Here is a 71597-nt window from a genome sequence, read left to right on the forward strand (position 1 = left end):
AGTCATGTCTGAACACCAAATGTACTCAGGGTGGCTGTTGTGTAAGGAGAGGAAAGTGAGGAAGAGAGCCATGGTTGGCCTTAATTTTGTTGGAAGAGGGTCATATGTGACTGCAAAGAATTGACTAGAAAATCTTGTAGCCTGAGTGAGCCCCAAAATAAGACAAACATATTTCACATGCACAAAGGAGGAGAGGAAAGCACTGCTGTATAAAGGATGATTTGCATTTAGATTCAGTCACTATACCAACGAGGATGTGGCATCCTACCTCATAATGGCAGTCCTGAAGATTTAAAATAAGTTTACCATTAAATAATACACCAAAGCTTTAATGGAAACCTGTATTTGATTCAAATTACTCATGCTGTGGTAGTGTAAACATGCATCCTTCTTTATATGGGCTTGATCAAAACTGGCAGGCAAAATACAAAGGACAGTGTCAATTAAACTCTATGGGTGGAGAGGAACCTATGAAACATAAACAAGAAGTAGCAGTATGTCAAGGATTCTTGCCATCTATTGTTTAGCAATGGTTGATGTGTAGTTCAGGTGGACACTTCACCCATGAAGTGATCCTATAATCAGATTCACACAGGAAATGCATCATTTTCAGGCATCATGTGTCTGCTCTCCCTCAGGATAAAGCATACTGGGAAAGCACAGTTTAAACAATGATGGATGTCACTTGCTGAAGCTAAATCTTGCTATCTGCAGCTTTCTCCATTCCTAGGACAGGAAAATCACTGCAGGTACCACAGGCAGATACCTCAGTGAGGCAAATGCTGTGATTTTAATGCAATCTACAGGAATGTTTACTCACCATATCCATAGCTTATTTTGGCTAAAAGCTGTAGCTCAGTTTTTTTCTTGCAGTTCCCTGGCAGGATGGAAGAAAGTTGTCATGTGGAACTGGACACATTCACATGTGTTTTCAAATAATCTTTGAGTGTGTAAGTAGAGAGCTACCTACCCACTGGTTTTGGAGCTAAGTGCCTAGGGCCACAGTTGTAGTAGAGGTAAATCACTGCTTTCCAACAGATGTCAGGGGGCTGTGACTCTCTAGGGACACTCACTCAGGCATCCTGTGCAATAAAAAATAGCATCCATGCATTTTCCTGAATAGGGGAGTAAGCACTGCAGACTTTAATACACGGAAAATCTCTGTGCACAAATATATTTATTTTTATGTTTATATATATATGCATACACGTATGTTTTCCTACTAGGAAAACAACCAACTGCTTTAATAAACTGCTTTCATTCTAAGAGAATAATCACTCTTGCATGCATATGTGCACACACACAAAGGGATAGAGACAACTGGATCTCTAAATAGAAATGTACATGTTCTGGCTGTTTTTGGCTTTGCTTTTCTCTCCAGGCCTCCTAGGCAAATGGCAGCAAGGCTCTGACTCTTTCCAAGCGAGCCTCCTGAGGCTTCTTCGCCCAAGTTCAGGCCTCTCACAGGGTGCACACTGAGCTGAGCTACCTAAAAAATCTGCCCTGCACCCTTTCTGGCATCCATGCTGGATATGTGAACAAGTTTATGTTACCTTCTTGAGGTAGGCTAAAGAGTTATGTCATGTGTTTAAGGGATATCAATAGTGCAAGTGAAGTGTGCGTACTCCTGAAAGCAAAAGGATTGCATTGTAACAAGAAATGTGATAGGAAGCACCAGCCTCAGGTTTCCTCAGCCCCAGTGAGCAGTTTAACAAGGCTTCATGATGCATGTCACCTCTCCTGCCATGCCTGTAGGACACGTTGTGTGTCTTTATTCCTTGTGCATACTATACTGCCTCATCTGTAATTATAAATATATGTTTAGTGTCACTTCAAAGCCTCCCCTTGACAGGGGTGTTCCCTTTTCAGGGATTTTGAATCTCTGACATTCCTTCTTCAGAAACTCTAGAGCAGGGTGTGATAGCCTCCTACTGACAGTTACCTTTGTTCAAAGGGACTGCCAGAGAAAACCCATTGCGATGCAGAGGGAAAATTGACTTTTGTGTCACCCACTGGACATGCATTGGCTTCTATAACAAGAAGCAAATTTATATGCTTGGCTGTTTTTTTACCTGGAAGATATTTAATGATGGGTACAGAGAGTGGACTTGTAAGACATGAAAAGGTTAGCAGCAGTTTTGACTTTCCACCAGGTAAGTCTGATGAAGAAAAAAAGCTACTCCTGGCTGTGCTTGTTCATTGCATATATTTTATACGGTCCAGCCACGGAAGCTGAAACTTGGCTAACCCAGTTATTCCTTTTGTGGCATTTTCCTGCAAACTGGCCATTTTTTTAAGATGTATCCATATGTCAGTTTATTATATTATTATATTACAGTACCATCTAGAGGTCCCAACTGGGATCAGGGCTCTGCATAGTAGATGCAGCATGCAGTTGTCTTCTGGGAGATAAAGTATACAACCTGAGTAGATATGAGAAAAGAAGAATTATTATCCCTATTTTATAAATTTTGCATACAGTAAAATGCATACAGTCAGACAAGGAATGCAGACCTGCCAGGTCTGTAATTTGGGATAGGACTATACTGCTTTTAAAGATAGCCCGCTGCCCTACATAGATTCCACCAGGATCTACTGGATTTCTGGCTGTCCAGCAGCCATCAAGAACTCCCAGACAAAAAGGCTGTTGTGCAGATCAGCACATCGCAGACACATCCAGTTACTTCCTTTGGACTGGCCAAGAGCTATGGAAATAAGAGACAGAGCTGGGACGTGAACAAGGTCTGCTGAGTGTTAATCACAAGGCTCTCCTGCCGCCTTAATGTTCATGGGTCATAGTCACCCGAAAATGAGAAAAACATTTTCTGGCAAACTTTCATCTTCTTTGTAAGGGGCTCATATTTCTGAAAGACTTTTCATCATGTAGAATTTATGAAGATATTTCTGAGAGGGTGAGTTTCCAGACCTTTAGTCATTGACCTAAAGAAAGTGTTTTCATAGACTTCCTATGAAAATCCCACAGTGTAATGTCACTGAAGACAGCATTACTACAAACCTGAATTCATGGCAAATTCAGGCCATGATTTAGAATTCCTATAGAGAGCTAGAATCCATAAGGAATTTTAAACACCTTTACTCAGGCAGGTTGAGCATTATCCTCCAAGAAGGTGGCAAGGCAGTAGTTGATCCTAATGGATGTAAACTAATACAGTAAGTTTGTACAGTTGACCAGATCCAAATTGCCTAATTTAGGCACGGCAGCACTTTAACTACAAGCGACTTTAGCTCCAGGAAGATGATCTAAATGAGTCAGATAGACCAAATGTACACTTCATAGAGGGAGGTAGGAGTCTCTGAACGGCAATCCAGAAAGCTGGTGTGTTGGGTGGGACCTGTGAAGAGTCAAATTACAAAACATGCTAGATGCATGGGGGGAGAGTATCTGAAAACTTTTCCTCCTTCAGGACATCAGATGCTTTCATTCACCTGGGAATTAGAATGCTTTGCTGAGATTATGGGTGAAGAGGGTTGTCAGCACCAAAAAAAAAAAAGGGTAGAGAAAATGTTTGATCTTAATATTACGGCATGTGCGTAAAAAGCAAAACGTCCCCAGGACATTACCAAGTTGAAAAGGTGTGACTCTATATCCCAGAATCTACCTCCAGTCTGGCATTCATACCAATGCCACATTCCTCCCTCCTGCTGAAAATGGGTTGCTGCATGGCTGAGAAGCGAAAGGCACAAGGCCACAAAGGATGGCAAGAGCAAGGGCAGTCCTGCACTAAAGACATAGTACTCAGCTAGGAAGGCAGAGCCCTAGCCTGCCCTTTGCTCCTGCCCGTCCCTTTCTTTCTTGCCCTTTTTCCGCTCTGTTAGCATATACAGAGCCTGACAGTGTGCTTTGATGCACAGCATGGAGGTGCCCTGAGGGTCTAGCTGTGCTGAAAAGCAGGCAACCTGGGCTTTCTTCTGGGACTTCAATACATCCCTGAGCTAGGCTGTCAGGGTCTAGTTCAAAGAATCTAGACTGGCATTTTTTTAAGTAGAGTAACAGAAGTATTTATACTGCAGTAGGGTTGAGCTGTCATGTGCCTTAGGTTTTCTGAACTCCCTCTCAGCTCCACCTGTCTGTTGATGGTGTTGTCACTTGATACTTCCATCTTGGATTTAGATTGGCACTGAGCTACAAAGTTCACTCCACCTCCTAGTCAAATGCTTCACTAACTAATACATGATGTAACATGGGCATTAGTTCTAAAAAACCCTAGTCTCCCAGCTTTAATGAAGATACAGAACTCTTGGCCACATGATGGAATGAGAAACGTTGAGTATTGAAAGAGAGACAGCAAATGTTTACTTCAGTCTGTTCCTCTGTCCAGGCTTTGACAGTGTGCAGGACAAAACCTGTCTTGGAGATATTAATTCCACAGGAAAACATGGTCTTTCTTTTGCTTTTGTGGCAAGAGACATCCAAGACTTTGCAGTCTAGCATCCTGCATTTGTGTCAGTTGAGACTGCAACATTTCAGAGGTTTCACATTGTGACGCTTTGTCTTACCTGCTTGTATTTGAATCCAGCAAGAACTGTCAATGTTCAGCCCTTCTGCTACCAGATGCTTACATACTCAAACCCCCTGAACTGTGTCTTGACCAACGGACTGTATTGCCTAGGGTTTTTTTGTAAATGTGAAGGATGTTTTGTGACCTGTCATCTACTACAGTTTTATCGGTTACATGTAATCTCATTTCTGTCTATCTACTAACAAGGTGTCCAAGACCTCTTACATATTTTTAAGCAGCCCTTGTTCATCTGTTAAGGGTGCTAAGTCAAACTTTAAGTGTGAAGAGGAAATCTGTTCCTTCTGTTATTGCACATCAGGGTATTTAGGGCCATTTGCTAACGCTGACTATATTGGCATGTATTTAAGAAATGTAGCAGAGCTACATGTCCACTCTTCCCTCTGGACTGGGGCAGGGAGTGCCTCAGAGCACATGGGAGTGAGGAGGGCAGAGGGTGCCAGCATGAGAGGCAAGAAAGGACAACAAATCCTCCATGCTGGACCCAGCTCTGACCTCGTTAGATCTACGGAAAGCTTGAGCAAGCTTTGTTGTTAAAAAGTTGTTTTTCTAAAAAGAGGGCAGGGCAACCCACCACTAAGGTGAAATCTTATAGGATCCTGACAATTTAAGATTTAGAAAAGGAAGAAAATTAGGTGTCATGATTAATTTTTCATAGGAAGTGAGACTGATCTTGAAGAAAGTAATTCCTTCAAGTTTCTATGGCCCAACACCACAGATACTGTATTTTGAGATATCTGTCTTTAATGAAAGAAGGATGGTGCTAGACACTTGTCACTTTTGTGACTCTGGACCTAAGGTCCTAAGACTTCTGGATAGCTGGGCTACGGGGCACTCAGGTCTATTCAAATTGCCTGTAAGAGCAAACTCCAGCAGCTGGCTTCATGCCATCGTACCTGCCCCAGTGGAGGCTAAATACTGTGTTGTATGACTGACCTATATATCACTACAGAAGAGAAACATTCCCTGCTACAGTTTCTGCCAAGTGCTATAGAGCTCTGATTGGACAGATGACTGATGGCAAATGCACTCCTAATAAAGCCAATGCCATTAAGTTAGAAAATGAGGCTGCTGTCATGTATGAGTGGTGGCAGAAGCATTTCTAGCTTAACAAGGTCTGACAAGACCTCCTCAACATGCTCAAATGAAATCAATGTCAACACCTAATCAGTAAAACAGGTAATGGATTATTTTTTAAAAATTTAACCACAGCTGCATTAGCTCATTTGGAAAGAAGGAACATGTGACTTCCACAGATAATGTAAAATATTTTAACAGTTGTCACATCTGCTAGGTTCAAGGAGAAGCTGCTTTAACCTGAACAGCTGAGATGTGTACTGCAGCATGGTGGCAGAATGTAGGGCACATCACGAATCTATAGACAAAGGAATTTTCAAGCTTTATCAGTCACTGCTTGGATTTGCATAACAGGTCGGCTCAATGAAATATACATGAACAGCATCTGTTTCTGCTTTTAAGACCACAGTGTGCAATGTGAACCATCACCCACTGGATAGGCACTGGGTGATAGGATGAGAATCCAGCATTTCAATGAGCAACAGAGAAAGTATATGCTGTTGTTCCTGGCAAGCGAGTGAAACAGGCTGAAAGGGGTGTGGACAAATGGCCTGAACTCAAGTTTTCTTAGACTCTTATGAGTAAACTAGAGAAGCTAGAACCATAGCTAACAATCTCAGATAGAGGCTGGATAGTGCTATAGCTCTTCTGCACATACATGATTACTATAATGAAGTAGAATAAATCCCTTGCATTGGGGTCTAGTCACTGCCTAACTCATGGAAATGAGGCAGGCACTCGCAGGGTGCTGACACAAGAGGGTTCTTGTGCCTCTTTTTGCAGCACCTGCAATGTGTCAGGTCAGGGCAATGGACTGGGTGGATGCTTAGTCAGATACAGCATGCCTACTCCTGTGTTCCTAAGAAAAAAAGCGCTTTGGAAAACAGCTCTGAGAGTCACCACCTAGCTAGACTGGAGGTGCTGACCCTTCTCACCTGAGAAAACGGGCAGCGTTCTGCACTGAACTGCATTGGGTTCCTGACCCCTCCTTCCCTCCCTGTCCCAAGGTTGCCCCTGTGTCTTCCCTCTCCAGTCCCCAGCGCTGCAGTGCCGGCAGCAGGTCTTTTCCCCAGCGGTCCCTGCCCCCCCTGTTATAACAGGCTCATGCGTCACCACTGGACCAGAAAACCTGTGAGGCCAGCTTCACTTTCACACTGGTTTAAATGAGGAGTGACTCCACTGAAGTTGATTCAGTCGACAACGACAGAACTGGAAGACACGAAATGAGAACCGGGGCCCTTTTCATCACTGCTGCTACCGAGAACTGCTGGAGACATGTTGAGCGTAGGCAATGTGCAAGCCTGAGGCCTTCGTGGGCGAGCTCCCCTGCGGTTATGAGTCTGCTGTGTCTAAGTAATACGGGGACCAAGTGTTTTCAACGTAACACCTTTGCTACATTTTAATGGATCTTCAAGCATCATAAAGTATCATTCTGTCACAAAATAGGTCTTTATTAATAGACCCGGAGAATGGGAACCGCAAAATTTTCCTTCTTTAAAATACCACTAATAATCAGTTCCCAGCCATCCGTCTCTAAGATTGAGAAAGTCTCATTAACTTATTCCTGCGCCTAATAGCGCTTGGAAGTGGCTGAGAAACGCTGCTCTTTCTCCCGCAGCCTCTAAAACAGCGTCAAATGTTCATCGATGTCTCCAATTACGTGCTATGCCCCTCGCCGCCGAGCCCTTGGGCTGCACCCAGGAGCGCACGGCAGCGCGCCCGCCCGCCCGCCCGCCGCCGCCGCCGCCGCGCCAGCAGGTGGCGCCGCGGCCTCAGCCTGCGCCGGCGCCGGCGGCGGCACCGCCCCCGCCCGCCGCCGCCCGCAGGTACCGGCCCGGGGCGGGGGAGCGGGCGGGGCCGCCCCCCCAGTGGGGTCGCCGGCGGCTCGCGCTGTCCCCGCTCCGCTCGCGGGGGGGGGCGCCCACCGGCCGCCGCCGCCGGGGTGTGCGAGAGGGGCGGCGGCGGGAGGGGAGGGCGCCGGGTGCGGCTGCCTAGCCGACTGGGAGCGAGGGACGTGTGACGGCATGGGTTTCACCATGACGTCTGGGGGAACGGGTGGGTTAGGAGAGGGCTGACTTGGCGGGAGCGGGTGGGTGACGCGGCAAATATTTGCATTATGTATTTTGTATGAATACTTTTCACGCCCACGTGTGTTATTTCATGTCGTGCTGTGAAAGCGGCCGTTGAAGGAACTGAAGAGGAAGAACACCGTGGCATGGACGGGTCTCCTGGAGGAGACAACACTGAGGCTCCTGTGCAGTCAACGTGCTCCAGCCAGTATGAGGACGCTGGGACCGGTTCATTCTTCCCAAGCTACGGCTGGAAACAGTGGAGTAGCTCCAGACACAAGGGACCCCAGCCTACAGCAGGCTGAGCATGCATCACCTGGGGCAGACAGGGACTCTTCTGTAAGTAAGTGGTCTGGGGAGCAGCTCCACAACTGCAGGTTTCAAGGCTGAAATGGATTTGGAGACCGATGGCCCTTGCTTGGAGAAGTGGAGAATGGGTACAAAATCTAGCGTTAGGTGGCACGGGTCCCCTCGCAGTGTGGTCTGGAAGTCAGGCCAGCTACACAACAGGCAAACAGAAGAGGCACTTAAGAGGGGATATTGACCAGTCTGGCCTGTAACCATGGCAAGTGGATTGCTATTTTTTATGGAAGCTGAAGAAATGAAATTGTGTTTGGGTAGATGACAGAGAGTGAAGGAGGGATTAATTGGTGCTAGAAGAGAAGAGACTAGTTCTTGGTACAAGTGAAGACCATTTTGTTGTAGTATGTTGATCAGAGTTGACATCTCCTCTGTAACACGCCAGCTGAACCCAATAAAAGATTTGGTTTATTTTGCTCTTGATGCCTAGATTTGATAACCCTGGGGCTCCATCCAAATTCTCTGCAAGTACCCTGCCTACCATCAACACGTCTCCCATCTTTCTAACCTGTGATTTCTGGTTACTCCAGATGGTGTAGGTCTTTGAAGTGAGGGGAGGGGTACTCATCATACCTCAGACCTCACCCATTACTTTGTGAGCTGTCCAAACTCCCATGCTGACCATTTCATGCTCACCACCTCATGCTTCTCAGACAGTGCTGCCTGTACTTCCAAAGCTAGTGCTTTCGGGCAAGAGAAGAACAGGTGAGTCCTGCTCTGTCGACTATCTTTGCCCTCTTTATGTCATGTGGCTAAATGGGGAACACTCCACTCGTTACCAATCCAGAACCTTCTGTGCTATTCCAGAGTTTTTTGAGCTCCTCTCTTTCTCGAGAAGGTTGTCCACTTCCCTCCTGTGGGAGGATGACTGGAGGGCTTATCGCAGCCTACTCTAAATTGGACATTAAACAGCCACTTCATTTTGAGATCAGTACATTAAGAGAAAACCACTGATGTTGAGAGGAATGGGGTGAGATCCTCACCACAACAAAAGAAAAATATTTAATACAGATCTCATCAAGAATTTGTTTCCCTTCTGTCTCCAGGAAGTTGACCTTTCTTGATTTGATGATTCTGTATTTTCAGATAGAAAATGATTGTTATTGTGAATTCCTCTTAGTTTTGACCACAGCAGGAGTTTTCCGCCTCTAGGTTGCCTTGCTGACTGTATGCAACCTGCCATGGATGTGTATCCAGCCTTGTCCTAGAAGCTCCAGGGGTCCTCTCCCTAATACGACATCAGTCGTGTGAGGGGAAAATGCTGAAATCCTCTAGGAAAAACAGTGACCAGGAGTGGTCTGTGGCAAACCAATTCATTCAGTCAACAGGCTGCTCCTTGCTTGGGTTGAAATTGCTCCAGGAAAAAAAAGAAAAATACAAGTGACTGGGAGTGCACTAGATGAATTATCCCACGTGAGAACGTTCCCTCACTGCCATCATCCTTCCTGGCTGCTCCTCACACCTGGGGCTAAAAATGTGTTCTTATTTTATACTGCATATGCAATAAACTCATCACTTCAGGGAAGCATTAGACCTGTTTTGCATGTGCAAACTGATTGCAACAGGGCTGTCAAGAAAGAATCCTGACATGGAAAATTAATAATTCATTTTCCTATGTAATCACAAAACTAGATGATGAAAGAGGTACAGTAACTATATGTGTATTTTATTAGATTGTTTCATAGTGAAATCTTACCTGGAAATTAATTTTAAATTCCTGAGAGCATGCATGAAGTTGGAAAGGTGCCTGAATGGCTCTGAAAAAAACCATCAAGTGTAATGGTAGTATATCAAATCAAGAAAGGAGCATTTAGTGAGAGCAGTATTTGACATCATCTTTGACATCTTCGTTAAGAATCAGAGGGAATACAATACATATCACTGACACTTTCAAATGATGCTGGGTTATGAAATGTTGCTAAACTGAGAATGAGGTAAAGGAATCCAGAGCGATTAAAATGTGGGCAGAAATTAACAATATGAGATTTGAGGGAAAAAAACCATAAAGGTATTTATAAACAAATACTTAATGGACAGTAAAAATCAGGCAAGCTAGTGAATGCCAGGGTGCGTGTGCCCCTTCACAACATTGCTGTGCCAGTCCACAGTGTGGTAACTGATCTATGTATTTGTTTATATCATAGAGTAGAGTTATAGTAGTTCTCATCATCTCACTCTGCTGCCACATTATGTTAAAGTCATGACAGTATTATTTGAACAGTAGGAACACACTGGAGAAACTTCAGGAAAGATTGACAGAAGCAATCTGAGATTTAACAGAAAAGACATGTATAGAGTAAGAGTCTATATATATAAAACTGCATAAAATGTGAGATGTATTTATGGGGATTTATCCTTTGGCGGGGACAAATCAAGGTATGTACCTTTTCCTTAGTAAAGGCAGAAAACTAAAATATCATCCTATATGCATAGAACAGACACCTAGACAGTTCTCAAGGCAATACCAACAAGACTCATAATCCAAGCACTTGACACTGTTTTTCCTATAGCTCATTATGCCTTACCCTTATGGGTGCCTAATGTCTAATTTTTGGAGGTGGACTGTTCTGTTACTGATGACTGTGAAAGGTAAAGTACAAGCTTACGACAGGGGACTTTTAATCTGTCAATTCCATACAATAAAGCAAAAGTGGCAAAACAGTATTCCCCCTGAGCCCATATTTATTTCCAGGAGGAATGTCTATCAGTAGAAAAAAGGAAATGAGCACTTTTTAGAGATCATGTACATCACCTGCATGATTTTTTCATCACAGAGCAAGTAATTGACTTACTGACAGCATTTTGCCAGTGAAACTCTACCATGACCACCATTTCCTTGGCAACATGATTGGCAATTCTGGGAGAACAGGCTCTGATGAAATGCTTACTGTACACCACATTGTGTCCTATCAGATTACAAAACCTGCACTATTACTGTACTGTGATAGAGAATGCTGATGCTAGTGAAAGGTAAAATACAGGTTTATGGCTTTGCAGTGTGAGAAAACAAAACTGTTTAATCAAAAGCAGCATTCTTCAGAGGTCACAGGCGATGCCAGCCTTGATGGAGGAGGCTGCACTGCACAGGTGAAGGAGGCTAGACTTGGTCCAGGACATGATAAAATGTGTTGGTGACAGTTCCACCTGTCTTTCTCAGATGGTCAGGAAATTTATACATCTCTTTTCCTTGAGAGTTTTAATCTACCAATGAGTCTTAAAAGGAGTTTGAGTTAGTATTGGGTTATCAATAGTTTGGACTTCCAGGCTTATTAGCCAGTTCCCTGTCCCAGATTGCTCAGCTGTAAAATGCTTATGTTGCTTTTGCTTAGGTGCTTATAGATGTACCAGTATCCTGAAGCACACAGGTCAGACTGAGTGCTCCTCGTGCTGGTGTTCACTCTGTAATGGACAGTCAAATTAGCACTCATCTGTTGTAAGGAGTTGGTTGTGGGATACCGTCCCCCTTTTTTTTTAAAGCATTCTCATTTAGATCCGCAGATCTGGTTAAAAAAAGCACTGCACTGGCAAATCCACCATTTCAGCATAATCACAGATAAAAAGCAGCATTGCCTTCCACCACCTATTTCAACTGAATAAAATTTATTTGTTTTTAAATGACAGAAGAAAATTGATTAGATAAATATGAATGTCAGTGATCTGCTTGTATGCAAATCAGCAATTTTATTTTTGGCTTGAAGTACCCAGAGACTAGATACAGTTGCCACAAAGTTAAAAGGCAAAATTAATTGCTATTATGCTGTAAACACTAGGCTATTTTACAGCTCTGCCTGGCTTCTGTCCTCACCGCTTCCTCTCCAGCCTCCCCCAGCCAGTACTGCTGCTCCAGCTGGAAACAGCAGTGCTGGTGGTTTATACCTGAGTGAGAAGCACTGGGACCAGCAACCACAGGTTTCCAAGTCCGTATTTGGAAAATGTTGCACAAACTCTTCCAACCCACCCAGGAGTAGGGATTTGCAAGAAATGAGGAAACATTAATTACGCAAATGTCTCTTCTTGACACACACGAACAGAAGCAGATTTCGCAGATGAAATGTCAGTGAGTGCTGGTGGCAGTGGGTCCGTGGGCTGGCATGGGGTGGATAAACGCCAGCCACCCATGTGCACCTCCACGTTTCCCTGTCTCAGCTTCGCACTGGGGGCTGCCCGCGGCAGTGCCACGGTTCTGCCCGCACACTTGGTCTGCTCCACCGATTGCTGGGTCACTAACTGTGCTGCAGCGCTGACTTGCTGACACCATTTCGTTTCTGCATGACATAACAGAACAGGCCTTGGAGATTCCTTTATAATGCCACAGATAGACATAAACAGATGCTCTAAACAGATGTAATCAAACACAGATGTGATCTGAAGATTCCCAGGCAGGCTCTGGGGTCCAGCCAAACTACACGTAGTGCAGACTGATGGCAAGCTGGAAATCCGGCAAGGGGCTCTCCTTTCCACCCTGCTGATGCTGGCTGAGCAGAGCAAGATAGGTACGGCAGATACGAATGTGCACCAGCTGCTGGGGGGCACCTGGGGGCGGCCAGGCTGCAGGATGGGCCCCGTCACTCCCCAGGTAGTGCCTGCCCCTGCCCCTTGCTGGCTGCAGCCACTGTTGTCCTTTGGAGGATCTTGTAGCAGATGATTCGGTCAGAGCCAGCTGTTTTCTTTACCAGAGTCTACCCAAACAGCCTGCTCTTCCACAGAGACTGTGTCCACAGAGACCATGACCCTTTCCTTCTAGTGGGTGGTGAGCAACAAGGGATGGGTGAGTTCTCTGTAACTAGCAGAGGGCAGTAAAGCTGTTCCTACTCATATAAAAACACTTATCTTGGGGCACGTTCATCAAAGGGAGGTTGAGGAGATTGTGGAGTGAGGAAAGCAGGGAGTTAGTGCCAGAAATGAAGGGTGAGGAGAGTGGCTCTTTCTTTCCATGTCACCCCCGTGTCTGATGCTGCCATTGGGTTTCCACTGATTCCCCAGGTCTCCTTTTCCAGAATGTCCTGGTTCTCTGTCTCACAAAAGAAGACACTTTGCTGGAGGATTATGGGGAAGACAGGTCAGAAGGTGAATAGGGACAAAAAGAAAAATGGTTTTATGAGAAGAGTAGTGCCACCTAGAGCAAGTCCCAAACTGGAGGTGTCTGCTTGGTGGGGGCAGGGAGTGTTGGACCCATTTCAAGGAAATTTTGACTAAAGAATTTCCTCATTTAAGATCCTAGAATATGGGGGTGGAAAAAAAATCCTTGAGACATACTTATCTAAGCAAATGCAATGTGCATTTCTACGAGAGAGAAGTAATCACTTCTTAAATTGACTCATGCAATGTGCTTGATCCAAAGTCCATGGAAAAATTCTGACTGACTTCACGGATCCTTGGGGTGTAGGTGGGAACTTTGCCACTGTCTTCAAAAAGAACAGGGCCAGGCTTTTGCTCTTGGCCAAAATAAATGCAAGGAAAAGACACAAATCCTTTTCAAACGCTTTAGAAATATTTTATTATTTGAATTTCTGTAGCTATACAGTTGTTAACAATATTAAACACCCATGAATCTATGTTTTAAAGCATATTGTACCTAAACAGAAATTTTACACATATCTGCTTACATGTTTGTTGTAAAAAAGTCACTTAATAGAAAAAGTAATCATAGAAAGATTGTAGAGATCGAAAGTAACATGTTAAAGAGCATGTTTGAGTCCTTTAGAATTAAGATCAACTGTTTTCTGGTTCATGCAGATGAACACTTTGCTTTTCAGAATAGCCATTTTATTTAGCTTTTCTTACAGAAGTGAGCTGGGTGACAGTAGCTATGATTTCAACAGACAGGGCAGGTGGGGATTTTTTCCAAAGCTTATACTAATAAATTTCAAGACAATATGAAGAATATTAATAGGAAACATAAAATACCATTTGTCAAAGTCCATATTGCCTGCAGAAAAAGAAAGGAGAATTTTAACAACCTTTCTATGTAAAAACATCGTAAGACATTGAAATTGCTGAAAAGTTTTGGAGACTTCTTTTGAAATGGAGGAGTTGGTTTAAATTTATATTTAAATTTATATTAATATACAATATACAGTAATATTTTTAGAAAGAGGCTGAGATTGAAAAACCTACAATGATGTGAACAAAGCAAAAAAATAGATTGTGATTCACGACACTTTCTGAGATTTTTCGACGTCCCGTTTCTGTAACTTTATTTAGATTTTCCATCTCTATAAACAGGTAACACCAACCTAAACTGATTTTGACCCAAGCTGCCCTTGTCGCCAAAGCTGTCCTTGGGAAGTACTAACTTTCACCGACTCCAGATTCATTTAGCGATGATTTGAGCATGTGGTTTGCGTTCAAGAACGCCCTGTAAATATAAACAGCTCTTACGACTCGAGTACATTTAATGACAAAAATGTGCTAATGCTGTGCTGACGACATTCGCCCTTGCATTACATTCCTTATAAGGGTGATGCTGCTAGATGCGGCCAGCCGGGCTGCGGGGCGGCAGAGCCGAGGACAGGCCCTCCCGCACTCTCCTCGTTGCCCCTCTCCTCTTCGCTCCGAGCAAAATAACCTAAAGCAAAGGTGTGTTTCCCCCCCCAGAGGTGTACGCAGCTCAGAGTCCGCTGCGGAGACGCTCTCCGACGGCGCCTCACCGTTGGTAACGCGAAACGCTGGGAAACCTGAGAGCAAACCCAGCTCTCCCCCTAAAACTCTTGCTCCTCTGAGCTGCGAAAAGGACGATTTGGGGGAGGGGGGAGAAGAGAGAGAGAAAACCCCAGCCCCCCGCCGCCGCGGGACGGAGAAGGGCAGCTCCGCCGGGGCCCCTGCACCCGCCGTGCAGCGAGCGGCGACGGGAGAGGGGGAGACGCGAGGAGCGGCCACGCGTGTGCTGCCGGCCCGGCCCCGCCGCCAGCACTGCGGGGTTTTGCCTTCCCTCGCCCAGCTCACAGGGCAGAGCGAGGTGCGGGTCTGGGCTCCCCGGGGGCGAGGCGGGAGTTTGGGGGTTAGCGGCCGGGGCCCCGCATGGCACCCGGCCCGGAGGCCCGAGCGGGGGCACGGATGGGCTGGTGGGGGACGGGGCGGGGGGCCAGCCCCCGGGCCCGCTGCAAGGAAAGCACCTGCCCCGGCGAGGAAGTGCTTTTAATTAAGCGCGGTAGTGTCCCCCCTCGGCCGGGGGGAGGCGAGTCAAGTGCTTTTGCACTCCCGGCCGAGATCTTTTCCTTCAAAGACGGCTTTGCCCGAGCTGCTAGATCCCGGGTGAAGTTACGGCAATGGGAGGGTTAAAAAAGCCCCCGGAGCCCCGGCCGCCGAAGGGGCCCCCGCGCCCCCGCCGCCCCAGCGACCCCCGCGGGCCCCGCCGGCAGCGGGCTGCCCCCAGCGCCCGCCGTCTCCCCTCAGCGCCCCGGTACCGCTTCTCTCTCCAACACATCCCAAAAGGACAGAGAGAGAGGGGCAAAGGGTTTGCTCCCCTAATTTCACATTTCGGGGGAAAATGCCACTTTTCCCAGCGTAACAGTTCCTTCCCCCACCTCTGCGCCTTCCCTGCTGAAAAAGAAAAATTCCCAGCGAGGCCCCTGGGCCGGCCCAAGGCAGACGGGTGGCTTTCGGCAAGGCCGCCGCCGCGGCTCTGGGAGGCCGGTGCCACCTCGGGGGGAGCCCCCCGCCGCCCCCCCCCCCCGCTACCCCCCCCCCCCCGCCACCCCGCCGCAGGCGCGCCTCTGGCCCGGGCACGTCGGCGCTCGCCTGGTTGCGGAGCACCGCGGGGGGAGCTCGTGTCTCTGGTGCTGCACCGCAGAGAAGCCGTTTCAGAAGGTGCCCACGGCATGAAAAGAGGGGGGGGCCTGCCCCAAGCTGGGGGGGGGGGGGGGAGCACCGCAGGCTGCCGGGACGTGCCCCCGCCAACAACAAAATCACACGCGGGGCTTTGTCGGCTCGGTTGTCCCCTCTGAGGCGGCATCTTTCAAGGACTGCAAAGAAAATACTGTCTTGCAGTCCCTGTAATCCACGGTTTTCATTTACTATTATTCAATCAGGATTTATCTCTGTTTTTTTAGGAGGCTACTTTTCCAGGACTGTTACTCGATACTGATCCATTAAATCATTCCAGCTGAGAGATTAAATGTATGATTTGCAACCAGCTGGATTTCTTAAATGGTGTCTTCGCCTCCCTTCAGAGTATGAGCAGACCCGACGAGAAAACACTTTGCTTTGGCATGGAATCGCGCACATTTGCCCAAAGATTACCACACGGAGTTCATTCAATGCCAACAGTATTCTCTTCCTTTCTCTTCACCGGATTAGATTTCCCCCAGCCATAAAATGCCTCCAAAAGCGAGATACCATCGAAATGGCAACGCAGCCAACCGAACGGGTAGGCAGCAGGCTTAAGCCTTCTCTCGCTTTAACGCCGCAGCCCCTCTCTGCCTTTCGCAGGGCCGGCCCGGCTCCAGCGAGCCCATGCAGGCGGCGCGGCCCCCGCGGAGGGGGAGCCGGTGCGCCGCCGGGCGCTTACCGGGGGGCTGGGGTCCCCGGCACTTCAGCCCTCGGGCCCGACCGCGGGGGCATTTTGTGGCCTCGAAGGGCGGTGAGGGTGGAAAGCAGGCAGGGGAGCCTGTGCCGTCCGGACGCTGCTCCCCGTCGTGCCCCTCGACGTCTGCCCCAGCGGGGCGATGCGGAAGGAGAGACTGGCCCCCGCGGGCCCTTCCCAGCCGCCGGACGTGCGAGGAGCGCTTTCGGGCAGCCCCTCGGCCCCCCGCCCCGCCGTCTCAGGCAGGGCCAGGCTCTCCTCGGGCTACAAGCGGCCGCGCCGCCTGTGCGGGGCCCCCGCCGAGGGCCGGGCGGGCGGCAGGAGGTGGGGACGGGCAGTGCGATAGCCAGGTCCTTCCCTCCCCAGGATCGGGAGTTTGTTTCAAATTAATGGTAGCGGCAGCGGTGCCCGGGTGAGTGTCGTCAAGGCGGCTTTATTTGCCGTGGCCCGGCACTAGTCGAGGTAATAAATACACCCGATTTAGGGTAATTATGGGAGAGCGACTGGCCGCCCTCCACCTCCGGAGATCCTTTGCGGGGACGGCATCTGGGAGACTGGCAGAAATAACCATCAGATCTCCCAGTAATAACGTCTAGGTGGGAAACACCGTCGCTTTCGCTGTGCCGGTCTCGCCCGAAGGAAAAAAAAAAAAAAAAAAAAAAAGCCCCTTCTAAGCTAAAGGGGATCTGGGGCTTTTCTCCGATCGAAACCACCCCGCAGAGCTACGGCACCGTGGGGATCTGCCGCACCTATGGAGGAGAAAGCCCTGACATTTTCTGGGCACACTCGGGGAGACGAAGCCCGGCTCCACACACACCCGCAGCAGAAGAGCCCGGTGTCAGCATCGCCTCTTGCCTGCGACCGCTTCGCTTTCTGCTAAAATGGCGAGTGAGGTGGGATCGCCCAGCTCCGGCCCTTCTAATTTGGGAAGACAGCGAGGTTGCTGCGCAGAGACGGAGCCTACTCCCACGCATTGCCTCTACGGCCACCCGTGGGGCCCGCGCAGCCAACACCTCCCTGCCCCACGGCTGGTTTTGTTTGATTCCAAACCGTCCTGACTTCCCCGTTGTTGATGTTTTTGTTGGGTGTGCGCTCAACGCGCTCTTCAGAGCGATGTCCCAAATCGTTTCTTAACTTTTACATGTCCCCTCCCTTCCTCAGCGCCAGCCGCGGCCTCGCTCGCTGCGCGGTGCGTAGTGCTGCGGGGTGCGGATCCTCGCCCCGAGCAGCTTCTGGGCTCATGTGTAACTGAATATCTCAAGATAGAGAGAAACCCACTTGTCCCTGGCCCCGCAGCAGCTTGGGCGCCCCGTCCCCCCGCTCCAGCAGCCCCCTATGCCCTCCGCGCCTGCCGCCCCGCGGAGGCCATACCCCTGTCCTGCTCCTCCGGCTTCGGCAGCGGGGAGCGGGGAGGGCTAGAAGGAGCGAGCTGCCGAGAGCAGACCCCCCGCCTGCCGCGTGTGCCCCGCCGGTGGGGAACAGCCAGTTCCCTACGACGGGGCGGCTCCGGCTGCCGCGGCACGGGCAGCCCCCGGCGGCAAGAGCCGGCGGCCGCTTGGTTTCACGGCGCCGGGGTAAATAGACGAGGGGTCCCGGCTCTGCCCTGCTCGGTGGTCGGGTCGGGCCTCTCTCGGGGACGCCATTAACTCAGGCTTTGGTGATGTTTTCCCCCCTCACGCAGCTCTCCGGTGACAACAGGGCGACCACAGTAGCCTATTTCGATTAAACGCATCCCACTGAACCAGAGAGGTTCAGAGTCACCCCCCTCCCCGAGGTGTGCAGAGGGAGATATCTCACTGGCGGGTGACTGCCCATGCACCCTCGCCGTCTCCTTGTGAAGGAGTGCGTGTCCCCGCGCGGCGTGGGTGCTCCCCGCAGCCCGCTGCCGAGGCGGTCGCGACCCCGGGGCACCTGCCGCCGGGGTTTCCAAATCACCGGGCGAAAGCCGGGCCCGCAGAGGGGACAACAGATGCCGGTGGGTGGGAGCGGACCTGAGGCCGGGGGGAGCCCAGCGGCCGCGGTGGAAGGCGAGGAGGGCGATCGAATGTCCGCCCGCAGCCTGCCCGCGCTGCCGGCAGCGGGGTCACTGTGTCCGGCTCGGTGGGCAGGGTGGTCGGGGGGGGGGGGGGGGGGGGGGGGGGCGGAGAGGAGAGGAGGAATGATGATGCCTTTACTGCTAAAATGCGCACGGATCGAGTCTCTGCTCTCTCCCCCGACCTCCAGCACAACTGCATCTAAATGCACAACTGCATTGGAACGGCGGGACTGGGGGTAGCTCTGTCCAGACCCCAACTCCAGCACGATTAGAAATCGCTCTTCCAATACGATTCAGTGAACTTTGCTCAACTTTACAGCAAACCGTAGGCTTTATGAATTCCCGCTTTTTAACTCTTCAACCCCCTGTTTTTTGATTCCTCACTGTTGCCAGCCAGTCTCGCCTGTGTTGACACCCAGATGAGCTCCTGACAGTCACTTTTCAGACTCACACGCAGTAGTTTTAACCACTGCCTCGGTTTTCACGCTGCAGCCTATTTTTGGAAAGCAGGGCAGCGCAAATGAATATTCCTGATGAAGGCAGCTTTCATCGGGTTCTTTACAAAATCTATTCCCCTTTCCTCCCTCCCACCCCCTAGATACACACGCACCATACCGAGGTTTGCATTTTTCATGGCGGGACAGGCAAGTCTATAAAAGGCATGTTTGTTTTTCCTGGCTGTTTCAAATATGTATTTCCTGGAGGACTTTGCATCTAATGGGGTCATCAGAAGCACATGTGCGATTTTCATCCTTCCAAGTGATTTCTCCTCTCCCCCCGCTTCTCCTGAGCAGCAGTGTTTGCTGATGTAACATTTTACCTGTCTGTTCACCTTAGCTCCCACTAAACATCTCCGTTTCCTTCCGAGTCCCAGACTCTTGGTGAAGTCCCAGTTTGTTTCCGTATGTCTGTTTTTTTAAAGGAGCCCCCTTTTTTTTTTCTCTTCTGTTTTTCCTGTAGGACACGGGTTGGGCTGGAGGCAGGAATAGGTCATCGCTCTGCCGCCCAGCAAGCCCAGCCGCCCACTAGGCAGCCGCCGCCTCCCGGTGGCCCGGGGCGCGGAGCGGGACCGGCTCTGCGGCACACCGGGACTCCGGATAAAAGCGAATTTCATATTTAGAGCTGGAGATTGAGCGTTCTCGCCCAAACCTGGGGAAAAAAAAAAACCAAACCCACCCTAACCAACAACCAAACACCCTCCCCTCCCGTTTATTTAAGTGGGAAGGAGATGGACCTTCTTCCCGAGCAAGCAACCGCCGCCTCGGTGCAGGGAGGGGAAGCTTTGAGCCCCGCTCCCCGCAGCAAAATGGGAAAAGGCTGATCACGCAGCCCAGCTCCTAAGTCTAAGTATGTATTTTTCCAAACCCCAGAGCTACTCTCCTTCAGACAAAACCCTCACCTTTTCCTTGTGTGCTGAGGCACTGAAAGTTCCCTTCAGTATATTTTTCTTGGCTGTCTGAGCCGCAGCGTTTTGATTCACTAAGCAGAGGAAGTTAAAGAGCTCTGCAGTAAGGGCCAGTGGCCAGTGTTTTCATCGCCATTCCCCTACATTATTTGTCATGCTCAAGTGAGGGTTTGTTCAAGGCAAGAGCCTGCTCATACGGGGCTGCGTTTGTTTCTCCTAAAGAAGGCAATAGATTTTGTTTCCGGGTCTGGTAACAGGAGCCGGAGTGCTTTACACAAACATCGCTGGGCAGGCAGGGGCACTTCCAAGGCTTTTCTTTCCGGGGCTGAAGCAGCCCCCCTCAAACACACATTGAGACTTCAGTTAGGCCCGAACTGCTGAGTCAGGGGTGGGGAGGAGAAGAGTGGAATGTAGCTTTCTCCGGGGTAGCCCGCAATAAATACCCCAAGCAGGCGAGTTCTCTCGTGTAGATTGTGTTGAATGTCTGAAAAATGGCTTATATTATCCAAAGAAAAACACAGCCTTTGGTAGATGAGATGCGACTGTGCTTCCCAAAGGGTCCTGTTTACCCACAAGCTCCTGCAAGGGCTTGCAGAGGGAAGGCGTTTAACCAGCAAGCTCCGGCATACGCTCCCGGACTTATAGGAAAGGCTCTTACGCCAATGATCTTGCTCCCTGTCCCCGGTAAAGTGTCATTCATGCTCCCCTTCGGGGACTGTGCCACATCTTCAGTAGCTTGTCGGGATGCTCTGCCCTCGCTTCCATCAGTATTTCCCCAGCAGGGTGACGAGCTGCGCCCTGGCAGGACAACCAAAATTGCTTTCTCTCTCAAATGTGCAGTTGCTCTCATAAACCTCTTCAGCGCAGCACCAGGACAGTTAACACTCATGTAATAAAGTACAGGGCTGCTCAGCAGAACAAATCTGCTCTAGTACACCGTGAATATTCAGTGCCCTGCTATCTAAAGGAATTATTCCAGTTACAGTTCTAGGGTCCGTAAATGCTGCATTCATTAGGTAATTTGGTAAGGTTTTAGTCTGAGGGCAAATACTACTTATATATATATATACATGCATGTGTATGTATATATGTGTAGGTGCGTATGCGTATATGAGAGAGACAGCGAGCGTGGTTTTTCCCCCAGGTGCCCAAGCTATCGGGGCTCAGCTGTGGGGTTTGCCCGCCGCATCCCGGCCTCAGTGCGGGGATAGCCAGGGGCAGTTTCATGGATAAAGCCTGCCGGGTCCGGACCGTCTCTCTATTTATGCCCCAAAACCTGCCCTGTACCCCGTAAACAACCAACCGTGAGAAGAGATATGCCCCATGTAACGTAATGCTAGTGAATCATAACTAATCTGTTTAAAACCAAGGATTAGTCATGTCGGTTTCGGCATATTCCTCTATCGGGAACTTTTTTTGTGCGTGGAAAATCGGGGGGATTTGGGCTAATTTATCAAACATCATTACTAACGCAAGTACGGTCCGATAAAATGAGTCGTAACATGCATGGGTTTTCAGGTTGCATTACACACGCCCTATCATGTGGGCTTTAAGCTGTGTGCGCCCTTAATGCTAGATTAACCTGCAGATTTATTTTTTTCTTACTGCATGATTTCTGATTGTAGCTGTCTTTAATGGACTTCAGCGACTTGCCCTCTCTTCCTTTCTCTGCATATAAGTGATCCTCGCTGCAAGTTACAGGAGTTTTCATCGCCCCTCGCTTTCAAAGGGCCTTTCTCACCCTGTCAGCCTTTCATTTACTTTCCCCGATCGAATTCTGCCTCCTCTGTGCAATATGACCTTTTATTAACTACGTACACCCCATCCTGTTTTCATCCTGCCTCTTTAAATGTTCCCCGGCTTGGCTTTACTCTTTATTTTTTTGTAAATTTTTTTTTTTTTTCCTCCAGCGGGCAAAGCCTTAAGGCTTTATTTCGGTTTCAAGGCCACGTTTTATTAACCCAGTCGTTCTGTTTTCCTTCCCAAACTTACTACTATGTCTAAAAATACAAAATAATTAACTAGCCAATTAATTAATTCTCTGCAATATTGCACCACCGCATGTGTTATTTTACAGGGAGCGGAGATCTTCTGTAGCCCTAGGAAGCGATGGTTCCTCTACTTGCAAAATGTTTATTGTCAAAGGATTAGAATTCATAGCTAAAATTATTAGATGCCCCTCGACGGAAATAACGGGATCTGCTATTTAGACCCTAACGCGTGTGGGACCACACTGGTACACTCCCACAGAAGAGGCAACAGCCACATCAGCTCCGCTGCTGAAAAAACACCCCAAAGAGCAGAAACAGAGAAACATAAACCTGAATATACCACATTGCCTCCTCTATAACATTGTACCCCGCTGCACCCCAGCATAACGAGAACACTAGATTTACAACCACGAGTAAGAGAGCGCTTTTTTTCCGAGGCTGATCCTCCCTGTTACCGATATCTATACCTTCCCTTCTATAGACTTTAACGGGGCCTCAGAGAAATGTGCTTTTAGCGGACACCCACAAACGCACAGAGGCGCTAATCCAGCCCCAGATTATATCAAATTAGGACACTGCCCGCACAAAACTCCCGTTGATTGAAATTTCAGCCAGCGTCTGAAACCTGGACGCGATCTTTGCTGATCTACACATATTTCTATCCCGCTTGAAGCCGTATCGTTTTCTTGGTTTATTTTTCACAAGAAATTCATTTTAGGGGGAAAAAAAAGTATAAAACCCATTGCAAGGTCTGAGGAACATTTTAAACAGATGATAATATCACATTCGGCTTCTAGCGAAGAGTTGGTAGCGAGGGTGCAAGCTGTAATGAAATCACCCTGAGCTCTTATCTTTTAATGAATCAAATTTGCAAGCAACTTGCCTGTCTCTTTTGCCACCCTGTGCTTACAGGGGAGAAAAAAAAAAAAAAGAAAGAAAGAAAAAGGAGGGGAATAGAGAAATCCCATTCCCGGCTTCACTCCCACAGGAGCTGGAAAGGCATTTGCAGTCCAGCCGTGCCGGACCCCGGATCAGGGTTTGGCCACTCTCAGCTTGCGCGCCCGCCCCTGGGGCGGCTTTCTGCCGGGGCCAGCGGACACCGGGGCGGACAAGCCCGCGGCCCGCCCGGCCGTGCCCTCGGGGGAACAGGTGGGCGACCTCCTCGCTCCCCTTAGGGTCCGCACCGCCTGTCCTTCCCCGTCCTCTTGCCTCCTCGCTCCCGCAGGGAGCGAGCGCCACTTCCCCGGACCGTGTGGGAGCGGCCCCCGACGTGCCCGGGCTTTGTTCCGCGGGTCACCCCAGAGAGGGCAGGGGTGCGGGGGTGCCGTCTGATGGCCCGGGGGGTCCGGTAGGGGACGAGGCCCGCTCGCTTCTGCGGCGGCATGGGGAGGGCCCCGGGGGGAGACCCCCTGGGGCCCCGACACGGCCCGGGTGTCCACCGTCTCCCCCGGGCGAGCACCGTCAGCCCCGGCCACCGGGCTGCCCGCTCTGCTCTGCTCAGGGCTGAGCCCGAAAACATCCTGTGGGCGAGTGAAGCAATCGCACGCCGAGTTAGATTTCTAAATTTTATTATAAAATAAAAGCAGAAATATTTTCCAAAGAATGTATTCACATAATATAAACAATAAACAAAACTAAGGTGAGTGACTTGCGCTTGATACTGTCGTTTAGGTCTAACCTTGAGCAGCAATTCCTCTTTTTTTTTTTTTTAAAGCCCGCTCCTGCCCTCGTTGCACACCAAGCGGAGAATCTGCCCCTGCCTTCCTCCGAGGCCAGGGCTGGAGCTGGGCCATCACTTCCTTTCCCACCGAGCAAATGGCAAAAGCACCACATGGACAAGGCCAAAGAAGCTGTCTCTGCATAGCATCAGCTACAAGAAGGTTACAGAGTCTGCTTAGAGCGCATGTTGCTGCTATAACTTGACTACAACTTTTGTATTCTTAGTTGAAATTGTACATCGTACACCTGCCACAGATACATAGCTACAATAGAATAACGGGAGCGATATGTAACTTCCAAACAGGCATGGCAAGAGCGGCCTTGCGCTCCCCTTTCTTCCCAACCCCCGAAAAAAAAAGATTACAATGTGTCTCTTCCCACACAGACCGGCCCGATCAAGTGACACCACGGAAAGATTTGTGAAGTTAAGGCTGGAAAGAGCTGCTACACCAAACCACCTTACAGCCTGCCATGAAAATCACAGCTCCTGTCCAAGAGTCCTTACACGCCTGAGACCACCTTTAAGCAACCCTTAAGGCTTTTCACAACATCACTGCCCACAGCTGAGTCCGATACCTTCCAAACCTGCAGCCAGCCTGCTGCCAAAGGACACAACACATCCACTAAGGAGTTTGTCATCGCTTTCAAAGTCTCTGGTAAGATTAAGGAAAAAACAAAAGAAAAAAAAAAAAAGAGTAAAGGAGGGCTAATGGGAAGAAGGGAGCGTGTATACTGTTTTAAGAGCCCAGATCAACCAAGTTGGATGACATAGGGTTGAGGATGGAGTCCTGCAAGCTGTGGTGGTGCATGGGGTCGGCGCTGGGCACGGGGATGGCGCTGGGGCCCTGGGGGTGACCCAGGCCGTGCAGGGGCTGCAGCCCAGGGTTGGAGCTGAGCAGCAGCGCGGGGCTGGAGGAGGTGTGATCCGGGGTCCCTGACGGTGTCTTCTCATCCTCCGAGCTCCCCAAAACTGTCTTATTCCCGTTCATTGATGCCGAGAGCGGGTTGTGGCTGTTGGAGTTGGAATTCTCGTTGTTTTCCCTATAGGAAACACAAAAGAGGGAGGGAAATCACCGTGTGGTCCCCGCTCTGGGTCGTGCACCACGGGACCGGGGGCGGCGGGCAGTGGGGAGCTGGGTCCCAGGGGCGGCGAGTGGAGGGGAATGCAGAAACAGTAGGTTTACAAACTCTGCAAACCTCCAAGGCCTCTTCATCTGGCACAAAGGTCTAAGGTCCGCCGAGCTTGTAAACAGAGTCTCCCACTAGCCCAGCGGAAAGTGTCAGTTTGCCAAAACGTCATTTTCTGCGCCCAAAGCGTTTGTACAGCATGGGGAGGGAGAGGGGGGAGGATGGGAAGGGAAGGGAAGGGAGGAAGGCATTAAAAAACCAAAGGACTTTTTAACTTTAAAACTGGTCCCAGAGCTGAAGAGTAGTTGGGCTGTGATTTCTCCTGGGGAGGCCAAAGCACGGCGAGTTGTAAGCAGGATCGCCCTGCGCAGCAGCAGCACAGCCTCCCAAGGCTCGTGTCAGGCGGGAAGGGCTCTTGCTTAAGTAACTGGACGGGTTTTTTTCCCCTCGCCCTGAGCTTAAAGCTCAAAACATAGCCCAATATGGAAGGCAAGGCAAGCAAACAGAGTTAACTCGCTTATTTCCCCGGCCCTCTTGGGAAATGCTCCGCACACCCGCTGCTACCCCTCTGTCCCTCCTCGGCCCGGGTGGCGGAGGGCGCAGCCTGGGTGGCCCCTTGCCCAGCTCTGCAGCAGGGATAGCCGGCACTGCCGGTGCGCCTACCGATAGAGGCAGCCGGCTCGGAAAGGCAGGACGTAATTTCAAAATTCATCACTGAATTCATCACCGTAAATACTGAGAAATCGCTGGAGGCTGGCCAAGGCCTTGCAGATACATATATATGGGTGGTTTTTTTTTTTGAAAGGCGAGGGGCAAGATGGGTTGGGGTCGGCTGTCCCGTCAACGCTAACGCGGCTTTTAAACATAGCCCTCGCAGAAATACTTTAGACACAGCCCTGCCTGTAATACGAAGGCATTGCAAGTCTAAAAGCTTCTGTGGAAGCTTTGAAACACACTGTCTGGCAGAGGGGGCCCTATCCTGCAGGATTTGGTCGAGAGAAGTGAAGCCATTGCGCTGACGGTTTTTCCTCCATAAGGGCTGCAGGATGTGGCTGGAGACACTTTGTGCCAAAAAAATAAAAATAGACAAGAAAGCTCTGTTTGAGCAAGTTTGCTTGAGCGAATGGCAATCCCATGAACGGTCTGTTTTCCAACGCCTGGAGTGTAATATTAGGTTAAGTGTATTTTTCAATGTCAAAAACCTTATTTGTCTCTGGAGAACTTTAAAATTTGATTCTTCGGAAAAAAAAAAAGGAATAAGTGTAACCTTCATTTCCTTTGGATATTTGAAGGCAAGTCCCCGCTATCAGCAATAAAAAGAATCTCTAACATGTCATAAAACCACCACTTGCGGGGATTTGAAGGAAAATTAAAGCTCTAGCACTGTTTTGGGAAATGTATGGAGCAAATCCGTGCGGAGCCCGAACCTGCCGGGCTGCACAGCTGCGCGATCGCGTCGCTGGCCATTTCCAAAACACGTTAGGCAGAAACGAAGAAAAGGAGTCTCCTCAGAGGGACGGATCTACGGGAGATTTCTAATTCGTTAATTAACCGCGCAGGCCCTACGATCAGATCCGTATGGTCCCAGCAATTCAGCGAGCTAGTGAGGAGCCACTGTGGAATTAGAGGACGCTTTTTGCTTCTTCAAGCCATCTTCCTAAAGCACAGGGACTGCTGACGGAAAAGTCATCCCGAATACCCAAGGGTGTAGGCATTAACCTCTGTCCAGCAGTTAATGGTCCCTTCACCTCATTTAAGGAGAAAAACACGGTTTCGGAATCACGCTCGGTGTATGAATATAGGTCTATTAAGGTGCATTCATGAGCACCTTGCTGGGTAGTGAACACGAACGGCAATTTAATGGGGGAGGTATGAGGTCGCTCGCGTCAGTCCCTGTCCGGTTCTCTCCGCCTCGCGCCAGGAGCCGACGTTAGAGGCAATTTTTGCAAACAGCCTTCAGACCCACTCGTCCCCGGTTGCTCCCCCCGCCCCCCGCCCCGGCTTTCCCTCTCTGCACCGGGGTAACCCCCAAGAACACGCTCCGAGCTGCGCGGGGCGCGGAGCCCTCGCCCTCAGCCCCGCCGCCGCCGGCCTCTCCCGGCGGGCCGCGATCCCCGCGAGGCCGGCGGCGGCGGGGCTCCACGCCGGGTTGAGGCGGGGAGGAGGCGGCCGCGCTGCTTAAGCGCGAGTCGCCGCCGGCCGTGGGAAGCGCCTCCGGCCGAAGGGGTTGCCCCGGCGCCGCCAAGGCGGCTGTGCGGGGAGCGGGGTCTCGGCGGGGAAGGGGTCCCGTCCGCCTCTCCCGGGGCTGCTTTTGGCGGACAGACGCCCTCGCCGAGCCCGGGGAGCCTCGGGCGCCGGGGGGAGCCGTACCTTTCCTTGGCCTCGGCGGCGCGGTCCCGCTGCCGGCGGTTCTTGAACCAGTTGCTGACCTGGGTGGTGGTGAGGCCGGTGGCCTCGGCCAGCTCCCGCTTCTCGCGTGGGGACGGGTAGGGGTTGTGGGCGTACCACTCGCGGAGGACGCTGCGGCTCTTCTCCTTGAAGCAGTAGCTGGTCTCCTCTCCGTCCCAGATGGAGCGGGGCAGCGGGAACTTGCGGCGCACCCGGTACTTGCCCACCGCCCCTAGGGGTCGCCCCCGCAGCTTCTCCGCCTCGATGTAGTGCGCCTTCAGCCAGAGCTGCTGCAGCTTGGGGTGGTTGTGCGCCGAGAACTGGTGGCTCTCCAGGATCTTGTAGAGCTCGCGGAAGTTGCCCCGGTGGAAGGCCACCACCGCCTTGGCCTTGAGGACGCTCTCGTTCTTGTGGAGGTGCTCGCAGGCAGGGAGGGACCAGAGGAACCGCCCCAGCCGCTCGATGTTGCCGCCTTGCTGGAGCACCTCGCAGACGCAGGCCACTTGCTCTTGGGTGAAGCCAAAAGTCGGGAGCATCGACATGGTGAGCCCTGCCCCGCCGCGCACCCTACGGCCGCATAGAGGGGAGCGGCGCGGGGTGGCGGTCAGCGCCCGGCATGCGGGGCCGGCCCCGGGGCAGCGGCGCCCGGCGGGGCCCGGTCGGGCGTCACGGCTGGGCGCGGGGGGCCGCGGCCATCGGCGGCGCCCGGCCCCGGAGCGGCCGCGGGAGCCGGGCAAAAAAGGCGAAGAGCGAAGAAAAAAGTCTCGGGAGCCCGAGCGCGGGCGGCTTTCCCCCCCCGGCCGCCTCCTTTTTGTAAGTCCAAGTTGCGAGAGTAACTTCGTGCCTCTTTTGTCTCCTATCTGCAGCGCTCGCAGCGGCCGCGGCTCTCCCACCCCCCCCCCCCTCGGCCGCCGGTTTGGGATCTCCCTGCTTCCCCCCCACCCCCCGCCGCCGCAAGATCCCACATAATATAGTGGTAAAGCCCTGCTGCCTCGCTCCTCTCCCTCTCGGAGTTTTCCCCCCCTTTCTTTCTCTCTCTGTCCCCCCTTTTTTTTAAATAATATTATTCTAAGCTGGCATGAAAAGTGATTATCCGCGCTGTGATTGGTCCGGTTATCTGACCCGGGGACTGCCAGGAGAAGACAATAGTTTTAGTCAAATTATTTGCCATGGTGACGCTGTCAATCAGGGGTAACCCGATCTGTTTTGAGGTGGCTCCCCGGCTGGGTTGACAGATTGCTCAGATCCACTCAGAGGCGGCCCTGCGAGCTGAGATATTAGCTAGCGAGGGAGAAATTTCCGCCGTGATTGACGCTGCAGGCGCCCGTCGGGGGAGAGGGGGAGCGCCGGAGCACGGAGCCCGGGCCCCGGCCTCTCGCCGCAGGGTGCTGCGGCGCGGCGGGACGGAGCCGCCGCTCCGTCCGGGCCCCGCCGCCCCGTCTGGATCCCGCGGCTCCATCCCGGCCCCGCCGCCCCGGACCGCGGGCTCTGCCATCCCCGGCACCCGCGGCTGCGGTGGGGAGAAAAAACCCGCTTCCGGCCCTTGCAGAAGGTTTCTTTCTAAATGCGTTAGCTTACCCCTCCTCCCCAGCGCCCAGTAACAACTGTCGGAGAGTTTTATAGGGAAGCGGCCTCTCATATACAATAGAGACCCTGTTCCTGACCTGGGATCCCATTACACGCTGATCGTACCTGCCCGGGAGCTAGGTGGAGGCATGGTGATACAGGACTGGGGAAAGACTGCCTCTCCATTAATGGCCGGCCGTGTCCCACCACGCTCCGGTGCGCATGGCGCTGGCGTTTGTGATGACTGGACGCCGGGCATTTATTTCTACTTGATTTCCTGGAGCGTGTCGGGGTGTTTCATCCAGGAGAGGAACACGTGTAAAAGTCAGAGACACTTCGCGTGATTAAGCGGACGCTTATCACCCACGCGTGCCCATTACACACCGCGTTTTAAGTTTACTGACCCTGCGGAGCAGGGACCCGTATCGTTTCCCGTCCTTTTCGGTCTACACTTTTTTTTCTGTAGACCGAAAGGCGAGGGAGACAGATTGTGCAAGCTGGAGGTCGGGGAGGATGAACGGGTGAGACGAGCGAGAGGAGGGCGATGCGGTGCCTCCACGGGAGCGGCCCGCAGGCTGTGCGGGCGGACGGGACCGCCGGAGCGGCGGCGGGCGCCAGGCCTCGCCCAGGTGAAGGCACTCGGGAGGAGCCTACCGGCCCCAAACTCAGGGCCGTTTCCATGGCCCTTAATGTTCCCCTTTTGCGCAGAAATAATAATTAATCCCACGCGCTCCTTCTACGCCATTTGCAGCCCTGACAGGAGAGGTCTCTGCAATTGTGGGCTCCTGCCACGGTACCGTTTTAGCCGCCCAGGCGCGTCAGGGATTTAGCGAAGCCACAAGTGACCGGGCTGCGGCTCCCCGCCTCGCAGCCTGACCCTCCACGGCCGATGGACGGAGCCTCCGTGCCGGCCCGGGCAGGCGTAGCGGCCGCCCAAGGGGAAGGCGAAGCCGGGGCGGCGGCGCGCAGCCCGGCGGCTCCCGGCGGCGGCGGCGGCTCCCGGCGAGGAGCCGCGCCAGGAGTGTGGCCGGGCGAAATGCGGCAGGGGAGGGAGGCAGGAGGAGGAGGAGGGTGGGGGCAGCGGATCAGCCCGCGTCCAGCTCCCAGCATGTCCGGACGCCCGTGCGTATCCGCCGCCTATGTCCATATTTTCTCGAGCGCGCTCCGCTTTGGAAGCTGCGTGTCCTCCTACCTGTCCGGGCTTTTCCCGAGTGCTGCCATAAAGAAGCAGTGGAAAGCAGGCGGCTCCCGCCCTGGATCCCCCGGGGACGCAAAATAGAGGCTTCCTTTCTAGGGCAAGAGAGAGACGGCTCAAATTCGTTTAAAACAAATTCGGCGATGTTGGTGACGGGTCCCTAAAGCCCCCTTGCATGATTCTCCCTCCTTCCCTCCCTTTACAAAACGAGCCCTCGGCCGCTTAGTGCCTCGATGCCGGCCGACTTCTGCAGGATTCAAACTGTGCTTGTTTGTAAACGAAAGCATCTCCATCTCAGGGCTTCCTAGCCAACCTAAGCGGCTGGATAGTTCGCAGCCGCAGCTGTAGCGGACGTTCACGGACGGGAGAACCGATCCACTGCAAACGTTACTCTGAGCAGAAACGGCGAGAGAAGCACAAATCCCCTCTCCCACCCCCGACCTCTGCGCACACACCGTCTGCCTTTCGCGGAGGAGAATATAGCGTCGTTCCGCTCCCTCTCGCGATGGGGACCGTGGCAATGGAGAAAAGCGCTAGCGAGGTCTGAGCTGCAACCCCCCCCCCCCCCCCCCCCCAACCTCCCCGTTACCACGCTCGGTCGCCCCACGTTTATTAGGGATATACCTGACTCCGCTTCCTTTCCTTCCATCTCATAACCACAACGGTTGAATCTGAAAGGGAGCAGCTGTTCGCCCTAGCCGGAAAGGAGATGTCAAAACCTGTTGCATGGACTTAGATCTGAGAAAGTGTCTTCTTAGCACCCTAAAATGTGAGTATAGAATCTACACGCCAGCCCCTCCGTAGGCGCTTTCACTTTAGGCTGCCTTAGCCAGGCTGCAGCTTGCATGTAAAGCTAGTTCACTTCCCAGAGCGCTGGGCAGAGGGAGGGCTAGCCCCTTCCCGAGCACCCTATATCAGCTTGCATCCCAGAGCAATTGCAAATTAGTGACATCTGGTTCCAAATTCTGTATAACTGCTTTTAACTTTCGGGAAAGAAAAAATCTTCCCGTACATGCTAGAAGAGAGAGCAGATACTGGCTGCAAAGCTACGGCACGGGGCGAGTCAAGTTGTAGTGACTTGCGAAGCAATCAGGCGATCGGGCAAGGAGCTTTTTTTGGGCATTTGCGAAAGAGCTCATTCCCTGCAATTATATTTCAGAGCAGGAGGCGCGAATCGCCTGCTAACGTTTGCCCCCAGTCCGACGGGAACATTTTGCCTGGCCGCTGCCGGCTCTCTCTGCTCAGTCGCGGTGAAAGGTTTTATCTGGGCTGACCGAAACTTGTGCACAGCCCCGCTGTCGCCCGGCGGAGAAGCCCGGGGCTTCATCCCGGCCCCGGCCCCGGGGGTGACTTTGCCGAGGCCCCACTCGGGAAGCGCCTCACCCCTCCGCGCAGTCATTGCCGCGCACGAAGCAGCGTGCGAGACCGTCAGTGTCAACAGAATCATTGTGAAATAGGAGTGAAATAAAAAGTCGTTTTAATCGTAATGCACCTTTTATTAACCGGGGCACAGACTGTCTGAGGGATGGGGCGGGGGTCGGGGGGGGGGGGGGAAGGCGGGCGTGTCGCTTCCAGGAGCCTTTCATTGCCCGTAACTGATTCGTGTCCACAAGTGAGTGCCAAGATCGCGCTGCAGTTACCTGAAAATCTCCTTCTCGGCTGTGCCGTGACCGTCTCCTTGTAGGCAGCAGCCTGTGTGGGAGGCTGCACGCCCGCACAGTTCCCATTAAAGACACGAACCGATTCACCCACACTCCTGCCCCACATCTTTCCACAAGCCCCTACGACCACTGCCTGCCTCTGCGGCCCCCCTCACCCGTTCTACAGCGGCGCAAATGCCGCTCGCCGGGCTGGGGCGAACCCTCGGCCGGAGAGGCGGGAGGCAGAGGGATTGCTACCCACCTCCCTTTGCCCACTCGCGCAAGGCTGAGGACACTCACGCTCCTGCCAGCCGGCCTCAGCTCCACGCGTGGGAAGGGCAGGGAGACGGAGCCTCTCCGAGGGGCGCTTTTATCGGCAGGAGTAGCGAACAAATGATAAACCCGCAATCTTCACTTGCCAGAATGAAACACATCTTCCCCGCAGATGTCCACTACCGTGGCAAGGACTGTAGGGAGAGCAAGCGAATGACGAACAACTCCAAGTTTTCGTTTCTTTCCTTTTTAATTTTTTTTTTTTCTTTCTGGGGGTGGGTGCAGTATGCTTTCCCCCTTAAAATCGGTGGGCTTCAACGTGGCTGAAAGCCTGCCACGATTAACCTGTTACTCCCGCTAGCTTTTTAAAATGAATCACAGCGACCTTTGCCAGGATCCCAGGCCTACCTGGCCCCCACCCCCGAACCCGGGGGGGCTCAGCGAGTTTCCCGGGGCACCCCCGGGCGCACACGTTTCTCCCTGGCGGCATCCGACCCCTTCAGGCGGTTAAAGCTCGCCCGGGATTCACGGAGGCAGTTTGCAACCCGGAACCGCGGGTTGTTCCCCCCGCCCTCCCGTTATTTATTCACGCTTTTATTTATTTTTGCGTTTTGTTTAAAACCCGGGTCCATCCCATCACAGATGGCCCTAAGATCCTGCTCCGACTGAAAAAGAAAACACGACGGAGGAAAACACTGCGCGTAACTAAATTAAGGCAAACAACAATAGCTTGTTGTTCCGTGATTTGGGGCGAAAGGAATAATTCAAAGCTTTCCCTGCGCGCAATGCGCTGTTCCTCAAGGGGACCGGCAAAGGATTTCAGATATGTAGAGGGTAACTCGATTATGCTAACAAACTCCGCTTGAAAGAAAACGTTGTTGGGCTGCGGGGCGGGGAGCGGGGTGCTGTGGGCCGGGGGAGGCCGAGCCGGGGCGCCGGCGGGAGCGGAGCCTCTGCCCCAAGGAGCGGCCCCGCTCCCCGAGCCCGCAGCTCCGCCCGTCCCCTCCAGCCCGGAGCCGTTTCCCGGTCGGCTGGACCCGAGATGCTCGAGTAATGTTTTCGAAGGAGGTGTATTAATTAGGAGATCGGGGGCTGATGCGGCGTGACTGTCTGAGCTGGCCCTGGTGAACCTTTCCGCCCCCCTCCTCCCGGCCGCCCCCCGGTGAAGTGGGACCCCGGGGGCGGCACTGTGTCCCCAGCTCAAGGCGCTGTAACCTCCCGCGCTCCCCACGAAACCCGATAGCCCCCCAACCGGCTAATGCGGCCTGTCCTGATTACTTTTATATTATACCTCCTCAATCTCGGGCGCGGGGTTGAGAGTTTTCACTCACTTCTACGATCAGCACCTTCCCGACCGTCACCCCCAGCATCGATATTTATTTGGGGCGTCCCTTCTCCGCGGCCCACAGCCAGGCTCAGATCCCGCGGAGGGGACAGCCGGCAGGGGGGCGGCCCGGCGGGTTGGGGGGCGAGGGGGGCCCGGGCCGGTACCCAGCCGGCCCCCGCGCCGCTGCCGGCTGCGGGGACCGCCTCAGATGCTCCGCGGCACAAGGGGACTCTTTCAGCAGACAGCGTACAGTTTACAGACAAGACAACAACAACAACAAAAGGCACATATGGTTAAAATAAGGGAAGAGCGAGCTTTCTGCCTTAGGGGATTGGCAACAACTAGCCAGAAATGCAGGGCATTGAATCTAAACTTCTGGTGGGCTTCTGCGGGATTGACAATTTAAATCACACTACAAGCATCAATTTGACAATATTTGTAAACTTCTTGTTTCCAAGGATCTTCTTGATCAGAGATAGACCAGGTTGGTATGAGCTTGAGCCACGGAGGTCTTTTTTTTTCTTCCTCCTTTCCCCTCTTCCGAGTTGATGAATAGCGATCAGGTTTCTTTTAATGGCTGCTCCCTATTCTCACAGCCTCCCACAACTAACCCAAGAGCCTGTTTCCTCGACCTCAGTTAATTCCGCTGATTATTCCAAGATGATGAGGAAAGCACGAAGATTGTCCACTCTTCCTACCCATTCAAGGCATTTTTGTTACCGTCTCCATCCCTGGCTCACGGGGATTTGACGGGGGTAGTATTTTTAGGAACAGGCTGCCTTCCCTTCCCCCCTGCCCTCCCTCCCCAGGCAGCTGACAGCTTCGGGGTCTCAGCCATGGTCTTGCCGCTCCGTGGGTACTCCATCCCCGCCTCGGGGGCGGTGGGGGGGTAAGCACAGGCACCCTTCGCGCAGCGGCCCGGGGTGTCTCAGGGCGGGGGCACCCCTGGCATTTCGGCGGCCGCCCAGGTGCCGGTGGCGCAGGTGAGGCCCGCGCGCCCCGCGGCCCCGAGACCCCACGCTCTCGCGGGGGCCGTGGGGGGGAGCATGCCTAAGCAGGGGGGCGGGCGGGTGTAGACCTCCGGCCGCCTCCTGCAGCGGCAGCGGGAATTTGGGCTCCCCCCCCCGCCCCGGGAAGGAAAGCAGCTCCCCCGGCCGCGGGTCGGCCCGAGGCCGGCCCCACGGGGCCGAAGGGGGAGATCGTCTCCGCGAAATCTCACTAGAGGGCTCTAATACTCAGCTCCGACGGCTGCGGAGGGAAAACAAGGCTCCGTCCTTAATATCCTTCAGTCTTCCAGCTAGACTCGGCCTGCTGAAGTCTCCCCCAGTACTGTCAAAGGTGGTTCGCGGAGGCCATCACCCTGCCCTACCTGCAAGTCAGCAGGGCTCATGTCCCCGTCCTGGTGCATAATGGTACAAGAGGGTTTTGGGGGGTCCCACCCTCTTCTCTTTCCATCCCATGAGCAAGAGAAAGAAGTGCAGTCCCTAAAACAACCAAAGCTCCCATTTTACCGAGGGCCCCAGACACAGGTATCCTTGTCAAGAATCAGGGAGCAAGCACTATTTACACATATGCAGATTCCCCCCCCCCCCCACCCTAGAAAGAGATTGTGTAAGTTCTTCCATGCTCTATGGAGTGTAGCAGGCCCATAAACACATCCATCGTTTAAATTCTGCAAGGCTGAGGCAAGCTGAAATGTAATGTAGTGTTAGCAAGTAATACACACAGAGATATTGTCAAACAACACTCACTGATTTAACTGGAATCTGTTCCGGTTGGGGAGTTTTTTCCTTTTAAATAATTGCTATAATTTGCTGTTGGGAATAAAAAAACCCAAACAAACCAGTATCAATTAAAACCAAAACAATTATTGGTTATAAGGGAAACTTCATAATATTTCAGAATGCATTCAGTTTGTTTTAACTCCCAATAATTTTTGTAATAGATAGGTAAATTGCCTTATTTGCAGAAATTAGGAAATGCAATTTAGTTTACTTGTCATGTCTTGCAATTGTCTCAGAAGCTTTGCATACAGAGCAAAACTACAGGAAAAGCTTTGTGGAAAGCTAGATAGTTTAGATAATTTAACATCGGTTTAAAGCTGATCGACATTCCAGTGGAAAATTTGCTGCTTCTGAACTTGTGACAACGTTCTGTATTTTCCTCTGTGGATTGTTTCAACCTCCTTTTTCCTGGGTTAATTCTTTTTCTGTCCTTTGATGTCTTCTTCCCTTTATTTCATAGGTTCTTGAATCAGCTCAAATAACACGGTGGACCTTTTACTTCCCAGAAAAAACCCATGTAATTTAAACAGACCTGGTATCCCATTTAATTCTTTTTTTTATTTTTATTTTTTTTATTTTTTTCATTAGTTTTATCTTCCTTATAAACAAGGACTTTATGACTAGACTAAGATTGACTTTGTTGCTCATTTAAGATGCGGAAAAGGCCAGTCCAGTGAACAATGAATTGGTTTCAGTTAGTTAAGCCACTTCAGCAGGCAAGACTGAGGCTCTATACCTTACTGGTTAAGAAACAATCTGCTACTGGGGTACCATACCCCACATCCTATTTCCTCCAATAGCCTAGTCACGTGTGCATGGTAAGGTGCATAAAGGGCACATCATCTCCACTAGAAGTAGATGCTAATGGCAGCAAACACTGCTGCTTCATAGTGTAAGGAGGGGGCGTGAACTCAAGCATGGCGTTTGGCTGCTAGCATGCTCCCAGGCACAGCTTTGGCTGTGATCCCTCTAAGGCAGTGCTTGGGGGTGCCACGCACACCAGGGATCACACCCAGGGTGCAGTCTGCACTAGATGGCACCTGGTTTGACTCCCTCCATCCTGCACTATTCCAGTCCTCCAACACTCTCCCAGAAGTTTTTGCAGTCCCAGGAATGCTTCCATGCTCTCAGTCCATACCCTCATTCGGCTTCATGCTATGAAAATATCACCTGTACAATTTACAATGCATCCCTTATATTATCTCTGATACTCAGAACTAAAACCCCACAGGAAATAAGTGTTTTTTTGAACCACAGAGGCACCACTTGGGACCCAAAGACCTAGTGACAAATGCCACTTAGCCTCAGGGCCAGAGAAGGGTTCCCAGACCTGTTGTACTTAGCAATAGGGACATAGTTCAAACATCTTTGCAAGACGGGACTTAACTTCCCACCTTCTTGAGACTCACTACTTTGTCCTTGTTCTAACAGGGTTTAATCACTGCTTAAGTAATTTTTAGGTGTTTCATTCTCCCCATAAGTTGCAGAGGAAGCCCAGGTACTAGGCATAGGGCTGAAGATTTTACTGAGTGACAGTGATCTGCAAAGCATGGGATTCTTGTGTAACTACCTCTCAATTTTTCTATATCTGCTACCTGCTACAGCCAAAAAACAATCAGGAAATTGCTCATTAAAGTGTGTGTGTACACACAGACACATGCACACGCATATATTTACGTGTATTTGTATATGTCTAGCTGTTTTAATTAACATTTGTTTAATTTTACTTCATGGAAAAACAGATTGTCAATTCTTTAAATCTAAACCTTTTCTTAAACAGTAGGATAACCACAATAGAGTAATATAACCTGATAAATATTTCCTTAATTTTGACGTCTTCACTTCAGTCACATAAGAGAGATGGTGGGAGAAAGGAATAGAGCATGAGATAAACTGGACAAAGCCCAGGAAGAATTTTACAGAACAAAAGGGGTTTTTTTTCTTTTTTTCTGATCAACATTCTGAAACAAATACAGTTGTGGGTGAGGGTGATATGTTCATGTTTATTTTCAAGTGGAAGCAGGTTGGCAGCAGCATTTGGCGTGCATTGAAGAAGTCTGGGAACTGGGCCTTACAGTCATCATAAAGAAGTGATTTTCAGCTTCCAAGAAGAGAAGAAAGTAAAGAGGTATAACTGGGTGAGTTACATGAGTTATGATGTGGAAGCTGTAGTGTAATGAGCATGTTTAATGCACATAAGGGAAGGAAAAGTACCCAGTGCCAAACTGGATGCCAAACTTGTGGCTGGTAGAGGTGAGTGAGTGGTATGAATTCAGCAAGGAGAGGGCCGTGCCTGAAGATGGTTCTCTCAAGCCATCAAACTGTTCTTTGAGACATTTGAATACAGAGGATAGAGATGGGGCCATTAGTTTAAAGGATCAGGGCAAAAAGAATGAAGGAAGACTGCAAAACAAAAGAACCAAACATGGTCTGGGCAACATCCCAGAGGAGGTTGTAGATACACAAATGATCCTGGAATTGCTGGAGGCCAGTCCAGGATGACTGCAGTGATCTCTGGTCTTCAGTAAGATGAAGTCCTCAGCTAGGTGAGACACTCCTGGAGGGATGGGAGAGTATGAATTTCATCGATAAGACATCTCTTTTCTCCACAGCTGCAGAATGTATGAGGACACTGCATCATGGGGGAAGGTTTCAGCTAGGGAGAGTTCAAGGCGACAGAGGGTGTCTGTGGTCGCCTCACAATCCTTTGTGGCCTGGTGCCACAGATAGGGAGTAAGGAGTCAGGAGCTCTTTTTATTTTCACACACTCATTTTCAAAGGCAATAGCTGTATTTTCTTCCTCCAGCTGAAGAAGGTGCAGAAAATCCCTCTTGGATAAATAAGCCATGGCCAACTCTAAGGTAGATGTATGCAATATAAATCTAAAGCACATCAACTGCATTCAGGTAATTAGAGGGCTCGTAGTTTGCCTGACATTAGTGAGTAATTTGGCTGAGTGTTTCAACCTCACATGACAAACACATTTATGTTGATGAGTGATGCACCTCTGACAGAATTCTGAGAACATCTATGGACCTTGTTCCCATCCTGTCAAAGATGCTTTGTATTTACCATCATTAATTATGCAATCTGTTTAGCCTTGTAACGTGTGTCCAGAGAGTAGGAAAGACTTTTGCTAGCTGCCTACCCTAGCTGTGTAATAGGGGAAATACCCCGAGCACAAAGAAATTAATGGAGTGTGACAATGTTAATCTCTGTGTGTGGCTCCCAGAAGGTCTGAGCTCTAGGTCAGGGATCTGAAGAAGCTGAAAGAGTAGGGGGAAAAGAGGACTTGGCATGAAATAAGAAGTAGAAGGAGGTTTATGAAAGTTAAAGTCTGGAATCTTTCAATGGTGTTGATGAACTTCCCTCAGGCATCTTCCAATTAGGCATCTGGCACACAGAGTAGCAGACCATCTAGGATGGCACAGATTTTGGCAGTATTATGGGACTAATATTTTCACAAGGAGGAACTTTCCTGAACAATGCAAAAACCTTTTGTCTTCAACGTCAGGCAGGCATTTTAGGAAGAAAAGTCACATTACTATTAATTATGACTCTTTTAAATTGATTCTATATTCCTTGGGGACAAGAAGATGAACATTTATGTCTCTGGTTATGTCTCTTAGAGTATTCTAAAAGCACCAAAGAAGTGCAAGATCTTGTTCCTGGTGTATATTTCCTTTGGGCTAGTCTTTCAAGACTCCAAAGGTGTTGAGATATGGTCGATATTATGTAACCTTCAACACTAAAGCAGCTTTTGAGAAGTCTTATTTGATCTCTGGAGACCCATAATCTGATCCTCGCTCAATCATCCTGAGCATAAAGGGAACTTTTCCAAGGCATTATAGAAGCAGCAAAGTTTAAATGATCATTATATGTAGAGTTTGATGAAGCAGGCACTTTTCCTGCCATATGTTAAATAAACAACTAGTTACTGTGTACTATGTGGTGATGCAGGCTGATAATATGCTGCTGAATAATATGATGTCATGTCAAGACTTGAACTATTTCCTTATATGGTCCTCAAGAAATAGGATTTTTTTTGCCCACATCTGAAAATTCACTGGCAAATATGCAACCAATCAAATCTTGTACAGATGCTAACACCCAGATGTGTGTGTTTCTGTGTGGAAGTAATCTATAGCTAGCAGAACTCTTGGATAGAGAAATCCTCGAAAAATACAGATTAGGCACACATAAGTTAAATATGTCTAACTAGCGTGCCAAGAATTTATAGCTTTATGAAATCTGTATTAGGTACAGAACTCTCAATATTTTCTTCTAAAACTTTTTCATTAGTGTACAAAAGGGAGAATGTAGATTTCTGTAATAATCAGCAGAACCTTCCTATTTCATGTACAACAAACCAAAAGAACCACATGACCTTACTTCCAAGGGCTAACCCTTGCCCTCTAAACTCCCATTAGAAATTAGCACTTGAGTAATCCTATCTTTTAATGATAAACTCTACAATAAACCCATGCAATTAGCAATAATAATGAATAGTAAGTTTGCATGTTGGGTGAAACTTTTTGACCAATATTTGCTATGCTAAAAATACAGCAGTACTGGATTTGACCATTTAGATTGACAACTTAGATTCATAACAGAGATGGGAAAGAGTGCAAACGTAGATTTGAGTTTTCTTTTTTAAATGAGAAAATACCTATATCTGAGGAGTCTTGTGTCTTGTTCAGCTTGCTATACCTTATATCCTCAGTAAATTAGGAGGGGCTATTTTAAAATCAGAGAGCCACAGGAGGTCAAAATCAGATAAAAACTCAGAGCTGAAACCCAGGGTAAATACTTGCAGGAGTTCAAGCCTTCATTCCTTACAAAACTTCCATTTAAGTCAATAACTTATCAGCCAGGGGAAAAAGGGGAAGATTTCTCTCTGTGTGCCTCTGTTCTACATGTACATATATTACATAGATGTACGCACACACACACACACACACACACACACACATATGTAGACTTAATCTTTTTATAAATACAGGCTTCTTTGTGTCTTCTCATTAAATCGATGGGAATTTTGCTGAAACAAAGAGTTCTGAATATTGCTGCATCAGATCTATGTCTTCGACAAATGATGAAACATGCAGTAGAGTTGACAAGCACACCCTGTTGTGGTGAAGCTACTAACCATTTGGAGACTGCAAACAGAATACACTCTTTATTGATGTCTATGTTAAATTCTTTCATTGCCACCTGGTTTGTTGAAAAATTTGGTAGAAAGGTAAGTACTAATTAGATTTTCTGTCATACCTTTACTGATGACTCAGATGATTTTACACAATTGGTGTAAAACCAACTTGAGTGAAGAAGGCCAGTGAAGAAGGAGGAAAGTCAGCAGGAAATAATACATGTTGCAACATCCATTTCCACAGAAGTATATATATAACATAGGAGTTTTTTGCACTTCTCTTAATGCTCCCCACTGCCATGCATTACATTAATCTAGTGTCTGCTTAGTAGAGATAATGAGTAGCTTTTCATTAGTTAAAATCTATGGGACCACAGACAGGGGAGAGGAGTGATCTCTTCCCAAATGCAAAGTACTAAGCATTCATATTCACCTACAACAGAAAGGTGAATCCCCTTTTTCCTGTTGAAATAATATGCCCCAACAAATGGGAGAACCACCACCAAATCCCATGAGAGCCAGTGGGAACTGGTTTTCTCCGTTCCTTTGTGTCTGTGTTTGAGTTACTTGCAGAAATGGGCCCAACTTAAATATTTACTTCATATTCAGAAGATTCACCCTTTTCGACATGTCAAAACATAGATTAGTCTGAATTGAGATACTAGGTTCAAAACCAAGCAAAGCTGCAGGAGATCAAATCCAGTTCTAAACTCTGGAGTTCAAGGGCAGATTAATTTCATTCTAACAATATGGCCCTTCAGTATGCTGTTGGTGCTCTCCTTATCTGTTTCCAGTTCAGAGACCCAACATGATTACCTGAACTGGTCTCTTATTTGAGAAAGGCTGAACAACCTTGCCCATGAAATCCCCATTTCCTTGCCTCACTCCAACACTATGTATTTTTCATGGGCAGATGGTCATTGATGGATCACATTACTTTCTGGGTATCTTCTGACAGCTGTTCAACCTCAGAAACAAAAAGGAGCAAGGGAAAACTGCCAAGTCCATTTGCTTTATGTGACTCCCCACTTCAGTCACACAAGAAAAGGCCTTGCCTCTTTAACCTGGGCAGTTGATGCCTGGATTTTATCTTCATATGTATCCTCTAAAACTGAACCATGGACTTGAGAGTAAACAAACTTAATATGCCATGTGCTTCCTATTTGTTGAAGGTATCAATGCTGAAGCTCCGTTGGCATGCTAAAATGTGAACATTTTTACAGTGTAGCAGGTTATGGAAGCTGCTCTTGATAAATTCCAGTAATGGCATTTTACACTCCATGTGCTCCTTTCTGTGAATGACAGATTGCCGTATTAGGTCCCTAAAGAAGCTCCTGACAGGGGTGATTCAGCACACGAAGAAAGTGGAACATGTGTCTAATTCAGTGTTTCTGCATTCCCTAGCACATGTACATGGGACTGCGATCTTGTTCTCTCTGATGTAGCAGAGCAAGAAAAAACTCTGTTCAGTGTAAGTTAGACACTTCTTAATAGCATCAGAGCCTCTGCTGATGTAAACTTAGAAACAAACATATGGACATGTTTACCTCTCCTCCACTCTCAATTGATTCTGAAGGTATATGAAGAAGTTGTTCACCAGAATTTTTTCCTCTTCGCCGCGCAGTAGGAAAAGGGACCATGGCAGACAGACTAGAGGTAGATGATGTGGCTTGCTGGATAGTAGGGATTAGAGATTAAACAACCTCCCTCAGTAACTACTAGAAGTCTTTGTGTTGAAAATAGAGTTACCAGGTAAAAATACCGACACATATTCTGTATTCTGAAGGTGCTTTTTGCAAGAAGACAGTTTAAAACCTTGCCCAGTAGGACCCTTCCAGGCATAGAAATCTCTGCTGGGTTTATCCATTAGGTGGAACCAATGGGAACAAATTTCAAAGATATAAATGTATAATTGTTTGTGATTGACTAAATACCTAAAACCAGCACATAGATCCAGTTGTAAATACTAGAAACACTGTGCCTGATTTAGAAACATAAGAATAACCCAAACATTTCTCAAATGCACAGTCTTAACTTTGCTCAGATCTCTGTTTTGTGGTTTATTCTTCAGCATTCAAGGTGGATGTATGAGATTTCATTTCAAGTTTTAACTTAATGGCTTCACTTAAGAAACAGGAGAAAAGGAAAGTTATATGAATTAAACATTACATATGATTTGGCGAAGTACTTTCAGGAATTCCATAAGCAAGGGTAAAAAACCCCAACCCCCCCACAATTGCACAGAGTTAGTAGCAACAACGAATAGTGCAGTTACCATCTAAAAGTACACACTTTTCAGTCAGTCTTGGCTGGTGAAATGTAGAAGCTTAATGTGGATTACACTTTTTAAATCTTTCAACATCAAAAAATAGAAGAGATGTAGTGTGTTTTTATTTCAGAGTACTTTGCATGCAATCTCAAGATAAATGGGAGAGACTGATTGTGTTTGTACCTGTGCCAGAAGTTGTCGTTAGATATTGCTGTTTTGTTTCATCAGCCAGATGAATTTACCCAGGGACATCGATCAGATACCTACATTTAAAAGAACACACTGTCAAATTAGTGGATAGAAAGAGCACATTATGAGAGACAAATTATCTGGCGAAAGATTTAAAGACTGACTCACTTGTGTTTTGTTTCATTAAATATGGGGTATTCCCCTTTCATTTTCCATTCAGCGCGAACATTCATGGGCTCCATTACAGTATCAGCCTTATAGCAAACTAACTGGCTTGGGATACACATGAACCGCCTTGGAAAAAATACAGGTCCCCTTCTTACAGATGCTAGATTACCTTAAAATGTGGGGCCTGGGCTAGGCAACCCCACTGGCCTTCGTGGAGAGACTTCTGTCTACTCCAGTAGGTCTCATGGCTGCAAAGTCGCCTGATGCACTGCAGGAGTCTTCCCAGGAGGCCAGGCTGGTGGCTGCTTCTCCAAAGGGGAGGGCTTGGGATGGGGAGGGCATGCATCCACCTCTCCAAAGGACACAGAATATATTCTAAAGAGGAAAACACAAAAAGCCCTAGGAAAACTATCCAGACATTGTCTTTCCCCTCCTTCCTCTTAGATACTCTTGGAAGATAATCTTGATTCTTGCACTTAGGGCCAAGGGAGAAGCTCATGGTGAAGGGGCGAGGATCAGGCTGGAAAGTGAGCACACATGAGTTAGGGAGATCCAAAGGAGCAGAAAAAAGAAGAAAATGGGTTAGAAAAAGCTTCAGGAGTTACAACTGTCAGTATTTAATCTTTACTTTGGTAACACCGGGTAATGTTATTATTCAGGTTGGCTAAAAGCCCTTGCTCTTCAAGAGTTTGTCAAAGATTACTTTTATAAAAAACATAAACAAAATACACTCTAAACACCTTGTGCTTTGTGTCTTTTAAGTCTTTGTCTTAGTGGTAATTTCTTGCTGTCTTAATTATTATACACTAAGCGTTTCTAGACAGAAAATACTTCTGCTTTCTACTTGATACCTATATGATATCCATCTATGTCTCTCTATGTATGTATTCATATATATGTACAGAACCCAGTGGACCCTGGAGCCCACTTCCATCCTGCACAGCAAGAGTGGGCCATTGCAGGCCCAGGCAAGAATTACACAACTCGGGCACCTCTGCGCATTTTCATCTCAGTGGCAAGTGCTGAAAGGCACTTGCGTGATGTTGTGAGGAAGTCCCAAGGCGGGGTGCCTTGGGAGAACCATCTGGCTGTAACTGAGGTTTTTCCCCACATGTCGTTGCCTGCTTGCTGCCCTCTAAGTAACAAAACATTACTGCTTTGGTGCAATATCGTGGTCAAAGAGCACAACAGGTCATTAAGTGCTTCAGTTGCATGCTGAGGCCATGCTTACTTTCAAGCCCCACACCTTATGTCTCTTGAAGCTAAGCAAGCAGGCATGGAGAGGGTTCACAGCAGGCTTTCACCCAGCAGAAACCCAGTGTTACTAGTCTTATTCTTAGCCTTATTAGCCCTCTTGGTCATCCATATACTAGAGAACTAGTGTGTGCTCCTTGCTGTGAGGGGTCCTGGCAAACAGGTCACTCATCATGCTGAGTAGGAGCACCCCAAATCTTGGCAGTACCCAGACAGCTGCCATTCCAAAGCCAGACTTTATGGCTCAAACTCACACTTTGTAGAGAAAGTGTTCCCTATAAATTGTCAGCTTTGAAACCAAACACTTCCACACCTAGCCTACACTGTAAATCAAGCTTTGGTGCTACTTTCCAGTCAGCTCCATTACACAAGTAGTCTGATTTAGTTTTACGGCAGAGATGTATTTCAGCTAAAATGGTATTTTTATGTGGAGTGGGGGATAAACATGACTATTTTATTCATGAACTGAAAGGCTATGAGATGGTAAGAGACAGGCATAGGGAATTGTGGGTGCAGTACCAAATAGCCACCTGGCTGTCTCAGTACCTGGGCTTGGTGCCTGGATTCACTTATGTTCAGATCTGCAGCAGCACCACAACATATCAGAACCTCCCATGAAAGCTTTCATTCCTCATATCCAAAAAGACTTTTCCATTAATGCATGCAAAATTTTGCCCTAGGTCTTTTGAAAGTGAAAAGAGCCAGCCCCCAAAACTACTGTACCATCCTTGGTCCCCAGAAAAGTTAATTTATCATTAAAATTATTGAATGGCTGAGATGTATTATTACAAACTTGAAGTATTTCCTTTGATTGTTTAAAAATCTCTGTTTTAATTTAAGTCATCTATTTTTTTTCCCTTTACAGTTTTGAATGCTGCATCTTACCATATGTGAAACATTTCTTAAAGGTGTCAAAGTGACTTGTCATGGGTTTGGAATGAGAACTAAATTAAATGTCCATACTGTAACATACTTATATAAATAATGAGATATTCCAGTATAAACCATTCATTTGGCAGTCATTTCTACATCAGCAAGTACTAAGTGCTATAGAATTCCTGCCTAACTTTGACACATGCAGAGAAAATCAGGAAGGAAAATGTGTGTGTTTAGAATTTTATAGAAAAAGACAGCCCCTTGTAGTCCATTGCCATGAAAGTATTTCTAGCTTTTTTGGAAACAGTGCAAGAGGTTTAACAAAATACTCTGGATTCACAGCAGAATGCTGGAGCATTCAGCTGCCTCCCACTGCACTCCCAAACTTGTTTCTGTAACTTAGAAACAGAGAGGGTGGAAATGGATAACAAAGTCATTAACGAGCGCCAAGAGTGATTTATTATGGGTGATATAGTGTCACTGCTTTTAAGAAAAAATACATTAAATAAAAATTCTTCATAAAATAAAAAATCTTTCCTATTGAACATTGCACAGAATTTGCTTTATTAGTGTATTATATCACCACATTGCGAGGTCTGGCATTTCTCATCCAAATAATGTTTCAGAGTGCTAGCAAGGCTTGTGGGCTGCAGTACAAACCATGTTAGGAATATTGCTTTTAAAGAAACACAACAGTAGCAAAACCCCTTTTGCTAGGGCTCTGGAAATAGTTAGCACTGGAGGACCCTTTTATCTTGCATCAGCTTCACAAACTTGCATCGCACCAGGCTAACAACAATCAAAAATTGATAATAGAAATTTAGTTCCAAACTGTCTTTCCAACTGCCTAACTGCTTTAAGCCAGTTTTTATGTTACAGGTCTTTCTCACTCAAAGATCCATGCACATATACTTTGAGAGCTTGAGCGGTAAATAAACCTTGTCTTCTAGATAAAATTCATCTCCAGAGAAAAGGCATCCGGTATCTGTTAAAATGGCATCCCGATTTGTTGGCAGCAGGCCTAGGAACTGATCCTGCACCTACTGAAGAGCATGTCCCAGACCCCCAGGCTGACAGAGGCGTAATGTCTGGCCCAAAGCGACCACAGACCTTTCTCACTACTAAAGACACCGGACATGCCGGCTGGGACGTGAGAGCAAGCTTTTGCTGGCATCAGGCACAGAGTAGCTGTCTGTCTATCTGTGTTTATATTTGCACATGATTCATATCCAAAAGCTTTAACCAATGCTTAGAATGATCTCTGAAATCTGTCTGCATTACAAAATAAATAAATAACCCATTCCAATATTTGTCTATGCCTCAGTGACTTAAAAGATTAAAATAATTTGGCATATGATGGAATCAAAGTTCATAAATGCAGCTAATAGCTTGTAGCTTTTCAGATTGCTTCATGTAAATGCAGAATTGTTTCCAAGTAATTTACAGGTGCATTGCAGTTGCTTCAAAACCATGGCTAGTTTTTGAAATCACAAGCTTTCAACCAATAATTTGATCTAGTGTCAATCTTCATTTAATCATGCAAAATAAGATCATTTTATGTTCTTATTGCAACCGATAGCTGAAGTTTATGGGCAGGAAGCATAAGCCTTCTACTGCACTCTTCACAACTGTGTCCTCAGCCTGTCATGAAGAGAAAAAAATCTCCCTGTAGTGGAATTTGGGGAGCAGCAGAGCCCCAGCAAGAGTAGTGGTGTGCCCACGCCACCCACCTGTGGTCTGGGTTGCACCTGTAGCACATAGGAGTGCACGATGCCACCAGGTACCCCAGATGACTTAAGACTGCAATAAAGAGGAGTTTCACTAGTTGTTAAATTGGACTCAAGAGGTGCTTTGGGATAGGAGATATTAGCTTCTTACATTCTCTTTGGTGTCCTTAATGCACCCTTGCAATAACACAGCAGGATTTTTTCCCCTCCATCTGCTAGGGTTAATTTACTGACAGTTCATTGCTCACTTGGCCATGGGTTGTATAGATTTCAATAATTAAACATCTATTTCTGTAAGGATTATAGACCTGTATGAAGCAACAAAGTTGCTATGAGCTTTTTGCTTAAAATCCTCACAGGCAGTCTCACTAAGTTTTCCCTGATCTGAATGAACTCTGTTCCTATGGCTTAAGAATATGTATCAATAACTTGAGGGTACAAATGTGTCAAGGGGTTGCAATTATCCTCAAAACAAACATTGCAAAAAAAAAGACACAAGCTAAACCATAGAAAAACATGGTTAAGGCACTCCAATTTACCTTGTCCAATAGTGACTCCATTGCATAATGATATATTTATGATGAGTGCATAGCAGAGTTTGAAGTCTTATTTTTTTAAAACTGCTTAGCTTTCATCTTTCTTTCCCCCCCGCCCCCCCTTAATAGTGTCATGACTCAGGGTGGAATTAAAACACAACTGGAGCCATATTGCACAATCAGGTTTTAAGCAGATTTGTCACAGAACATGGTACATCCTACAGCCTCATTGAAAAAATCCTCTGAGCTCCTGCTGCCCACTCCGCACTAAACTGCATGAACACACCAAGTAGTACAGCTGTGGAAAGGGATTTCAGTGGGTACCGAAGCACTTAGGACCGCTGCTCCACCGTCACTTCAACGTTGGCCAGGAGGTTCCTGTTTCAGAGGCTGTTGAGATGTAAGAGATGAATAGGGGAAAGCTGATTATGTATTGGCTACTGATTCCAGGACTGCAGGGAGGTAAAAGTCAAGTAAATGTCATTATTTTATTACAGTATGATAGTCTTTTTAATTATTATACTCTGAAGACTTTTGCAAGTCCCAGAGCAATATTGTGATATGTTAATTTGAAAAAAATGCATCGTAAGAGATTTCATGGAAATCTAATATTTTCTAGTGTTAGCATTTCTATTTTTATGCTGCCCTGCTTTCCCCCAACATTTTATTTCTCCATTAATTTTAATTAGGCTCTCACTGGATTTCAAGTACAGTTGAAGTACAGAAATGGGAAAGGTTCCTTGCCAAGATTGACCAAGATGTGGCAGAGATACACAGTCCCACATCCTCCCACCCTTCATGTCTAAAGTTTTGTGTTTTCAATCCAACACATACACACACACAGAGATTCAAACACTCATGGAATCTGTAGTGTGCTGACAAGTTCTTATATTAATAAGATAGTTATTTATCAAACAGCAACACAGACACCCAAATTTCCCCTTGGCTCTTAATACATTGCATCCTGCTATTTAAAAAATACCGGTGGTGTCAGATTTGCAGCGCTAGGAGAATGACACAAAGGGGCACTAAATCAGCATCACTGGCCCCTGGCAACAGCTGGCGGAGGGAGCAGTGCTCTCCAAGCCGATGAACACAGCCTCACAAGCCAAAGTGACTTCCTGGGGCCATGGGCATCCCGGTTGGCCAGGGAAGCTCTGAGGTGGCTCTTCTAGTGTTGTGGTCAGATTGACTTCCAGCTGGTCACAGCATTTGGGAAGAATGAAGGTGGTATTGTATTACCCATGCTCCGTGGACCTGGCTTTGGACTAAGCAGGGTCATGCTGGTCAACATGTATGAGCCCTTCATGCATTTGGTGTTCTCACCATAGCTAGACAAACCACTGGCCATGTCCAAATGAAAATGCATGAGACATTTGTGAGAGAGATACTGTTTCTATCAGAGATGTGGAATATGAGTGGATCCTTAAAATTATATATTTGTTCTAATTACTAAAAATACGTTCTTCTGCATAAAGTGTTGGAAGGAGGTGTTTGCTGCAACCCCATTCAAGGCCATGTTTGACTGTCATTTTAAAGGGACAAGGCACACTGTTTCTGCCTGAAGCTACGGGGAACTGGCACAATGCCACTTTCACAAGGCTGAACAGGACAGTCTCTGGGCTGTCCCGGGTAGCACTTCAAATTGCTTTTCAGTGCAACCCTGAAGGATATGTGTGTGGGAGGGTGTTACAGGGAGGGGACTCCTCCTGGCTATGTACCTACCCCTTACCCACCTCTTGTGGGACAGCCCCCTTCTTATTCCCTCAGCTATCCAATGGCACACTTTCTGCAATGTAAATCCCGCTCAGAGCACTTCTCTCCTCTTTGCTGGCTAGGGGTAAGCAATGTGGTATTTCCCTCCCCACCACCCTTTCTGTAACACCTGGCCAAGGAAGAGAGAGGAGGTAAAAAGCCCCAGAGCCATGTCTTCTGCCTCCTCTTCTCCCACCACCTGGGTGAGGGAGAAGGGGAAACGCTCACAGCCCTGCTCCTCAGCCACATCCTTCCCCAGCCAAGCCTGGGGCAGAGGCTCAGAGTAAGAAGAAATGTGGCTGGGGCTGTAGAGCTGACTTGGCCACTGGGACAAAACTTCTTGCTGTACAAGCTGCCATATGGGAATGATAGCTCTTTTGGGTGAAGTTGTTTTGGTTTTAATACTATAGAAGTACTGTATGTCCTTGTCTCAGGTGCTGAGAACTTTCCAAATTCTCTCAGGATCACCCCCTACCTCTTAGGTAGACCTTAGAGAAGAAGTTTACCATATAGAAATGCAAACTTATACAATTCCCCACTACTCAAACGTCCTTGAACAGGATCCAGATGATGCGGGATCATGAGAAAGGGAGACCAAGCCATGGTTACAGTCAGGGTGTGCTCCAAGGTCACTTCTACTCACACAAATATTTACTTCCAAGAGACGCAGAGATATACATTCTGCAAGACATCGCATTACTTTCCAGTATTTGTAATCACCTGATCAGTGTTTGGTTGATCTGATAGCTGCCTGAAGTATAGGTTACAATGAGTTATCACACTTTTCTGGCACACTGAGTAGAAGGAAAAAGCTGTGAGAGAAATGATCTATAGTCCTCAATTGCATGAACTTGGAATGGCAGACAAGAAGTAGATCCATTATTTCCATCTGCAGAAGGCAGCCATCTTATATCTCTATGATCTTTACTGCAGATAAAGGTGAAGTAAACCTCTTGCCTTACAGGAAGCCCTCTGTCCCCTTGGTTCTGAGGATAAGCTCCCCTGGCAGTGTAACAGGCATAACAATGAAAAAGTAGACTTTTATTAATGCCTCCCAAAGACAATATGCATTTAATCACATGCTTCATTTTAAGCTTGTGCTTGAACTTCGATCACTTTTTAATATTGGATGTTGACAAAAACGCTTTGTGGGATCAAGCCAGTAATTCATAAACATATTTATAGCTATTATTTCCCAATTCACTCAATTTCCAACTAATTCTTATAGGCAAAGAGAAGCACAGGGTTTTCTGTCACTGCTAGGTTTCCACAACAACAAAGGTCTCCCTTCAGTCTCTTTCCAACAAGATTGGATTGATTAACTACGCTACTGTTTATTTTGCTGTACTTGCCAAGTATATGGCAATGCAGAAATAGGAAAAATTAGCCTAATGTGAATATGTGGACAACAGAGAATGCCAGAACAAATATCATCCCTGAACATGCAACAATTCCCATTTCATTTCATTTCAGGATACCAGTGTTTAAGATGCACCTCCCAGACAAAAAAAGAAAATGTCAGTTTCTAATTCAAGTTGGCCATTTTGTAACAAAATATGTTGAGAACATTTATCAGCAAATAGTTTTGCTTGAAAAGTAGATTACAATTTTTTTTTTTCCTCAGCAGGGCCAGATTTTCCTAACAGGAATTCTGATGGGAAATGGAAAGATGTGTGTTCAGAAAGGTAAGTATGGAAAGCTGGAGACACAGGATGCTTTTGGGACCTTAGGATCTTGTCTTAGGATTAGGATCCCAAAACAAACGTTCAAACTTATACTTGTGTAAAGAACGTAACAGATTTAGGGAAGACAGGCAACTGCAAGACAAGGAAAAGAAATGTTTCTTTCTGCTTCTTCTTTTCAACTTGATGTCGCATGTGGAGAAATACTGAAGAGTGCCAATGAGGAAGGGCAAAGGTGGTGATCTTCCATGCTGGAAAGCCAACTCTTTTCTCACTTTTCCTTTTCTCACTTCCCTCACTGTAATTTTATACACCCATCAGTAATACTCTAGATATGCACCTGGACACTGGCCATGAACCTATCATATATGGATGTCCTTCAATTTCAGTGAAGCTTTTCTATGGATGCACACAAGGAATTGAGGCAAGCAATGACAGAAAATAGAAATTTCTGCAGCCATTTGCTTTCAGATTGAACAGTGATCCTTTAAATAACAATTAAATTTCTTTTTCTGCTGTAATACCAGTAGCATCCTCAGAAACTGGGACTGAGATCAGAGCTGAGATTCAGGATGTGTACTGCACAGGCAACATGATTACCTATTTGCTATATATCTCAACCTCACACACACAAAAAATTCTGAACACAGCTATTACTGACAAAGTTGTAGGTAAGAGTTCAGATCAAGCCCTAAGAGCCACCACTGGACTTTGAATGGTTTGGTGCAGAGCTTGCAGCAGTATTTCATTCTCAGTTCTTATAGCGACAGTGGATCAAATCAAAAGCCTGTTTCACATTTTCTTTGAATTATCAGAGTTCAAAATCCAGATCATAACTTTGCTGTTCAGTGGATATATATTCATTGGCATTAGTGTTTCTGAATGGATTAACTCAGCCATTGTGGAATACAGAGCCTGCAGTTTACTTCAAGGTAAGCATGAGCAGTGTCAGAGCAAACATTTTGGAAATTTTCCAACAGAAAAGGCTCACTCATGGAAACTAAGTGTTCTGTAGAAAAGCTATGAATTTGATGATTCTATTGAATGAAATCCAGTAGGCATCTGACCAAAACCTGGTTATTTTGCAGTCAGTTCACTTATCTTCCTTTTCCCTCCCAGACTCTCCCAGCCTCCATGGGCTCACACAGCTCCACAGAAGGACTGGGAAAAAGCAAAGGCAGTTTTGGGTTTCTGGGGAGCACGTTTTGGACTATAACTCAGAAACTTTCTCACTGACAGTACTTGACTGTCCCTCAGGTGAAGTACTGTAGAATTTTTGGATGCATTTTCAACAACAAAGATGAAAATTTCCTCTCAAAATGTCTCTGTTCTCCCATGAGAGGAAATTCATTCTTGACAGGTAACTTTGTGTCATTGTGCCAATCCACCACAGCTCTGCCTCAGCGGTCACTCAGTGATGCAGAAGCTGAGTTTCCAGGTCACTGAGGTCTGTGACTGTACCACCAGGATCAGATTCACTGGGGAAGGTGAGCTCAGCATGTGCTCCGGCTTCCCACAACACACTGGGGGGGAGGGGGCTGTTCAGGTCCTTGGGCTGGGATCAACTCCTCTCCTGATTTATCCTAAGACCAAAGAGGCTTCAAGGGCAGTGTCATAGGGGGTTTTTTGTGTGTACCAGATAGAACTGCTCAGCAGAGGCCACCAACTGTGTCACAGACCTCCAGACAGCTATTAGATGGAAATAAACATTGGTGGTTACTGAGACATACTAGATATGACCTCATGACCTAGAAATGGAAGGCTTTCTATAGAAACCATTTACTCAAGCAAAATTATGCCACAAGAAGGAATAGGCTTACTTTTCACCATGTCTATTTATTAAAACCATTGCTAACTTGTTCCTTGATATCTTGATTTATGAAGTTTGTGACAAATTGCTTGCTTAATTGAAATATGTCAGGTTTCTAAATACTGAAGTTAATTATCTCTCCTTTTCTCGTGGAGACTGACCTTTAATTGTACAATATTAATCCACATATTGTATGAATTATGCGAAATATCCATTTTGTATGTAGAGAGAGAGACATGCATGTGTTATTGTAGTGGAGTACAGTTACATAATTATTTTTAATTTAGGATATCAGTTTAATTAAATACTTGCAGAAACCAAGCTTTTTCAGGAAATTTGCAATTACAATCAATTTGAATGTACAGCTACATTAATATGGTGACAAGCCCAATAATAAAAACTAAGTAATTATGGGCAGGTGCTGAACAGATGTGTAAATAGAAGGTCTCTGCATGGAAAGTTGTTATATATCATTTTGAAAAGCAAAAGAAACCTGTTATCCATAGCCATTCATATATGCAGTTAAAATCAGTCACAAAAAAGTTAGTTCTTTGAATTTAGATAAATCATTTAAAAATGTGTATGGCACTTATGCTTTCATTTTCTGTTTCTGGAAAGAAAGTCTAGTTGATTGAAGACTGCTGCTCTACTGTACTCAAAGAGTCTGCCGCACTATTGAAATATATTCTTCTTTCAACACATTTATGATGAGTGGGTTTTGAGTTTGGAATGATTTAAGAGTTAAAACAATTCACATTCCATATTACAAATTGAGCTTTATTTAAAGAAGAGGGGATGCTAAGAGTGGTTTAGAGTTGTTTGCTCAAGTTATCAGATTGCCAAAAGCCCAGTTTAGCCTCCAAATAGTTGGAAAACAATGAAGTTGCATTACTACTGTGAATTGCTTTTAGATAGATTTACAGTGGTTTTTTTTTTTTTTTTTTGCAAACCAGTATATTAAAATACACTTTTTCAAGTCTTCTATTTTTGTGTGAGATGTCTTCTTCTGTAATGTGTTAGAAACAATCATATCTGTGATATAAGCAATTAAGTTAAACTGAAATGGTTTCTGTAACAATCATATAGAAATCCCAAGGAGAAACTAACATCTAAGGAAACATGCACGTGAGTCAGCCCCCTGGGTGGAATGGGACCCCCTAAGCTGTCTATGGAAGATCACAATGTCTAAAGCAGCCATGTCTGAATGAGGGGCATGTCTAAACTAGACTCTTTCAGGAACTTAGAGGCTTTATTCCAGACTGCAGAGATCTGCCTTCCTCTCCTCAAGGTTCACAGCTCTAAAATGGATCACAGTGGCCAAGCCAGGCCCTTCTCAAGCAATATTGGGAGGAGAAGTAAGGTGCTTTTTCTCATTCTCAGGAATAGTCACTGCAGCTGTTGGCACTATGGAAAGCTGTGAGAGGCAGCTGGAGTTGTGCACTATTCTCTTCTTTATTCCACCATGTGCAGGGCCACCGTCTTATCTGGAAAGGGAGCAATAATTGCCATGTCTGGAGTGAGATTGATAATGAAGCAGTACTAGTGCTGCTGCAATAAAAACTGTCGGGACAGATTCCACTCATCTATTTCATTTGTAGAAGGTCAAACTTTAAAAGTACAAACTTGTATTCCAAAAGCTCTGTGAAATATTTCAGGTGGGGAGGGAGAAGTGGGAAATGCAGCCTTGCACCCTGCAGACATCTGCAGCTGAATAGTCCCCATGGATCACATAAATGGCAATAACTTCTATACTGTGTGCTGGTATAGTATTCTTCTATACTACCACAAGGCAATAGTCAGCCTGCAGCCAGTATTAGAGCAGAAAGATGACACCATTAGGTGTAACAACATTTACCTTTCCCTCAAGTCCAGACCGCAAGATACTCCAAGCATTGTCTGTAGAATATGAAAAATGAAGGAGTATTTGTTTCCTAAGAAGAATGAACAAATCCAAATCAGCAGGGAGGACAAACCAGTCTCAGTTTTACAGTGGAAGTCCTCAGGAAACTTACTGCCACCACATGCTAACCTTGCAACGGGAGCATGGCTGAAAGGATGGGCAGCCTCTTTATGCTACACATGCCTCAGCTACTGCACAGAGGAGGTTTATTTTAATGGAAGACTTTGTGTCTCCAATCAGAAAGATTGGAACACAAAGATTTTGTCTTTGTCATGGGAGCATCTAATGGTGAGTCAGATTTTAAATAGGAGTTGTGAGAAAGAGACGAGTGCAGGATTTGGCCCTGTATGAAGTCTGGATTTTCTTTCTTTATTGCATGGGGCACAGTAAGGCAGCATATAAAACAAACCTCAGACATTCTGGTATGGAGAGATTTTGCTTGTCCTTTCAAAAAAATGTGGCCTGGATTCCCTGCATCTGTATAGCCAGCATGCGTGCCTCCTCCAACTTCTACTTGCACTCCCTTTCCAACTGCTCCCATCATCTCCCAGTTCATCCACATTCGGTGTCTGAAGAGGCAAAAAGGAAGATTTCAGAAGAATTTAGGGAAGATCCACAACACAGGTGCAGAGAAACACAAGCCAGCTCACCCACAAGGGCAGTGCAGAGATAGTCCTTGTGACCCACATGAGTTAGCACCAGAAGCAAGATTACTGCTTCAGCGCCATGCTGAACCGACCTGGCAATATCCCCCTTCAACTGCACCAGCAACTGTGCATGACTCCACAGCACACTGGGTTAGTGTTAGGGCAGGAATCTTTACAACACAGCCCTTGCCACACAGAGAAGCATACCTCTAGGAGTAGATGTTTAAGTTGCTTTGGCCCCTCCAAAAATCTTTGAGTGATCAGAGTACTTGTGGCCTCTGTCCCCTCTGCAGAGAACCCAGTGCCTTCAGCTGTGTTTTACTTGTGTGGGAATTGTTCGAGCTCACTACTGTTGCCACAGCTGCTAAAGGAAAACATTTAGTTAAAGATGAGGGTAAGCACACATTATAGATGTAAGCATATGGCTGTCAAGCTGCTGCCCAACAGCTTCCATAGTTATGTGGCACCTTATGTTATCCAAAGCACTTGGAATTTTTCAGATAACAAAAGCTAACGAAGATAGCTATTATAGCTTTATGCTGCACTTGCTTCCTGATAGAGTTGCCAATCCAGTGCTTTGAATTCTGTGCCAACAGCTTTGACACAAGTGAAAGAGCAAGCCATGCTTTTAACAGATGCAAATGCTTTGGTTGCAGCGATTGCTGCTTTTTCAAAATCATTATCACATATGTGGGATTTCAGATGCATACTTTTTCTGAAGCAACAACATTCAGGCAATCGAAGCAACTTTTTCGTAGCACTGGCAAGCTTGTAAGGGGCAAAAGCAACTGGCATTATCTAGCAACTATTTTACTGTCCTGCGAGTTCTTGTATTGAACAGACTCATGACACGTGGTTGGCACTGTTGGAAATGTCCTGTACTGCAGCCACAGCGTTACACCAGCAATGAGCCATGCTGCTGAATTTTGGGGAATTTGCAGTCCTTTCACTAATGACTGTGGAATGAAGACAAACACAACAACATTATACATTAAATTACTGATTAGATATTCTAGATTTGAGAACAGTTCATCATCTAGTCTTAGCCTTTCTCACTCTATTTTTCCGTGTCTCAGCTTCTGAAATAGTGTGAAATTTCTTGCTTTGCTTGAACAAGGTTGTCACAATACCCCAAGAATTTGATACCATCTATTTTGTTCTTTTAATGGCTATTTTAGCCGCAGGAGGTGCATGGAAAATTCATTATGTCTGTGAAGCTGATGAATAGAACCTAGAGATACTGTAATGCATAAGACTCTTTTCCACCAGAAGACCACATCAGCTTTTCTTTTGTCATTAAACATGTACAATATTAATTCTAAAGCTTTGTTTCACACAGACAGGATCTGGCAAATCTTGGCACCATATGCTATTCATCAAAGAAAGAAATAGTCCAGACTTTGTAAAGCCTTGACTCTACAAGTGTGTGTGTTGGGCTTTAAATGGCACATGGTGTGTAGTCCAATGGAAGTGAAGGTTGCTCTGAGGAACAAGTGAGGCTCTGCTTTGAGTCATCTACTGAACAGGAGTAGGTCCCAACATAATTCCTTACTTAAACAAATCCATGGTTAAAGCAAAGCATGATCTAATTGGGAAAAGCTATGCCAAAATTTGTAATTTTTTGGTTGTCCGGGAAAAGTAATTTTCCTGTCATCTTTTTGAAGCTTTGTTAAAAATGAAAAAAACCCCATATTTTGCAAAATGACACCTTATTTTAAGGTTAAAAAACCCAAGTTGTTTTATTTTTAATTAACTATTCTTCAACCTTCCACCTTACCACAAGCTTTGCCATCTTTTCTACAGTAAAAACAGTGTAATGAAGTCAGCACAGATTCTCCAGAACTTACATTTTAGTAAGAAAAGAAAAAGGGGGTTCAGGAAAGTTTTACTCTACTGACAAAGAAAAACCATGTCATAGAGTTCAAAGACTGAATCTTCAGTCTCTGTTTGCCCTTTGCAGAGTAACTCACCAAGGAGTTGTGTTCTCATCAGCTCCTGCTCCCCGTCTCTTTCTCTCTCTTTTCTTCCCTCTTTCTTTTCCTTTTTCCATTAATGGATTTCTTCACATTCAAACCGTCACTTCTAAATGTGTGGCTTGCAGATTAATGCATAAAGAAATAAAAATGTTCCCCATAATCAAATTCTCTCTGATCAGGATAGTGTCAGTTTCTTAGTAACTGTTCTGGCCCAAGTCACAAGCAAAGTACAGAAATAGTTCCCTCTCCTTTTTTGTTAAAAACATTTACAAAAGTTAGTCTGCATGTACAAGGTGCAAAGTAAGTCTGACAGAGCTGGAGGGTTTGTCCCAAGAAAAAAGACATCCTTTCTGGGCATAAATTCTCTCTGAGCCTTGTACTTTTATCCTGTCCATTTAATAGAAGCAGATGACTGTCTTTACAAGCTTCTCTTATTCAACTAAATTGCCAGGTAATTTAATGTCTTTTCTGTAATTTTCTTACTTCTGTCATTTTCTTACTGGAAAGACCAGTGACTAATCTGTTATCATAATCTATAGCAGTATCATATGGGCAGCTGCTATAATGCACTCTGATGTTGTGGACCAGAGCTTCATCCTTCCCTAGCTGCACCTTGTGTCACTCCTGTATCAGGTGGGACATCTCGGAGGAGGTGACAGCATGCTGAGTGTAGGTGGCAGGGAGAAAGTTGGCTCAGGAGCCACTGTGCTCATCCTCCGCCAGCAGAGGTTATCTATAGGTGCACACTAGCCAGAATAGCCTCACATTTTAAGCCACACAAAGCCCAAAGCAAGCTTGTAATCAGGGCACTCACATTTCACTTAAAGGGAATGTGTCCTATCACATCTCAGCTGATGAAAAATAAAAAGACTTTCTCCTACAGTCCCTATTTTCAGTGGACATGGTCTCTTTTCTCTGACAAATGCAAGGAGATGCAGGAAGAGTCTGATTACAGTTTTACTTGCACTAGGTTTCTGCATATACATCCATCTGTCCTGATTTCAGAGACACTCCTCACTTGTTCGTGTCCATATATGACACTGCCTACTCACACAGGCTACTTTAGACTTTAATATAAGGTAACACTCAGAGTGCCAAAGACACCTGGATACCTAAGGTACTCAGAATATCCCTCCTAGGATATCCCCTATTAGGGCTCTCCCTGCTAGGGCTCTAGATCTTGCTCCCAAACTTTCTCCTAGGATATTTAGCTGTAAGCCAAGATGACCCATTAAACCAACTTGTGAACCACTAAAATGTTCAATATGTATTGCAACATGGAGATATCTGGCTGACAAAAAATTTTATGCAGGGCTTTCAAGCTCCAGAGGATACACAAAGTCCATTATTAGATTATTTCTATCATTAGACCAACATCTGGCTCTCAGCTTCTCTCATGATAGTGCTGTGGTTGGGGTGCTACCTCAACTTGCATTTTCATAAGCTGCACTGTTCAGTGATTTATATCAGTCTGCTTTTAATCAGATTGTGCCAAAATTAACCAACTGTAATTGCCACCCAGGGCAGGCTGTCTTCTGGAAAGGACATAAATGAGATTAGCTATCAGGGCAGGATGCAGCTGCGTGGCTATGAAGTGGAAGAGCGATCTGTGCACTAGTTCAGCCTTTCGCTCATTACGTAAGTGAAAGAGCACGGCACTAATGGGGAGAAAGGGAAACTGACATATCCGTGACTTCATCCTTTCCCCCCTCCTTCCCTCAATTTTCATTCTGTATATTTTTCAGCTGCAGAGAAATGAAAACATCTTTATTTTTGTTTAATTTCTCAAGCACTCTATTTACAAGATCAATTAAAAATTGTAACTTCAAATCTCAAAGTACTTCCCCTCTCTTCCTCCCATAATTTCAGTTTGTCAGCAAAAATACACCCATAAACCCATCATGTTCGCATATGTGTGTACAGCATCCAAACCGCATTGTGCTCTGCAACGTGGTGAGAGCTTTTGCATAGCTGGAGGGAGCAGAGGAATGGGCTCTGAAAGGTGGGAAACCTCCCAAGCATACCATTTCCCTTTTTGTGCTTCAGATCCAACACTGACTGAAGTCAGAAAGCGACTTTCTAGCAGCTTCAGTAGGCTTTGCAACAGGCTGTAATGATGGAGCTAGCAGAAGATACTTAGTTACAACATCAGCTTCGTGATAGTTGCCAATATTTTTTTAACTAGGAAATATTAGCAAATGCGATAACACAGTGAAATGTGGTGACAATACGAATACTGTTCATATCTTGTTCATTCAAGTTATGACACAAAGTAGAAAATACTATTAAAACCATGTGGTGCTCTTTAAAGTATCTGGCTTTGTTTAAAGCTACCCTTGTTTTGCGAGATCAAAGGTAAAACAAAGTCTTTACAAATAATTTTGTGAATCAGACAATGGTGATACAAAGATCACTGTAAGCATAAGGGCGAGAGGGAGCCTGGCTTTCATTCTGCTGCTGCAGAAGTGGAGGAAAAGGGGATTGGGATGGGGAAAAGGGCAGAAGAAGAGCCTTCCTCCCCAATTCAGCACTCTCTCTGCATAAACCAGTCGTAGGAGTGGACACTTGGAGGTCTTCCCTGGAGGGAAGGAATGAGGTTATCGCACATTTAGTTGGCTTCAGAGCTAAAAAGAAAACTGCCACATGAGCCCAGCCTTGAAATACAACCAACGTAGCCAGTAATCAGTAACAGCTTTCCCCTTCAGTGGAAGATGCAAGAAACCCACAGCACGTTCTCAGTAATAGTTTTGATGCATGCCTTGCTATCAAGCTGTTCAAAGAGAAACTTAGGGCCCAAAACTGTTACTGTTATACTCTATACCCTACAGAGCTAGATCCTATAATCCCATTGATGTATCTTTCTTTTTCTTATGGTCAAAGGTTTGCCAGATAAAGACTGATTTATTGTTTATACTTCTATAATTACCTCATGGAATTTAAGTCCTTAGATCTAGCAAACACCTCCTCTTGTAACATCACACCTATTCTCTCCTCCTTCTCTTTTTCTCTCTGCTCACATCTTTGTTTCTTGTATCTCCATCCTTTGATGTTCAAACTACCGTCATAATTAACATGTGCCAACTGGTCCCCATCCCTATCCCTATTTCACTCTTCCACCCCCATGAGCAGGAAGACAGGGAAGCATCGCCCCCTCACCATGCTTCCCCCACTTGTGCCTTTTCTCCTCAGCATGCAGAAGGGGAGCCACTGGCAACCAGCCGGGGTTCTGCTTGTACATGTCTGTGGATGAATGGGAATAATCAGCAAAAGTCAGATGGAATAAAGAGCCCCAAACAAACCCAGTGTAGCCTGACAGTGTCTGCTAATGTCAGGTGAGACACCAAAAGCCACCAGCAGAAAAGGTGTGTCTACAATCTTCCCCGAGGCATTAATGGCTCTTCAGGATACAACAATAGCAAAAGAGATTGCTGAAGTTGATGCTAATAATATGCCTGCTATCTTGGAAGTATCCTTCATGCTTATTATCTAAGACAGCTTTAAATGTTATTTTACTAAGACCAACAAATGAAACTTTGAAGGAGCTTCCTCTTGTAGGTGGGAGGATAGACTCAATGCAGTGACATTTGGCAGATAAATGTGTAAGCTGAAGCTCTGCCCAAGCAGAATTGAAAAATAATCTCCAGAACAAAGAGCAAATTTCATTTAGGCCTAAACCAGCTATGACCAATCTGCAGATAGTATGACCTAATACTTGCCAAAAATGTGATTACTAATTTTGTAGGCAGGATGTTGGACCTTGTTTAGAAAAGTATGCTATAAGCTAAGACATCATACCCATACACGGGAAAAAGGTCTGTCACCGAAGCTCTCAGCACAGTCATACACTATTGTTAATGGCCATAAAGGGTGAATTTTCAAGGACACTCAGCACTAGATTAGCTCTGGTTCCTCGGTGCAATTCCTGTTGACCGACTTCTGCTGGAGTAGAAATAGACCAATGCCAATCAATACTTAGAAGACTTCAGACACACTCTAAGAGTCATTCTGGCTTTACCCAGTGAAAATGGCCAATGGGACAAATCCTGCAACACAGAAGCTGAGATGTTCTGGAAAGTACAGCAATTTCATGCAAGAATAGGCTGCCATATATAAATTAAGAAGTGGATTTTTAAGCCTGAAGCAACTGAGGTGTCCTTGTAACTAGACAGCTTATGTAGAGCTTGGCTCAGGAGATACCCATCCTCAGAGCTCAGCCATATGGCTGAGTTGTTTCAGATTAACAAGTCACTGAATCATAATAGATGAGTCTCTATTTCAAGCCACAGAAAGTAAGAGGTGCTTTGTCTTAATATAGTCAGTAAAGATGACACACAGAGACATAATTACTGAAGCTTTTCTAAGGTAGTCCACAGTGAAAGGTGACGCACACACAATTACTGAAGCTTTTCTGACCCAGAAAGCCTCTTAAGCAGTGTATATTTGGCATATATTTGACAAACATCTTATATGATTCCATCAAAATACCTTTTGAAATAGATCTTATTTCCAAGTGCATGGGCTGGAGTCCTTACACCACATGAAAAGCACATTTTGCCACATGGCAATCAGGACTTCACTCAGCCAGTATGGCATTTTGACACCATTTCATGCATATAGCTGCAGAGGAAAGCACATCACAATTTAGTCCATTTCTTTCAATAAGACTATCTTTCATAGTTAACTAACTCATATTGGAAAGCCCTTATTTCCTGACACTTTGCTGATATTTTTCAGTTAAAGCATTTAAAATACTTATACAAAGTCCTCATCTTTATTATAGACTCAGCTATTGATTGAGAAGCTTCCTTTTGCATAGGAAAGTTCTGCTAATTATGACGCACTGGAAAACTACCACAGAGTTTATCTGAGAGGCTCAAGAATTGGTACAAATTGGTACAGAGCAGCTGGATGTAAATCAACTACAAGTCCTCTGAGTTCTGGCACAGCTCTTCAGTTAGACTAATTTTCTCAGCTGAGAATTGCTCCCAGATCAAAAATCCAGGATTCGGAGCAAGCACAGCAAAAATATTACTAGCAGAGAGATAACATCTAAATCAATGATGAGTGCCCAGCATACATGACCACCTTATAGTTAAAATATGAAAGAAGGGCTTTTATTAGTTTTAGAGTCGTGACTAATATTTTCAAGTAATGCCAAATGTGTTACAGATGTTGATAGGAACAACTGCTGACTACAGCGTGCTCCAACACAGAACTGAACCAAACACTTTGGAGAAATCCAGATCAGAACTTTGCAGCCAGCCTCCCTGTAAACCTAATCACAAACAGCAAAACACTGTAAATAATACTGAGCCAATCAAAAACCCTACATCCAATTCAAGGTTTTGGGGAATTTGCTAACTTTGCTGCTGGCTTCTTGTGAAGGGCTGAAGCAATGTTCTGCATCTTAAAGCAACACAACTCAGTGAAAGTCCTGTCCTGGAGCCACATACAGAAAAGGGAATCTTGTTAAAGTGCTGGCACGGTATCGATGTGATGTAATAGGTGTTATGTGCTGCATTAAACTATTTTGCACATCAAACATCGACTTTGTGGAAAAGAAGACACATAGCATCCCAGTGTCTGATGAAGATGATGTCTTAAATGCAAGGAAGCAAAAGCTGAACACTGGTTTAAAATTCACTATGTCTTCTTGAGCTAAACTGAGAGACCAACTGGTACTGCTTCAAGAAAGGACATTTTGCCAACTAAGAATAGTAAATGTGACCATTATGACAGAAGGCAGACTGTCACTCCGTCAGTATCTATAAACAAGACATAAGCAGGAGATATTTTCAAGTGTTCTGAGCAGTCTTACTCTGTCCTGTCTAGGATGTATCTCACCAGTTCCACTTGGTACAAGACTCCAGAGACCAGCAGAGCTTATTGCAAGGAAATTATTTTAAATACAAAGTCCAAACTTTCCATCTTTCCTTCTTCAAAACTGACCTCTTAAAGTTCATTGTAGCATTATGTCACATGCATAAATTTTTAAGCAATCTCTTGAGGTAATACATTTCTGGTTATCAAAATAACTTGTGAAATATATAGGAGAAACATGATAAAACAAAAAACTAATCCATCTTCCATGTTGCATTCTTCTAATGCCATTTAGACATCTGCTTTCATACCTCTGTAGTTCCATTCTGATTTTCAGGTTATATAAAAGACTGGAAATATTTTGCCTCAGGTTGGAAGAATTGTAATGCACAGTGGAAGTTCTTGCTTAAAATGGCACATACACATCTCTGATCCAGATTTTGGGGTGTAGAAGATTTCTTCAGAATCACAGTTTTAAACTCTCAACAATATATCATACAGTATGATTTCTATGCATCTTGACTTTGCCACTAATAACATTTATGACAATTTTTATGTGAGCCAGCCCTAATATCAGATGCATTCATGTTTTCCATTACACAAGGGAAATATCAGGTGATAATTGGTAAAACCTAGATAAATGTCTTGCTAGTAAGTCAAACTGCGACAATTACAAATTTTCCAGGCAAGTTCAGGAATGATCAAGAGCATAGCAGGATTCAAAAAGGATTAGAAATGTATAAGGATAATAACACAATTATGGCAGATCAGAAGAGAAAATAGATAGAGAAGCAGTCACGTATAAACCCACAAACTGTTTTGGCCTGCAGTCCCTCTTAGGCTCAGTGGTTTATTGGTGCTCCAAGCATTACGGGTTGCCTCACGCCATGCAGGACACACTACAGGGCTAATACTTCGGTCTGGGAAGAAACTCCTACCTGGAATGATTTTTCTATAACTATTCATTATGTGTGTTTCTTGGGCTTACAACATCTGGTCACCCCCAAAACCAAGGTAGTTGAGGCAGCACCACACCAGATCATGAACAAAAATTAGCCATGCTGAAGGCAACAGCCTGTAACAAGAAGCAACAAATCACCTATTCACCTGTGCCTGGGGAGGACAAGATTAGCTGTTAGCTTGCCCAGCTAACTCTGCAATTCTGGGCAAAGGACAAGATTTCAAGGACAAAAGAAGCTAGATAGGGCGGGGGGGGGGGGCAGCCTCTTCAGGCTTGCTCTCTGCAAAGTGATCTTACGTTACAGAAACCATTATGTTCAAAACAGAATTTCCCTCTGGGACTGGTGAAATTCTGCTTTGCCGACAGGGCTGAGAAGCTTTAAACTAGCTCTGCTGGGACAAGACAAAATCACAGATTTGGCCCTAAATTTGTGTGCTGCATGTATGTAAGCAAACTGAAGATGGCATCTACACTTGTTAACCTGAGGGAGGTCTTTCTTTTCTCAGAGAAACTGCAGGATTCATTTATGTGATGTATAAGTACATTTACAATAAAAAAGAAATACTACAGTCATCTTCAATGAAGGGGGAGTCCCTTTTCCCAGTTCTCTTACAGTTCTGCGATGAGAAAGCCAAGAGTCCTTGCAGAAAAGGAATGTTTTGTTGTTGCTGTTGCTTTTTATGGGAACTCTGAGTGATTCAGTGAAATTCTGCTGCTGGATAAAAGCAGTTTAAAAGTCTGAAGTGTGAAGTCCTAAAACCCTCCTATTTATGACAATGAAAAGCAGCTGCATAAATGGGTATTTTATTCCATATTCACATAATTAATATTTATGTACATTAAACAGAATAAGAGGAGCTAATGGCATGGGAGAGAATATGGAATTACAGAGCAATTTGGAATGCTCTAACACCGTATCTTATTATGCTCTAAAGAATATGTGGGGTTTGTTGATCCTGCTGAAGATGACAGGCTTTATTTATCTTAGGAGAAGTACAGTATATCCTGGTAACATCTGCTAGGTCATCTTGTTCACTTCACGCTACTCCATTAACATGGCCTCATCCTGTTTGGGGAGGCACAGGAGACAGGAAGGGGCATTTAAGACTCTGTGCCCTTATTCTCATTTTTGAAGGTTGCTAGCTGTCATAGAAACACCTGTCTTCTAAAAACAGGAATGAGAATAGCTCTTCATGTGTATACAATTGAGTGCACACCCACGAGTTTAATTTATCAAATGCACATCCTACTGCTATCTTCTCAGTTCAATATTACAGGCAAACTCAAATCATTCTGTTGGGTAACAGAACCACTATGCTGCCAGTGATCTAACCAGTGCATGGTGATCTAACCAGTGTGTGTGTGTACAAATACAAGTGCATATCTGTGTGTGTATATATATATATGTATCAGAGAGAAAAGAACCTTGAATGTAAGACTCTGCCATACAAGATGAGCTGTAAGCAGGTTGCTCTGTGGACTCTCAAAATAGTGGGATACTTTGCAGACATACAAACAACTTTGATTTTTGTGGAAAGAGAGCAAGTAAATGCTAAGAATAGTTTCCACAGTGTGGAAATCCACTCTCCTGTTTGCTCTGGGCACTTCTCGGTGATCCTGTCATACCTGTTCATTTCAATGATATTTTGGTGGCTGCCAATACTGAAAAGATAATGAGATAGATGAGGATCCGGTAGAAAAAGTGGCACAGATGCATTTACATAATTTGCTTTCCTTCTGGAAATATTTATTTCTAAACAAGATGCAAAAAGCCTCACTGGGATTATCATGCGGCCATTTCTATAGTATTATGCGCCACACATACACTGTCTTTCCAAACAAACAGTAAGATGCAATATTGCAACTTTAAAGTTATCCTTGATATTTTATTCCTTAGTCAAAATTTTAAATGTGTTTTTTTTCCACTGTTCAGTCTCACTGTAGCTTTACACAGCTACAATAATCTCTTAATATAATATAATAAGTATACGAAAGAAATAGGCCTGAGAGCCTCAGGAAGATTTACTTACTATAAAGTCTTGAATTACTATATTGTCACAAGCAATGCCAGCAGATGGTAGTCCATATGGAGTTATCCTGTCTTGGACTCAGAAAGCATAGTCCTCTCCCTCTCTCCCTTGGGCTCCTTGGCGTTATCTCCAGGGGATATTCACCTGTGCCGCTCTTCCCCCCCACCTTTTGTTCAGTGCTCTGCCCCCACCCACATTTATCCTTCTCTTAATATCCTTCAGGCAAAAGGCCAGATAAGGGAGTATGTTGGATACTATTACAGTGGTTGGTCATTGTCATTGCTCATGAGTGACTGCCCATAACTGTATTTGCAGCCTCATGGTATATTTACTCTTCCTTTCATAGGCATTTTTGGCCTCTTTCCCCTCAAACCCTATGTAGTAATAACTGCAGTTTTCATTCAACAGTACTGTGCTGGTCAGGAAATTTTACAAACTGATAATGATTGCAGTTATTCCCTAAATACAACTGCCTCTGATGTGGAAGGCAATAACCTTTAAGAGGACCAGAAGAGAGCCTGCTGCATGAAGCAAGTCCTTGCAGCAAGCAGAGAAAGTATGGCAGAGTTTTAGGTAAGTGGGATATAATTAGCCATGTTGGAATTTGACCAGGATATCAGGGTTAACACCCCTGCTCCTGTGAGAAGTGCCTTGGGAGTTCCTCAGCAGCAGGCAGCCAGGACCTCTTGTCTTCATCACATTCCAGGCACTACATGACAGCTACCCAAATACGCTTTGCCTTAATGAAACAGAAATGCACATACGATACCTAAAATTTGGAACTGAGGCATGGACTTAATCCCAGAATGGATGAATTTAGGTTTGTGAAATATTCAGAATGAAAGAGGACTTCTGTATTTTGGTTCTGGACCTCAGGTATTGGGAAATAGTAACGACAAAGTCAGTCACTGGAAAATCTGTGGAGCCTATAGGTTTCCTGAACAGCTCAAGCTGCTTGTAGTTAGCTGACAAGTCTAGAGGTGGACACTTCTTGTGTGTGGCTTTTACACATCACCTGCACAACTCTGTTTGGAAAGAGCTCTGGTCATAGGCATTACACAGCACTCCAGACTGCACGTGGAGATAGCTGCATAGGCAGGCGTCCCAGCACTTACAGTATGCAAGAAAACTCCCCCAGCTGCTTGCCCTGCATGTTTCTTCCAACTACTTATGTTTTTATCTTACATGGACTGCTCTAGCTCTTCCACTATCAGCTGATTGCCTTCCTGAGGTCTCTTCTAGCCCCAGGTTTTTATTACTTTCCTGTGAGTCATGCATACCACAGATCGATGCAGCTCTGCCCTACCCAGGAAGACTGCAGGGCCAAACAGCTGCTGGTAGTGGGAGGAATGAAGCTTCTTTAATTCCTCCAGTAAATCTCTGCTTGCTACCAGCAACTACCAGAGGGTTATGGAAAAGTGGCCAAGAATTTTGCACTGATTAGTACATGGACAGACAGATTTGTTTTATACCTATGTTTTCTGTAATCCAAAATTATTAAATTGGGTGAACTGTATTCACCTGAGTCCAAATTAGTATATTTGTCAACAGAAATTCCAAAAAATTCCAGTATTCCTCCACTGACAAGAGATTGTGAGTACTGGTAGAATTTAGACCTTCCTATTTTATACATGTTTTCATATGTTGAGCATGGAACAGAAACATATAATTTCTCTCCCACACGTATTCCCTCCTGTGTAATGTGAATGTGTTGCATGTAATCATATTCTAAGGCAATACAATTAGACAAATTACTGCACTCTAAAAAGTGACATTAAAAATTGCCTCTCCATTTTTATTAGCTCACTTTTTCTCAGTCAAATATGTTTGGCTTACAAGAAGAACGATGCCTTTAATTCTGACAGGCTTCCCAAATTCTAACAGAGCTGTGGGTCAAGAGCTGAATGAGAAAAGGATTGACAGAATGATTCAGATCCTTCTTGACACTTCAGCATCTTCGAATTATTGCTTATGTCAGGCACCGGTTCCTGACAGTGGAAGGCTGGGAACAAGCACATGGTTCAGACAATGATCCATGTGCAGCAATTCAGATAACTTTCTGGTAGCTCTGCTCCACTCCATGTGCAATGAAAAAGGAACATAACTTTTTTTACCACTGAAGTTAAAGCAGGAAAGACAAAAGTCAGCCAATGTAATGAGTCAGAAATGTTTTATATTTACATAGCAGAGTGAATGTGAAACTTTTTTTTGGTGTTTTGTGCCAAAAAGTGTTTTGGAGACTAAGCATATGCCAAGGCAATTGATTTTGCCACATGGTTATTAAAAAACAATACTACTGCAACTACCTGGCTAGAAAAGGCTATGCAGAAGCTGTCTTCTCTCTGGTGGCTTTGGGCAGCAACAGAAATCAGGGACACCACATGGGCTTCTGTGTCACCACAAACTTGTCATGTCCCCCTCCAGCTGGCAGGAGCCCAGGAGCAAAACTGCAGCTTCCCAGGTCTGCCCAGGCCCTGCGGGAGGATGTGCATTTGGCAGAAAAAGGAAATTCTCTCCTTTTCAGCTCCATGGCACTTTTTAGAAACTGTTTATAGAGCTGAGCAGGTAGGTTTTGGCCTTAAAATCACCATTGACCACAAAGATGAAGAGCAAAAAAAAAAGATATCTATAAAATTGCACCTCCAAGACACAACTCGTAACAATCCACAGCCACAGCTCAGTTCCCTTTAGAGATAGCCCCTGACGTGCCTGAGCTAGCCCCCCCATTTCTGGGCACAGAGGGGTATGTGTGGCTGCTGCAGGGGCTGGGAGCCCTTCATGAAAGCTGCAGGAAGGGGACCTCCTGCTCCATCCTCTAACTGTGGGGCATCAGGAGCTGAAACAGTGACTACAGGGAGAGATGCTTGCACTGGAGTTAGAGATAGAGCAATTAAGAAGAAGTAATATTAAATCAATAGAGCAGTCAAAATACAGCAATGCCTGGTGAGGTGGAGGAGGCAGTGGCCAGCCCTACACTGCTGGCTCAGTGTTGCTTTACCTTGTGGACGGGCTGCTTGTGCTCCTTCAGGCTCAGTGGCTTTGAACAAGGGGCACAAGAACACAGACTGCTGCTGCCAGGCTTTGCCTGTGGCTGGAGGCATATGTCCAGGCTGGTTGAAGACATCTGGTGGGTCCAGAGCAGTGGAGCAGTGATGTGTGGGTATGGTGACCGCCACTCACCTGGGGGGTCTGCTGAGCAAACATACAGCCTGGTCACCATTACTGCTGCTGGTGGGGTGCCACAGCTACTCCTCCTAGCACTGGCAAATTCAACTGTCACACAGGCAACCAGGGGATGGCAAAGCTCTCCAGCCTGGCTGGAAACAGCTGGGTGGCAATCCTTGAAGTAGACCATATAAATGTTGCAGCGTAGGGACCATGTTTTCTTTTCTGTTTGCATAGCAACCAGCACATTGCTGGCACTCAATAAATATTAACTAACATGAACTGTTTTGTGTCTCCCATCAGGGCTTTTCGTGTACGCTTTAATTCCTGCATTCTCCATCTTCTTAAGGGCATTTGACAGGAAGCAAATAGGAGGGCCTGGGCTCAGCGCTGGGCAGGAGAGCAGGAGCTCCACAACACTGGTCCATGCTCTCTGTTGTGGCCTGAGGCAACTTGCTCAGTGTGACTCCATATCAACTTCCACTTGTGTAAAGTGGGGATAAGACTTACTTTCCCCTTCCCATAATCGGTCTGTTTACATTGTGCTAGGAAAATCTAAAAACGCTTCTTGAGCATAATGACATTTCTTCCCTGGAAATCCCCAGAATGATACATTTAAAAATGACAGCACGTCAGCAAAAAAGTATTGACTTAGTCTGCACCCCCCTAGATGTGCTGTAACAGGAGGCCTCACTGTTGACGATACTCTCACAGCCCAGGTAACTGGCATGGCAAGGGCAAAATAAGGGTAAAATACACAGGGTGGGGTTTTTTTGGTTCTTGAGTAAAGTGGAGTACCTCAGTCCACAGGACTTCTTTTCTCTCCATGAAGAATATTGTGACATGGAATTTTGCTCCCTGATTTTTTCTCTGTAAAACATTTTTGAAAATTTAAGCAACTAATTTGAAATTGGTGCAAATAAGTGAACTGTATTTTAACAAAGTATAATTACATCTACTTACAGACGGTATTCTGAATTTTGGAAAGCTAGTTCTGCTTTAAGGTTTAGTGCTTGGGATTAAAGACAGTACTGTATAACTTAAAAGATTTAAGAATTATACTGTAGGAAGTCATGCTATAATAAGCTTTAGATCAACAGTTCATATAGCATCATGGGATTCTCAGCCGCCCAAGAGAAAGAGTCCTAATATACTGTAACCTACAACTTTCCCCTTGAAAAGTCTTAGGTCTACGAAGCAATAAACCAGTCTGGACTAAGTTACTGAAGGTCTTTGAAGTACTGGAAGACCCATAAATAAGGTGAGTACTTTGGAAGGGGGGGCTCGTTTTGTGGTGTACATATACAACTATTTCATAGTCAAGTTGATTTGTAGCTGCCTGTAAGTCAGTTTCCTGGGAGCAATAAATCTTCATTCAAGCAAAACTAAAATGTCACCAGTATTTATTTCATGCATTTTTTACCCCATCAGGAAAAAAACAGTCAGCATTCATGTAAACTGGTCTATGCCCAACTTACAGCTCTGTGCTAAAATTATGGTTCATAGTATGAAATTTTTATAAATCTAGATTGTAAACACTGAGTAACAGATGTACCATTGCATGGCCAAAAAAGAGTGGTAACTGTCACTGGAGAAATAAAACTGAGTTATTGTTTCCAGTTTCAAAAGAACAGCAACAAGTCTAAAAAACTATATGTGATCTTTGTCCTTTTTTCCCCTCAGACACCTGCACTCATCTAGTGTTTCACTGAGCCCTGAAAAATAAATGCATAGCTTCAGTCTCCTAATCCATGTGGCTCCAGAGACCACTGTTACATGAGAACTTAAACTGATGATGCTGAGCGTCCTAGGGGCAGCTTAATCTTTTTTAATTCAAATCAACTGAGTCCCATGTGGCGCAAGGATGATACTCTATATGCTGCAATCAGACTGACCTAGACTTCTTGTGCTCTAAATGATTAATGAAACTGCCTCCTAGTTTGTTTCTATGGTGATCTGAAACTTGACACGATGTAGGAATCTGCCATTCACGCTGAATGAATCGAGGAGGAGGTAGCCCAGGAACAAAACTCCATCAGTTGTACAGAGAAGGCTGAATTTTAAGTAATTAGTCTCCTTGTACCTGGGTTGTTGACTCTTGAAAATAAGAGTGACATAAAATATCCTAGTTAGTATAGCTTTAATTGGGTAGTTTACTAGTCAATTGTTTCAATATTAGCAAAATGAGTTACTCTGAAAACAGCTTTCTATGTTTTCTTTTCATGGGCAAATGTGGGATAATGCCATAGCAGTAGTAACAGAGGGTTTGCAGCTCCGTATAAAGGAGTTAATTCAACTGTGAAAGCTCTGCAATGCCTTTAAATACTGTAAATAATGTTCTAAGAAAAAAAAAAAAAACACCTCAGGAAAAAAATCTATGTTCAGGTTCTATTGAGTCCATGAAGAAGACTTTAGGATTCTTGTATCTTTGTATTTTGATACTGTAATTTCAAATAAGGAGTGATTTAATTCACTACAGTGTTTTGAGGCTTTCAAAGCCAATAAATGCCTTTTACTTCTGTTTCCAGAGGGAGCACGTTACCAAACTTCTAAATATTTTAGACAGTCCCCGAACCACTGATGAGTATCTGCAGTCATGCTTAGGTCTATCTATAGCGCTAAGGTAAAAAACACTTGAGAGCGCATCAGTAAATTAGCTTAGCT

General features: G+C 46.2%; 1 protein-coding gene and 3 long non-coding RNA genes across 4 annotated transcripts; 3 read left to right on the forward strand and 1 right to left on the reverse strand.

Annotated features, from left to right (window-relative positions):
• Positions 1 to 7690: 7690 nt before the first annotated feature.
• On the forward strand, positions 7691 to 9556 carry LOC115350428. Its single transcript, XR_003926433.1, has 3 exons — positions 7691 to 8027; positions 8575 to 8749; positions 9197 to 9556. It is a non-coding gene; the product is annotated as an uncharacterized LOC115350428 (long non-coding RNA).
• Positions 9557 to 23553: 13997 nt separating this feature from the next.
• Positions 23554 to 28184, reverse strand: SIX2 (SIX homeobox 2). Its single transcript, XM_030035652.1, has 2 exons — positions 27217 to 28184; positions 23554 to 24759 (listed from the first exon to the last, which is right to left on the reverse strand). The coding sequence occupies exons 1-2, from the start codon at positions 27774 to 27776 to the stop codon at positions 24456 to 24458; spliced, it is 864 nt and encodes a 287-aa protein (XP_029891512.1). The 5' UTR covers positions 27777 to 28184; the 3' UTR covers positions 23554 to 24455.
• Positions 28185 to 28267: 83 nt separating this feature from the next.
• LOC115350239 lies at positions 28268 to 31482 on the forward strand. The gene is made up of 3 exons (XR_003926359.1): positions 28268 to 30536; positions 30674 to 30764; positions 31155 to 31482. It is a non-coding gene; the product is annotated as an uncharacterized LOC115350239 (long non-coding RNA).
• Positions 31483 to 32828: 1346 nt separating this feature from the next.
• Positions 32829 to 46230, forward strand: LOC115350241. The gene is made up of 3 exons (XR_003926360.1): positions 32829 to 34218; positions 37034 to 37157; positions 45875 to 46230. It is a non-coding gene; the product is annotated as an uncharacterized LOC115350241 (long non-coding RNA).
• The last annotated feature ends 25367 nt before the right edge of the window (positions 46231 to 71597 follow it).

The sequence above is a fragment of the Aquila chrysaetos genome, chromosome 13 (assembly GCF_900496995.4).
Source record: "Aquila chrysaetos chrysaetos chromosome 13, bAquChr1.4, whole genome shotgun sequence".
Classification (NCBI taxonomy): domain Eukaryota; kingdom Metazoa; phylum Chordata; class Aves; order Accipitriformes; family Accipitridae; genus Aquila; species Aquila chrysaetos.

Coding starts and splice junctions, on each gene's coding strand:
- SIX2 (XM_030035652.1), bottom strand. CDS start 27,776: ATGTCGATGCTCCCGACTTTTGGCTTCACCCAAGAGCAAGTGGCCTGC. Junction 24,760..27,216: donor GCCGCCGAGGCCAAGGAAAG/GTACGGCTCCCC, acceptor TGTTTCCTATAG/GGAAAACAACGAGAATTCCA.